We start from the raw sequence: 72,089 nt of genomic DNA, 5'->3' as shown, positions 1-72,089 counted from the left end.
TCTGATTACAATATTTTTGCTGGTAATGTAACGGAATACAATTACAGTTATTTTGTCTCGTTCTTCGAAAGGAGCGAACCAAGGCGCAGCGTGCATATAGTCCACATACTTTATTTCAAAGTGAAACTTAACAAAAACAACAAAGAATAAACGAACGTCCAGTACAGAGCGCACTTAGGCACTAACTGAAAACAATATCCCACAACACAGGGTGGAACAATGGGCAACTTAAGTATGATCCCCAATTAGAGACAACAATAATCAGCTTCCTCTAATTGGGAACCATACCAAAACACCAACATAGAAATATAACGACTAGAACACCCCCGAGTCACGCCCTGACCTAAAGCACCATAGAGAACCCCGAGGGCTCTCTATGGTCAGGGCGTGACAGTACCCCCCCCCCCCCCCCCAAAGGTGCGGACTCCGGCCGCACAACCTGAAACCAGATGGGGAGGGTTAGGGGGGGGTGACTAGCGTCGGTGGCGGCTCTTGGTGCGGGTCTTAGCACCCGCCCAGACCACAGATCCGGCCATTGAGCCGGGCTGAACGCCGTGCTCAACTGGGCACCGGAGCAGAGGAAAGCTCCGGCTATGGAGCTGGGTTGGACACCGTGCCTGGACTGTGCACCGGCGCAGAGGAAGGCTCCGGCCTTGGAGCAGGACTGGACACCGTGCCTGGACTGGGCACTGGCGCAGATGAAGGCTCCGGCCCTGGGGCGGGACTGGACGCCATGCCTGGACTGGGCAACGGCACAGAGGAAGGCTACGGCCCTGGAGTGAGACTGGACGCCGTGCCTGGACTGGGCACCGGCGGAGAGGAAGGCTCCTGCCATGGAGTGGGACTGGACACCGTGCCTGAACTGGGCATCGGCGCAGAGGAAGGCTCCTGCCTAGGAGCGGGACTGGACATTGTGCCTGGACTGGGCATTGGCGCAGAGGAAGGCTCCGGCCATGGAGCTGGGTTGGACGCCGTACTCCGAACCGTTGACCGTCGCTGGAAGCTCCAAACCATTGACCGTCGCTGAAAGCTCCGGACCGTGAACCGTCACTGGAAGCTCCGGACCGTGAACCGTCACTAGAAGCTCCGGACCGTGAACCGTCGCTGGCAGCTCTGGACTGTGAACCGTTGCTGGAGGTTCCGGGCCGTAGACCGTCACTGGAAGCTCCAGACCGTGAACCGTCGCTGGAAGCTCTGAACCGTGAACCGTCGCTGGAAGCTCTGGACTGTGGCCCGTCGCTGGAGGTTCCGGGCTGTAGACCGTCACTGGAGTCTCCGGACCGTACACACGCACTGGTGGACGAGCGCGGGGAGCCGGCACAGGACGTACCGGGCTGGGGAGGCGCACTGAAGGCCTGGTGCGTGGAGCCGGCACAGGTGGCACCGGACTGGGGAGGCGCACTAAAGGCCTTGGAGCGTGGAGCCGGCACAGGTGGCACCGGACTGATGACACACTCTTCAGGGTGAATGCGAGGAACCAGCACAGGATGTACTGGGCTGGGGAGGCGCACTGGAGACCTGGTGCGTGGAGCCAGCACAGGTGGCACCGGACTGATGACACGCTCTTCAGGGCGAATGCGGTGCAGAACACACCTACATAGCATTGCTCTCCTTTCCCTCTCCTCCAACTGCTCAATCAGCTCACTGACGGTCTCTGGCTCTCTCTGCGGCTCGACCGACAGCCCTTTGTGCCCCCCCAAAAAAAATCTTGGGGTTTCTGTTGTCGCGGACCACGGCGTCATCGCTGTCCTTCCACCTTCCTTGGTGTCTCCTTCCAAGGAAGGGTCTCATATCCTCCCAGGATTTCCTCCCATGTCCAAAACTCCTTAACCTCTCTGGGCTAGGTGGGAAGCTTGTGTCCCACCTACTCAACAGCTAGTGGAATCCCGTGGTGCGATATTCAAATACCTTAGAAATGCTATTACTTCAATTTCTCAAACATTTGACTATTTTACACCATTTTAAAGACAAGACTCTCGTTAATCTAACCACACTGTCCGATTTCAAAAAGGCTTTACAACGAAAGCAAAACATTAGATTATGTCAGCAGAGTACCCAGCCAGAAATAATCAGACACCCATTTTTCAAGCTAGCATATAATCACAAAAACCAAAACCACAGCTAAATGCAGCACTAACCTTTGATGATCTTCATCAGATGACACTCCTAGGACATTATGTTATACATGCATGTTTTGTTCAATCAAGTTGATATTTATATCAAAAAACAGCTTTTTACATTAGCATGTGACTAGCATGTGACTAGCATTCCCACCGAACACTTCCGGTGAATTTACTAAATTACTCACGATAAACGTTCACAAAAAACATAATTATTTTAAGAATTATAGATACAGAACTCCTTTATGCAATCGCTATGTCCGATTTTAAAATAGCTTTTCGGTGAAAGCACATTTTGCAAAATTCTGAGTAGATAGCCCGGCCATCACAGGCTAGCTATTTTGACACCCACCAAGTTTGGTACTCACCAAACTCAGATTTACTATAAGAAAAATTGGATTACCTTTGCTGTTCTTCGTCAGAATGCACTCCCAGGACTTCTACTTCAATAACAAATATTGGTTTGGTTCCAAATAATCCATAGTTATATCCAAATAGCGGCGTTTTGTTCGTGCGTTCAAGACACTATCCAAAGGGTAACGAAGGGTGACGTGCCCGGCGCGTTTCGTGACAAAAAAATTCAAAATATTCCATTACCGTACTTCGAAGCATGTCAAACGCTGTTTAAAATCCATTTTTCTGCGATTTGTCTCGTAAAAAAGCGATAATATTCCGACCGGGAGTCGTTGTTTTCGTTCAAAGACTGAAAATGGAAACATGGACTCTTCTCGTGCACGCGTGCGCCAGTCTCATTGTTCTCAGATCGACCACTTACCAAATGCGCTACTGTTTTTCAGCCATGGCCTGCAAAGTCATCATTCAACGTTCTGGCGCCTTCTGAGAGCCTATGGGAGCGTTAGAAAATGTCACGTTATGCCAGAGATCCCCTGTTTTGGATAGAGATGATCAAGAAGGCCAAGAAATGGTCAGAGAGGGCGCTTCCTGTTTGGAATCTTCTCAGGTTTTGGCCTGCCAAATGAGTTCTGTTATACTCACAGACACCATTCAAACAGTTTTAGAAACTTTAGGGTGTTTTCTATCCAAATCAAACAATTATATGCATATTCTAGTTACTGGGCAGGAGTAGTAACCAGATTAAATCGGGTACGTTTTTTATCCGGCCGTGCAAATACTGCCCCCTATCCCCAACAGGTTAACCTCCTTAACACGGTGCTTGGTCCTGCGTTGGTGGGATATTCTGTCACGTTCGTCGAAAGGAGCGGACCAAGGCGCAGCATGCGTATAGTTCCACATACTTTATTTCAAAGTGAAACTGAACAAAAACAACAAAGAATAAACCAACATCCAGTACAGAGCGCACTTAAGCACTAACTGAAAACAATATCCCACAACACAGGTGGGAACAATGGGCAACTTAAGTATGATCCCCAATTAGAGACAACGATAATCAGCTGCTTCTAATTGGGAACCATACCAAAACACCAACATAGAAATATAACGACTAGAACACCCCCGAGTCATGCCCTGACCTAAAGCACCATAGAGAACCCAGAGGTGGCCACCAGCTTCTTAATGTTTTGCTACACTGTGCCTAATGAACACAACCCTGATTCCAATCCAACAAGTTGAGTACAACATTATTTAGATGACTGCGATATTAAAGTTGACTGTTATTATGACTGTTTGATATATTAGTACTTGTTGGTACATGGCCCTGTTCATGGGATAAATTGCAGGACTATAAAACAGGGGCTCCTATCATCAGGTCTTCAGTTATCCCAGATATAACAGCTGCCATAGACTTCAAGGATATTACCAAAGCAGTAGTTAAACTGGACAAACTTCTATTCAACACCTTATATTCAACTCATTCACAGGCAGACAGGAACACTCAATTTTTCCCATGATTTAAATCCATCTTCCAATTAATCATTTCTAAACATTGATCATTAGTGGATTGGTCATTGGTGGATCTAGTGGATTGGGCTGTCACTTGTCCTGACCCTTCAAAAGGCTTGGCTAGAATGAGTCCCCTGCTCCCCCAGAGATGGTTGTGTTCCAACAGCTGCAGCTGAAGGGAGGTTGTGGGATTCCCAGTTTTATTTATGTTCTCTATTATGGACTTGACTGTGTCTTCCTATAATCTATATCATATATGGTCATGTCCTCTGGTCCGCAGCTCAAATGGAAGTAGCTCTGCTGATAAAGCAATAAAGCAATGCCAAATTAACTTAGATATGTTGCTGTGGAAACTGGATGAATTACTGACACACCTGTTTCTGAACATGGACATAATGGGCTTGTAAATGATCTGTTGCTTTTTGGTACACTTCTTGTAACTCTGCCATCGACTGTATGGGATCAAATTGGAGTTTCGAGAACAGTTCAGCAGATGTGATTTGATACCATCTCTATGGCGGAGGGTCAGAAAGGGTCAGAAAGGGTTGGTCACTGACGGTAATAATTTAGACTACTTGTTTGTCCAAAGAGCTGTAAAGCTTGCTAAAAAACACAACTCCCCATTTTATCCAAGTGTTCAACCTTGTAAATGTATTAGATTATTTTACATTTAACCCTCGGTTGACGTCACACTGCATGTTGAAAGGTGGACCACAGAGAGATTCGATACAGGCCAGCACATTATATTGACCTTATTAGTCAACCATGAGGTCCTAACATTGCTGACACCTGTCACACACTTCTTCGTCTTCTGACGATATTGCGAAATCGTCGTCGGAAAAGGTAGACCAATACGCAGCAGGTATGTGATTGTTCATTTTGAACATTTATTCACTCCAAAACGAATACAAAACAACAAACAAGAAAACAAACGATTTACTGACAGTCTGCAAGGCACAAGGCTAACACAGAACAATCACCCACAAATAACAAACACAAACACACCCTAATATATGGGACTCTCAATCAAAGGCAGATAGACAACACCTGCCTTCAACTGAGAATCCCAACCCCAATTAACCAAACATAGAAACAGACATACTAGATTAAACATAGAATACCTGAAAACCAAACAGTGCCCAAAAACCCCGGAATACTTAAACCAAATGCCCCTTCAACAAAACACACCACCCCGAACCACATAAAACGAATACCCTCTGCCACGTCCTGACCAAACTACAATACCAATTAACCTTATACTGGTCAGGACGTGACAACACCGTAATAGATTTACAGCGAGATGCAGTGAGGGGAAAAAATATTTGATCCCCTGCTGATTTTGTACGTTTGCCCACTGACAAAGAAATGATCAGTTTATAATTTTAATGGTTGTTTTATTTGAACAGTGAGAGACAGAATAACAACAAAAAAATCCAGAAAAACGCATGTCAAAAATGTTATAAAATTATTTGCATTTTAATGAGGGAAATAAATGTGACATTTGAACGGCTGAATCATGTAAAGAAAATGCTGCTGTGAGCCAAGGCTCTGGGGTGCCTCATGCAAACTCCTGACTGTGGTGATAACGCTACTTTGCGGCACTCCCGTCTCCTTTTCACCTCATTTAACACAAGATTTACTTAACAAAAGGCACATGTCAATAGGTGGTTCAGGCAAGTCATGAAATAGCACAAGTTTGTGTGTGAGTGTGTGTGGGGGTGGGGGGGGGGGGTTCCTCTTTTGTTCTATATTGCGCCTCTATTGAAGGGGGGAGGCCGATGACGTCAGGACTTCCAATCAAACCAACTCATTGAATGCCCTACTCCTTGAAGTTTGCATTTGTGTCAAAAAAATACTAAAATGCTCAAAACACATTTGGTTTATATTTTGGATATCACTTTTCAACAGGAGAAATACAACAAATCACTGGAGGACGTCTTTCAAATGTATTGGATCAAGAGTTTCTGTAACTCCTGTTACATTTTACATTTTTGTCATTTAGCAGATGCTCTTATCCAGAGCGACTTACAGTAGAGAGTGAGAATATTTTCATACTTTTTTCATACTGGTCCCCCTCAGGAACAGGGGCGGTTCTGGGGGGATGCAGGGGGGGCCAGTGCCCCTGTGACAACAATTTTGGACCCCCTTGTGGCCCCCCTAAATGTGGAGTATAAAATAATTTTTACATAACTAATTTTTGCTATCGTTCTTTTTTTACATCCGTTATTAGACAGTGGCAACGCGGAACACTAATGATTATGAACATGGTCTTTTGCCTGATAATGCCTGCAATGCAGTGAAGAAAACGATTTGACAACAATAACGTCTAATGTAACTGGCCCCTCTAACAGTACAACTGGCCCCAGCATGGCCCCCCCAGTTGAAATGGTCTAGAACCGCCATTGCACGGGAACTCAACCCGCAATCCTGGCTTTGCAACAACCATCCGAGCCTCTGCCTGTTCACCCCACTATCATCTAGAAGGCGAGGTCAGTACAGGTGAAACAAAGCTGGGACCAAGAGACCAGAAAACATCTCAAGGCCATTAGACTGTTAAATAGCCATCACTAGCACAGAGAGGCTGCTGCCTACATACACAGACTTGAAATCATTGACCACTTTAATAAATGGAACACTAGTCACTTTAATATTGTCAGTTTAGTAATGTTTACGTATCTTGCATTACTCATCTCATATGTATCTTAGTCTATGCAACTGACATTGCTCATCAATATATTTTGTGAGCTTGTGTGGCCTACCACTTCGCGGCTGAGCCGTTGTTGCTCCTTAACGTTTTCAATTCCAATAACAGCACTTAGAGTTGACTGCCGCAGCTTTAGTAGGGGAGAAATTTTGACGAACTGACTTGAAGGAAAGGTGGCATCCTATGATGGTGCCACGTTGAAAGTCCCTGAGCACTTCAGTAAGGCCATTCTACGGTCAATGTTTGTCTATGAAGATTGCATTGCTGTGTGCTCGATTTTATAAACCTGTCAGCAACAGGTGTGCATGAAGTAGCCGAATCCACTAATTTGAAGGGGTGTCCACATACCTTTGAATATATAGTGTATTTAAACTCCGCACTCCGACATTGCTCGTGCTAATATTTATATAAATATGTGTATGCAACCAATACACATTTTTTTAAATTTGGTTCAAATTTCCCCCTTCAAAACAAAACCTTTTGTCTTATTTGACTGTAGAGCCTCTAGCCCTGCTCAATATGCCTTAACAAACCATGTTGTTCCACCTCCCACATATGCGATGACATCACCTGGTTTAAACGTCTCTAGAGACTATATCTCTCTCATCATTACTCAATGTCTAGGTTTACCTCCAATGTACTCTCTTCCTACCATACCTTTGTCTGTACATTATGCCTTGAATCTATGCTATCGTGCCCAGAAACCTGCTCCCTTTACTCTCTGTTCCGAACGTGCTTGATGGCCAGTTCTTATAGCCTTTAGCCGTACCCTTATCCTACTTATCCTTCTCCCCTGTTCCTCTGGTGATGTAGAGGTTAAACCAGGACCTGCAGTGCCTAGCTCCACTCCTACTCCCCAGGTGCTCTCATTTGTTGACTTCTGTAACTGTAAAAGCCTTGGTTTCATGCATGTTAACATTAGAAGCCTACTCCCTAAGTTTGCTTTATTCACTGCTTTAGCACATTCTGCCAACCCGGATGTCTTAGCCGTGTCTGAATCCTGGCTTAGGAAAACCACCAAAACCCCTGAAATTTCCATCCCTAACTATAACATTTTCCGCCAATATAGAACTGCCAAAGGGTTGCAATCTACTGCAGAGATAGCCTGTAGAGCTCTGTCTTACTATCCAGGTCTGTACCAAAACAATTCGAGCTTCTACTTCTAAAAATCCACCTTTCCAGAAACAAGTCTCTCACCATTGCCGCTTGCTATAGACCACCCTCTGCCCCCAGCTGTGCCCTGGACACCATATGTGAATTGATTGCCCCCCATCTATCTTCTGAGCTTGTGCTGCTAGGTGACCTAAACTGGGACATGCTTAACACCCCGGCCATCCTACAATCTAAGCTTGATACCCTCAATCTCACACAAATGATCTATGAACCTACCAGGTACAACCCCAAATCCGTAAACATGGGCACCCTCATAAATATTATCCTAACTAACCCGCCCTCCAAATACACCTCTGCTGTTTTCAACCAAGATCTCAGCGATCACTGCCTCATTGCCTGCATTCGTAATGGGTCTGTGGTCAAACGACCACCCCTCATCACTGTCAAACGTTCCCTAAAACACTTCAGCGAACAGGAATTTCTAATCAACCTGGCCGGGGTATCCTGGAATGACATTGACCTTATCCTGTCAGTAGAGGATGCCTGGTTATTCTTTAAAAGTGCCTTCCTCACCATCTTAAATAAGCATGCTCCATTCAAAAAATGTACAACCAGGAATAGATATAGCCCTTGGTTCACTCCAGACCTGTCTGCCCTTGACCAGCACAAAAACATCCTGTGGCGTTCTGCATTAGCATCGAATAGCCCCCGTGATATGTAACTTTTCAGGGAAGATAGGAACCAATATACACAAGCAGTTAGGAAAGCTAAGGCTAGCTTTTTCAAACAGAAATTTGCATCCTGTAGTACAAACTCAAAAAAGTTCTGGGACACTGTAAAGTCCATGGAGAATAAGAGCACCTCCTCCCAGCTGCCCACTGCTCTGAGGCTAGGAAACACTGTCACTACCAATAAATCCACAATAATTGAGAATTTCAATAAGCATTTTTCTATGGCTGGCAATGCTTTCCACCTGGCTACCCCTACCCCGGTCAACAGCCCTGCGCTCCCCACAGCAACTCGCCCAAACCTCCCCCACTTCTCCTTCACCCAAATCCAGTCTCCTGATGTTCTGAAAGAGCTGCAAAATCTGGACACCTACAAATCAGCCGGGCTAGACAATCTGGACCCTCTCTTTCTAAAATGATCTGTCGAAATTGTTGCAACCCCAATTACTGGCCTGTTCAACCTCTCTTTCGTATCATCTGAGATTCCCATAGATCTTCAAAGGGGGAGACACTCTAGACCCAAACTGCTACAGACCTATATCTATTCTACCCTGCCTTTCTAAGGTCTTTGAAAGCCAAGTTAACAAACAGATTACCAACCATTTTGAATCTCACCGTACCTTCTCCGTTATGCAATCTGGTTTCAGAGCTGGTCATGGGTGCACCTCAGCCACGCCCAAGATCCTAAACGATATCATAACTGCCATCGATAAGAGACAATACTGTGCAGCCATATTCATCGACCTGGCTAAGGCTTTCGACTCTGTCAATCACAACATTCTTATTGGCAGACTCAACAGCCTTGGTTTCTCAAATGATTGCCTCGCTTGGTTCACCAACTACTTCTCCGATAGAGTTCAGTATGTCAAATCGGAGGGCCTGTTGTCCGGACCTCTGGCAGTCTCTATGGGTGTGCCACAGGGTTCAATTCTCAGGCCAACTCTCTTCTCTGTATACATCAATGATGTCGCTCTCGCTGCTGGTGATTCTTTGATCCACCTCTACGCAGACGACACCATTCTGAATACCTCTGGCCCTTCGTTGGACACTGTGTTAACTAACCTCCAGATGAGCTTCAATGCCATACAACTCTCCTTCCGTGGCCTCCAACTGCTCTTAAATGCAAGTAAAACTAAATGTTTGCTCTTCAACCGATCACTGCCCGCACCTGCCCGCCCGTCCAGCATCACTACTGGACGGTTCTGACTTAGAATATGTGGACAACTACAAATACCTAGGTGTCTGGTTAGACTGTAAACTCTCCTTCCAGACTCACATTAAACATCTCCAATCCAAAATTAAATCTAGAATCGGCTTCCTATATCGCAACAAAGCATCCTTCACTCATGCTGCCAAACATACCCTGGTAAAACTGACTATCCTACCGATCCTCGACTTCGGCGATGTCATTTATAAAATAGCCTCCAACACTCTACTCAACAAATTGGATGCAGTCTATCACAGTACCATCCGTTTTGTCACCAAAGCCCCATATACTACCCACCACTGCGACCTGTATGCTCTCGTTGGCTGGCCCTCGCTTCATACTCGTCGCCAAACCCACTGGCTCCAGGTCATCTACATGTCTCTGCTAGGTAAAGCCCCGCCTTATCTCAGCTCACTGGTCACCATAGCAGCACCCACCCGTAGCACGCGCTCCAGCAGGTATATCTCACTGGTCACCCCCAAAGCCAATTCTTCCTTTGGGCACCTCTCCTTCGAGTTCTCTGCTGCCAATGACTTGAACGAACTGCAAAAATCTCTGAAGCTGGAGACTCTTACCTCGGTCACTAGCTCTAAGCACCAGCCTGTCAGAGTAGCTTACAGATCACTGCACCTGTACATAGCTCATCTGTAAATAGCCCATCCAATCTACCTCATCCCCATACTGTATTTATTTATCCTGCTCCTTTGCACCGTAGTATCTCAACTTGCACATTCATCCTCTGCACCCTACCATTCCAGTGTTTAATTGCTATATTGTAATTATTTTGCCACCATGGCCTATTTATTGCCTTACCTCTCTTATCCTACCTCAGTTGCACATGCTGTATATAGATTTTCCTACTGTATTATTGATTGTATGTTTGTTTATTCCATGTGTAACTCTGTGTTGTTGTATGTGTCGAACTGCTTTGCTTTATCTTGGCCAGGTCGCAGTTGCAAATGGGAACTTGTTCTCAACTAGCCTAGCTGGTTAAGTAAAGGTGAAATAAATAAAAAAGTTTATGTCATTGAAGACTTTTTAAAAAACAGTGTATTTTCCACTTAGATTCCATGTTGTAATACGTTGACAAATTACAACATTGATTCAACCAGTTTGTGCCCAGTGGGATGGCTGTAAAGTCAGTTGAGGTCTTTGTGGCCAAATACACAGTTGTCTAGTTCAGTATGTCTGGAGGTGTATATCAGGCACATTAAAATAACTTGAGTGTCATAAACTCTTAGTCTGAATGGTGCGAATGTTGTCTCGCACCCACAAACACGCCAAGTGATTATATTCTGTCTAACAGCAGTGGCATTGTTGTCAGAATTAGGCTGCGTGGGAATGTTGGTAGATATACACGCACTCCAAACAATAACCCTTGGCTGCAATGAAGACGAAAGCACAATCCAAGAAATTAAAAGGCTTTGATGGGGTTCTTCCAGATGGTCAGCCCAGCCTCCTGCTCAACTAGAGCATCCAGAATCTCCCTTCCATGGGGATTTATTTAGGTATTTCTGACACACCCATTTCTGAACATGGCCTTAGAGGGCTTGTAAATGATGTGTTGCTGTAATGGCTGTCGGAAGAGAGAGTAGACCAAGGTGCAGCTGAGTAAGTGTTCATCTTGAAATTTAATTCGAAAAAAGAGAACACTACAAAAATGAACAAAACACGACAGCAAAACAGTCCTGTTAGGAAATACTCGAAACAAAAACAATCCCCCACAAAACCCAAAGGAAAAACAGGCTCCTTATGTGTGACTCCCAATCAGCAACAACGAACGACAGCTGTGCCTGATTGGGAGCCACACACGGCCCAAAACAAAGAAATACAAAACCATAGAAAAATGAACATAGAACGCCCACCCAATGTAACACCCTGGCCTAACCAAAATAAAGAACAAAAACCCCTCTCTATGGCCAGGGCGTTACAGTACCCCCCCAAAGGTGCGGACTCCGGCCGCAAAACCTGACTCTGAAGGGGAGGTTCCGGGTGGGCCTTCTTACGGCGGCGGCTCAGGTGCGGGACGTGGCCTCCGCTCCACCCTCGGCGTTGCCCACTTAGGTGGCGCCCTTGGCCGCGCCGGAGGACTGGTGGGCAACCCTGGCTGCGCCTGGCTGGCGGGCGACCCTGGCGGCGCCTGGCTGGCGAATCTGGCGGCGCCCCTGGTGGCGGCTCTGGACAGGCGGGCGGCTCTGGCGGCTCTGGACAGGCGGGCGGCTCTGGCGGCTCCGGACAGGCAGGCGGCTCTGGCGGCTCCGGACAGGCGGGCGGCTCCGGCGGCTCTGGCCCAGGATTCACCAGGCTGGGGAGACATGAAGGAGGCCTGGCCCTGGGTGCAGGCACAGGACTCACCAGGCTGGGGAGACATGAAGGAGGCCTGGCCCTGGGCGCAGGCACAGGACTCACCAGGCTGGCGGGCGGCTCTGGCGGCTCCAGGCTGGCGGGCGGCTCTGGCCCAGGATTCACCAGGCTGGGGAGACATGAAGGAGGCCTGGCCCTGGGCGCAGGCACAGGACTCACCAGGCTGGCGGGCGGCTCTTGCGGCTCCGGACAGGCGGGCGGCTCTGGCGGCTCCGGACAGGTGGGCGGCTCTGGCGGCTCCGGACAGGCGGGCGGCTCTGGAGGCTCCGGACAGGCGGGCGGCTCTGGCGGCTCCGGACTGGCGGGCGGCTCTGGCGGCTCCGGACTGGCGGGCGGCTCTGGCGGCTCCGGACTGGCGGGCGGCTCTGGCGGCTCCGGACTGGCGGGCGGCTCTGGCGGCTCCGGACTGGCGGGTGGCTCTGGCGGCTCCGGACTGGCGAGACCCACTGGAGGCCTGGTCCTAGGAGGAGGCACAGGACGGACCAGGATGGGGAGACCCACTGGAGGCCTGGTCCTAGGAGGAGGCACAGGACGGACCAGGATGGGGAGACCCACTGGAGGCCTGGTCCTAGGAGGAGGCACAGGACGGACCAGGATGGGGAGACCCACTGGAGGCCTGGACCGAGGAGGAGGCACAGGATAAACCGGGCTGTGGGGGAGCACTGGAGTTCTGGTACTTAGGCTATTTACCCACACTCCAGGCTGAATGCCCACTTTGGCCCGGCACGGGTGGAGCGCAGGCATTGGGCGAACTGGACCCTCCCAGTGCCCTGGAGACACAGTGCGCAGAGCCGGTGCAGGATAACCTGGACCGAAAAGGCGCACTGGAGACCAGACGTGCTGAGCCGGCACAATCCGTCCTGGCTCGATGCCTGCACTCGCATGGCACTTGCAGGGGGCTGGCCTATAGCGCACCGGGCTATGCACGCGCACTGGAGACATGGTGCCTTACCAGTACCACGCTGCCTGCCGTAAGCACGGGGAGTTGGCTCAGGTCTCCAACCTGACTCTGCCACACTCCCCGTGTGCCCCCCCCCCCAAAAAAATGTTTGGGGCTGCCTCTCGTGCCTGTTGCGCTCCCTTGCCTCATACCAGCGCCTCTCCGCTCTCGCTGCCTCGATCTCCCACTGCGGGTGGCGATACTCCCCAGCTTGAGTCCATGGTCCTTTACCGTCCAGTATCTCCTCCCATGTCCACGAGTCCTGAACACTCTTCTCCTGGTGCTGCTCCTTCCTCCGCTGCTTGGTCCTTTTCTGGTGGGGGATTCTGTAACGGCTGTCGGAAGAGAGAGTAGACCAAGGTGCAGCGGAGTTAGTGTTCATCTTGAAATTTAATTCGAAAAAAGAGACCACTACAAAAATGAAGAAAACACGACAGCAAAACAGTCCTGTTAGGAAATACTCTAAACAGAAACAATCCCCCACAAAACCCAAAGGAAAAACAGGCTCCTTATGTGTGACTCCCAATCAGCAACAACGAACGACAGCTGTGCCTGATTGGGAGCCACACACGGCCCAAAACAAAGAAATACAAAACCATAGAAAAATGAACATAGAACGCCCACCCAATGTAACACCCTGGCCTAACCAAAATAAAGGACAAAAACCCCTCTCTATGGCCAGGGCGTTACAGTTGCTTTGGTACGCTTCCTGTAACTCTGGACTGTATGGGATCAAATTGGAGTTTCAAGAACAGCTCAGAATATGTTTGATACCATCTCTATGACGGAGGGTCATAAAGCAATCGTAAAATGTATTTCTGACTCCCAGTTTCGGAATATGGCCATTGGCCATGAGAAGGTCACTTACAAGGGGTGACATTTTTAACTACGTTTTGTAACTGCTATTTATGCCATTTAATATGTTTATCCAAAGATCTGTAAAACACAACAGCTCCTCATTTGATCCAAGTGTTTTATCTTTGTAAATGTATGAGATTAATTTTACATTTTTCCCTCCATTGACTTCACACTGCATGCTGAAAGGTGAAGACCACATGACCTACACTGTGGAACACAGAGCGATCCGATACAGGCCAGCACATTATTTTGACCTTATTAGTTGAACATGAGGTCCTGACATTGCTGACACCGTAATAGATTTATAGCGAGATATGTGACCTGGAAAATAACTGATTTGATTGAACCTAGCCAAGCTGGGTTGTTATGGGAATCCATGACACAACATGACTCCGCCTCTCCACAGCATGTGACGTTTCACATCCAGATTTAGATTTTTACTGGCTTTGACATTTGAATGGATTGAATCATATAAAAAAAATTGCTGATGTGAGCCAAAGCTCTGGGTTGTCTCAGGCAAACTCCTATCTGTGGTGATACAACTACTTTGTGAGCACAGACTGAGTTGTTTAAAGCTCCCTTAAAATGTATTGGATCAAGAGTTACTATCTGATCCTTCCACAACCCTGCTAAAATACGTAAAATATGTACAATAACAGCTTTATAATGACAGTTTACTCAACTGCTTAATGACATCTGGCAGTTAATAACAGTATATCAGGGGCCTGCAACTCCTGTTCTGGATAGCCCATCCACATGGTATGCAGGCTCTTGTTCCATCCCAGCACTAACACAGCGGGTTCAGCTAAATCAGAAAGAAAGAGGTGAAGCGAGAAGTTTAACTTCTCCTAAAATGTGTCCATGAAAATAAGCCCACGATGAGAGGGTGTCGAATTTGGTCAACAAAAAAATGTAATTGCTCATTTGCTACGTGTGTCACGTCTGCTTCCCCCCCCCCCCCTCCTTAGCTAGAGTGAGTTTGCTAGTTAGCTTCAGTGTTGTTAGCACCATGGCAGCACCAGACATGGCAGCGAACAGAGCTTACTGATATATGGATAAGGTCCATGGAGCTAGAAAGGCAACATATGGACAATGTCAATGCTACATTCAGGCAGCCAGTAAAGAAATTCCCCTTTGCCACAGCTAATGCTAATACTACAGCCAACTCTGCAGTAGACAACCCCAATACATGCCAATATTGTGGCATTTCTCATGGACGAGGAAAAGAACACTGCCCAGCATATGGAAAAATATGCAAATCCTGTGGTACAGCTAATCACTTCGCAAGGGTCTGCATGAAAAGCAAGAGAAAGGAGGGTAAAGTGCACTCCATTGAAACAAACACAGATGAAGGGAACAACAGCACAGACGATGTATATGCTAGAGAGTGCATAGGGGCAGTGAGGGCAAAAGGACAAAAGTGGTTTGTCACTCTGCTACTTAATAATAAACCACAGCAATGCCAGCTAGATTCAGGGGCCACATGTAACGTTATGAGTCTTAAAGATAAAAGGAGGCTCGCGCCCAGAGACAAACTCACACAGAGTAGCACCAAGCAGAAATTGTATTCAGGCCAGTTCATTACCTCTTTAGGCCTGTTTGTGACAGAGTGGGTTTTACGTGGCCAGAAACACACCCTTGAGTTTGAAATAGTTGAGGCTACTCAACAGCCATTACTGTCAGGTTCTACATGCGAGTGCCTTGGGCTTATTAACTTCACCATCCCAGCTGATCTTAACATTATAGACAAAGTCCAGGCTGGGCCCCTGAGCAAGGAGACACTCCTAAGCAAGTACCATGATGTCTTCAACGCACCGGTCGAGTCAGTTCCTGGCGAAGTCCACTTTGAGTTGGACGCAGCAATCCAGCCTGTCCAGTGTGCACCTTGCAATGTACCAGTGGCCATGAAAGCAGCTACAAAGGCTCAGCTTGACAAATACGAAGCAGATGGCCACATGATATCCATCACTGAGCCTACAGACTGGATAAGTAATATGGTCATCGTCAAGAAACCAGACAAGCTACGGATATGCATTGATGCTAAACACCTCAACCGGGCTCTGCGACGCTCACATTACATTATGCCCATGTTGGAGGATGTTCTTTACAAGCTCCCAAAGGCCAGAGTCTTCACACTCGTGGACGCCAGAGATGCCTTCCTGCAGTGCAAGCTCGACGAGCCCAGCAGCTACATGACCACCTTTTGGACACCCTGGGGCAGGAAGAGGTGGTTGAAGCTCCCGTTTGGTGTCTCCGTGGCTCCAGAGGTGTATCAGCGGAAACAGCATGAGCTGTTGATGGGACTCAGTGGCGTGGAACCCATAGCAGATGACATCCTCGTAGTCGGCTGTGGGGACAGTGATGGGGAGGCAGAATGTGATCATGACGCCAAGCTGCTGGCCCTGATGGTCAGATGTAGACAGGTCAAGCTAAGGCTAAGCATAAAAAAGCTTCAGTTTAAAGTGCCAGAGGTTCGCTTTCATGGGCACATCTTGTCCTCCACCGGATTGAAGGCAGATCCTGAAAAAGTGAAGGCTGTCTTGGAAATGCCCCACCCATCTGACGTGAAGGGAGTGCAGCGCTTCGTCGGATTCGTCACCTACCTGGCCAAGTTCCTACCGCGGCTCTCTGAAGTGTGTGAGCCACTAAGGAGGCTCATGGACAAGGACACCATCTGGCATTGGCTCCCAAAACATGATGCAGCGGTGAGGGAAATAAAACAACTGGTCACCCAGACACCTGTACTGCAATACTACGACGTGTCAAAACCTGTCATGATTCAGAGTGACTCAAGCCAGTATGGACTTGGCTGTTACCTCATGCAGGAGGGCCAGCCTGTGGCATTCGCATCTAGGGCACTCACCCCAACAGAGCAGAACTATGCCCAGATAGAGAAGGAGTGCCTCAGCATTGTGTTTGAATGCCAACGCTTCCACCACTACCTGTACAGGCGCGACAATATTACCACAGAGACAGATCACAAGCCCCTTATTGCTATATTCAGCAAGCCTCTCCTGAATGCCCGAAAACGACTGCAGAGCATGCTACTGGCCCTACAAAACTACAACCTCAAGGTGGTGTATAAGCCAGGGCCAGAGATGTATGTGAGTGACACGCTCAGCAGGGCTACTGCATCAGGCACTCACACACGCTCCATGCATGAACGACACGCAGTGTGCAGCTTACAAACAGAGTAAGTGGATGTGGAACACATCAACCAGGCTGACTACCTCATTGTCACGGACCAGCGCCTTATACAAATCAGACAGCACACAGACAGGGACGAGCAACTCCAGGCATTGAGGTCTGTGATTCTGATTGGCTGGCCCGACTGCAAGGAAGAAACTGCTTTAGCCGTCAGAGATTATTGGCCAGTCAAAGAGGAGCTCAGTGTTCAAAACAGAGTAATATTCAAGGGTCAGAGAGTCGTTATTCCCCGGTCTCTGCGCCTTGAGATGTTGGCGCGCGTGCACTCAAGTCACATAGGAGGTGAGGCCTGTTACAGACAAGCACGTGACACACTGTATTGGCAAGGAATGCAGAGTGAAATCAAAGACTATGTCAGTAAATGCACAATCTGCAATGAATATGCCATTGAGCAACAGAGAGAGACGATGATGTCCCACGAGCTACCGATGCGCCCCTGGCAGATAGTAAGTCTAGATCTCTTCCAGCACAGTGGCAAAGACTTTCTGCTGGTAGTCGATTGTTCCACTGGATATTATAAGGTGAATGCACCAATTTGTAAGTCGCTCTGGATAAGAGCGTCTGCTAAATTACTTAAATGTAAAAATGTAAATGTAAATGTATTACTCAGACTTCTGGGAGATTGACCTCCTCCCCGACCTCTCAGCAGAGACAACGATCAAACGCTGCAAGGCTCAGTTTGCCCGCTATGGCCAGCCAGATAGGGTAATTTCAGACAATAGACCCCAATTCTCCAGAGTTGAGTTCCGAAAATTTGCTGCAGAATGGGAATTCGAGCACGTCACTTCATCACCACGACACCCAAAAGCTAATGGGAAGGCGGAGTCCGCAGTCAAAATCGCAAAGAACCTCTGCAAAAAAGATCTGCGAGAGGGCAAAGATGCCTGGAAAGCAATTCTGCAGTGGCGCAATACCCCGACAGAAGGCATGGATAGCAGCCCGGCCCAGTGCCTCATGGCACGGCGCTTAAAAGCAGCTCTGCCAGTAGTCAGCACTCTCCTGGAGCCATGTGTGGTGACAGACGTGCTGGTGAAGCTACGTCACAGAAGACAGGTCTCCAAGTTCATCTATGACAAATCAACAAAAGACTTACCTGAGTTCAGGGTGGGTGAAACGGTGCGGATGAAGCCACTACCAGGGGACCGGACGGGCCTCTTAGAGACTCGGATCCTGTGTACAGAAAGTGGCACCACGCTCCTACTTGGTCGAAGTTAATGGATCACTGTACCGTCGTAACAGGGTTGACCTTCGGATTGCTGAGCCAGCACCTACTCAGAACCCTGATGGTCAAAGGGGTCGCATGACAAAAGACAGAACCCCAGCAAGTCACATGGGGCCTGAGGCACTGGGCGAAGAGCCAGGGGATCACAGGTCGGCCGCTCCCTCGCCCATCAATACTCCCCTTAGACAGTCAGGTGACACGCCTGTGCGGGAACCCGCATTCCTCGCAGACAGTGTGTCTTTTCACGCTGTGGGCGTCTGTCCCAGCCACCAAAAATACTTAATCTGTAGGTTTCCCATTAGGGATTGTTGACAGACAGAGATAAAAGTGAAGAGAGTATCAAAATGTGTTAAGTTGTTACCTGAATTTTTTTTATTTTTTTATAAATAAACTGTTCATGTTGAAAATTATTACTAGGTTTGTTTTGTTAATGAATTGACAGCTCCTGTCCTATTTTATAAAAGGGAAGATGTTATGGGTGTAAGATGGCACAGTGATCCCATCTGTTGGTAAATGTTAATTACTGCAACTGTTTTTACCGGTGTGCTTGAAATACCCGGATGTCTTGCAATATACTGAACAAGACTGGTTACTCGCATCAATGCCTCTGTCTCGTCATTTAACATTCAAACAGCCATTCCTCGTCACGCGCATCAACGATATTGGACTCACCTGGACTCATTCATCACCTGTTTATTTCCTCCCCTATATTTGTCAGTTGCTCTGTTCCCTGCTGCTGCATTGATTGTTTTTTGTCTGTGTTACCTGTTTGCTGACGCTGTTACTGTCTCGGTCCATGTCCGTTCTATATTAGATGTTTTACTCCCCGTACCTGCTTCGTCTCTCCAGCGTCATTCCATGTGACAACGTGAGGCTTATTTGATCGAATAGAAGTTTCGTAATGCTAAGTTTGTAGCGAATGCACTGATATAAGTGGATGCAAGCAAAGCTGATGGAAATATTTTCTTGTTTATTGAATTTACGGATAGCCAGAGGCACACCAACACTCAGACATTATTTACAAACAAAGCGTTCGTGTTTAGTGAGTCCGCCAGATCAGAGGACGTAGGGAGGAGCAGGGATGTTCTCTTGTTAAGTACGTGAAAGGGACCATTTTCCTGTCCTGCTAAGCATTCAAAATGTAACAAGTACTTTTGGGCGTCGGGGAAAATGTATGGAGTAAAAAGTAAACAATTTTCTTTAGAAATGTAGTGGAGTAAAAGTAAATGTTGTAAAAAATATAAATAGTAAAGTACAGATACCCCCCCCCCCAAAAAAATACTTAAGTAATACTTAAAGTATTTTTACTTAAGTACTTTACATCACTGATAAATGTGCTTTAGCCATCCCCCTGGCCTGATATTGGCTACACTGTCTAGCTACTTCCCATTCCTTACTGAGGAAAGCAGGAGCTAAGGACACTGTGCCTGCCCCATGTCATTGTGTTGCCGGTGCAAACTCTCCCCATTGAGCAGTGTAGACTGTATCACCGTGGCATCCAAATGGTGACCAGTATTACTAGTATTTTCTTGTGTAAGCTAGCCTGACGACTCACACTAAATTCTTCCGCTGATCTGTCGTTTGCTACATACTTCATTGCGGAGAAAAAACTAGCGTCGTGTTTGGCCGGAGCAAGGAGTCTGGGAAGCTAGGCAACATGTGGGCTGCCATCTTACTCTAAATAAAATCAAGTGCGATGGAACAAATTGGAGATGGTGACTAAAATATCACTGTAAGCCTCCCAGGGCCGTTGTGCCTCTAAGTGTTAAAAACTAACATTGTGGATTAATAATATTGAATTGTATTGCATTGCACTCTAAACTTTTTCCACAGATCATATATTTTTCTTACAGAAACATTTCAATTTGGGTCTGTCAATTTAGGCTAATTCCCCTGACTGTAAAGGGTTAAAACTACAATTTAGATGTTTAGCTGGTCAGTCCTTACATCCATAGCTCAGTCTATTAATTTGAGTGGTTACATTTCTCCATTCTAATCCCTCAGTTGATGTGAACGCTTTGTTGTTGTTGGAATCCCAGATTGCTCCTTTAATTAAAGTACATTTTTTTTATGGTATTAAAAATCTGTTTGCTGAGTAATAAGTCCACAGTCACAAAGGAAGTGTATGTAGATCCACATGTTTTTAATCAATGCTCAACATTTCACCATGAAAATCATATTTTATGCAACACAGGAAAATGGTAAGACTTTGATCTTGTTTATTCAGCAGCTTCTTTTCCCTGTTAGAAGAAAGATAGAATATAATGGATCAGTAACAATAATGAACATGATAAATATATGGATAGAATATAATGGATCAGTATTAGTATTAATAATTAACATGATAAATATATGGATATAATATAATGAATCAGTAATAATAATGAACATGATACGTATATGGATAGAATATAATGGATCAGTAATAACAATGAACATGATAAATATATGGATATACTTGGATAGAATATAATGGATCAAGTCTTTAATGCTCAGTGCTCAGCTTGGATTTTAGATGTTGAAGTACTAACTGAATTACTCTTATTAGATTGTTTAGCCCTTCCTGAAATGTTCTTCTTAGAGATCTTAAAGGTCAGTATTGACCTCTGAGAAGACTGAATCATAGGTGGTGTTGATGTGGTCATATCTGAACATGAGTCGGGTGCAGGTTTAGCAGCAGTTCTGTACCTTTCCAGAGTCACGGGTCTTGGCTCTGAGCTTGTTGACCTGAGTCTCAGCGATGTCAGCACGCTCCTCAGCCTCCTCCAGCTCATGCTGAACCTTCCTGGACTTAGACATGTGCTGGTTTGCTGCTTCCTCCTGGGTGAGGAAAAGAGAGGGAGAGCAGAACATCAGTATTTAAAGTTTGGTGCTTCAGGTAGCAAATTAATTTTCTGTTATTAAAGGTATTTAAAAATAAAAATAAAGTAACAGATTTAAGATAACAATGTGTACAGGGAGATAGATGATACAGCAGAGAAAGTGAGTGGCAGAACAGGGGATCAAACCGCTGCCTCCAGCACTACCACTAGACCAGCCCCCGGTGCAGCAAATTAATATTCAACCCCTCTCCTTTAAGGTGGTAATACATAGGCATAGGAGGCACTCAGAAATGTGTATTATTTCATCAGGAATTTCTTGCACTATCAATTGTCATTGTTGACTGATGTGCTGTAGCAACACTTACTTCAAACTACATTTTATGGACATTAAGTTTTGTAATGGATTTTTTGTCTTAAATGTTTGCATTCAGAGTATTTGACTAAGTCTGTGACTCACCGCTTCTTCAGCCTGCCTCTTGTAGGCCTTCACTTTCATCTGCAGCTTATCTACCAGGTCCTGAAGTCTGTTAACGTTCTTCTTATCCTCCTCAGTCTGTGGGAGAAGATCAAATAATCAATGTCACAATAGTTTTATACACAAACCTGTCTGTGTGAAAAATGTACTTTCTCTTACCTGGTAAGTGAGCTCCTTGACTCTGCGCTCATACTTGCGGACTCCCTTAACCGCATCTACACCTCTTCTCTGCTCGGCCTCCACCTCAGTCTCGAGCTCACGCACCTTTGTGGAAGAAATAAATGTAGGCATTTGTTTGAGGTGGTGAAATCAGATGTAACAAATCTTTGTTAAACAGAGCTATAGTCTTCTACCCAGTCAAGGAGGCACAATTGTTGTCTTTCACTATGTACTTTTCCAAGTGGTTCCCAAAGTGGGATTTACATTTAAATTTGTTCATGAATATTGTTAGCAACAACAGATTAAACTACCAAGGATCTGTGGAACAAGATTAGAAGGTCCAATACAATACAATGTAATATTATTAATCCACTATTTATGTTCTTAACCCTTAGATGTACAACATGGGCATGGGAGGCTCACAGGGATACTGGTAGGCACAGTGTTACAACAATGACCAATTGTTTCAACTCAATTCTCATTTAATTTATTTATTCATTATTTATTCATCAAAAAGGTAAGCGAATGGAGAAGCACCATATTCCAGAGTGTAATGTTTCCCGGGCATGTACATATGTTTGTTAAGATGTTATGTTTTCATTTTTTTAATGAAATTATGAAAGTCCTCTAGCCTACACTTTAGAGTGCTAGCTGGTAGCCCCGCATAGCAACGCTAGCTTCCCTAGTAACGGCCCTTTTGCAGCAGAGTGAATGAGATGTAGCTGATAGCGATCTAGAGAGAGAGAAATTAAACACGTGACTAGATGTAAATAAAATATTACTATGAGATGAATTGGCTCAATGTGTGTTTATGTATCAGAAATTGTATTATTATTTGTATTATTATTACAATTAATATTGATTATATTAATTGAATAGCAGTTTAGAAGAAATGTCCAAGCCTAAATGAAACCACTAGATAAATACATTTTTATATCTTCAATTTATTTGAAACAACTAGATATAAAAATGTATTTATCTTCAATTTATTTGAAAGTCTTGGCTCCAATTCTTCTCAACTCCACTACATAAGTGTAACACATTCCCAACGTTTTCGATTTGAACATAATTGCACTGCATTTTATTTATTTAACCTTTATTTAACTAGGCAAGTCAGTTAAGAACACATACTTATTTACAATGACGGCCTACCAAAAGGCAAAAGACCTCTGCGGGGACGGGGGCTGGGATTAAAAAATTAATAACATATAAATATAGGACAAAACACATCACGACAAGAGAGACAACACAACGGTACATAAAGAGAGACAAATTTAAGCTTTATAATGTTCTTTACCAGGGTCCGATACTTGATTAGTCCGACCATGCACTGCAGAAGTAATAGTAAAACTGCTTGGATGCTATTTTTTTATCACACTCTAATGTAAGAGTTGTGTTCTGATATTATGAAGGGGTCCCCGATGCAAAGAAGTTTGGGAATCCCTGATCTAGGTGGTTCATTGAGAGAGAAAGTAATTAAACAATGCTTCTGTGTATTTTACATGATCAAATACATTTCCAGCAATCAGTCTTTCAATCCACCCTAATCCACCCTGCTGATAACTCACCCTGGACTCCAGTTTCTGGAGCTGCTTCTTGCCTCCCTTCATGGCCAGATTCTCAGCCTCATCCAGGCGGTGCTGCAGGTCCTTGACTGTGATCTCCAGGTTCTTCTTCATCCTCTCCAGGTGAGAACTGGTGTCCTGCTCCTTCTTCAGCTCCTCAGCCATCATGGCCGCCTGGAAAAGTAGTTTGTTTAATTCATGCACCAATTGGCACCAATCATAACATCCCTCTGAGATCTTTCTTGTGCTTAACCAGCCCAGCTATCATTGGCCTTAGGGACAAATCAAGTTGATGTAATTCAAGGACTCACATCAGTGATTGCCTTCTTGGCCTTCTCCTCTGCATTCCTGGCCTCCTGGACGATATCGTCCACCTCTCCCTGCACCTGCACCAGGTCAGTCTCCAGCTTCTTCTTGGTGTTCAGAAGGCTGGTGTTCTGAAGGAGGAAACAAGACGATTTGTTTGACTCTTAAGATAACCTACAAGCACAAGCCTGAAATTATGAAAGTCTAAGAGCAAGCACTGTTGAATTCCAGATGTTTAAACGATATGCTTGGTTGATTTTCATTAGAAATGGCTTTTGACAGATACCTGGGAGTGCAGCAGTCCAACGCGTTCGCTGGCGTCTACCAGCTCAGTCTCAGCCACTTTGCGGCCTCTCTCTGTCTGCTCCAGAGCAACTCTCAGCTCCTCAATTTCAGCCAGCATCAGACCGTTTCTGCGCTCCACCATGGCTGCCTGCTCCTTCATGTCCTCTGCTACGCGGACGGCATCGTCAAGGTGCAATTGGGCATCCTGGGGTTCACAATGACATAGGTTCATTAGGACTTGTGGATGAAGGGGTGATAGGATGGGCGGTAAAAATGTTCATTGGCAAGAATTTACTCAATATCCCTACCTTTCTGCAGTATATAGTTCAATCTATTCAATTCCTCTGTTCTGTTCTTTTCTACAGATTCACCAACAAATCCCTCTCTTCATGTTAAGGTGTTTGAACCTGATGTCCCAGTCCCTTTACCTTGAGCTGTCCCTGGACGTTCCTCAGCTGTTTCTGGGCCTCAGAGGCCATCCTGTTGGAGTGGCTCAGCTGGATCTCCATCTCGTTCAGGTCTCCCTCCATCTTCTTCTTCACCCTTAGGGCATCATTCCTGCTCCTGACCTCAGAGTCCAGGGTGCTCTGCATGGAGTCAACCACCCTCTGGCTGTTCCTCTTGATCTGCTCCATCTCTTCGTCCTTCTCAGCGATCTTCCTGGCCACCTCACCCTTGATCTGGTTCAGCTCCAGCTGCACACGCAGCATCTTGGATTCCTCGTGCTCCAGTGTTCCCTGGACAAACAGAAGGAGTCAGGCGAAATGTGTTCAATACATTTGGATGTAGGAATTAAATATATATGACTACAATAACACCATTACAGAGAGCATTTCACTATAGCTGGCATTGGTTAGTTAACACTGCTTTTCCCATCAAACAGCTGTAGTTTGTACCTCAGCCTCCTCCAGAGCGGTCTGGATCTCAGACTTCTCTGTCTCCACGGTCTTCTTGGCCTTCTCCAGCTCATGGATGCTCTTGCCAGTCTCTCCGATCTGCTCAGTCAGGTCAGAGATCTCCTCTGCATACACACACACACACACGAGAAGTTTAGACTTGGGAGATTTTCAGTGGATATCGCCAATGTTGACATTGAATCATGATAACAGTTTATTAACAGCAAATCATCTTGCTAATAAAACATAAGCCAAATAGAATTGCTGTCAAATGCTCACGTTGCAGGTTCTTATTCTCTCTCTTCAGAGTCTCCAGATGATCCAGAGCCTCCTCGTAGGAGTTCTTCATCTTGAAGAGTTCAGTGCTCATAGAGCGAGCCTCCTTCTGAGCTCCTTCCAGCTCAGCCTGACCCTCCTCATACTTCTGCTTCCACTCTGCCAGAACCTAGCGAAATACATGGGATTTTCATCAGAAGTCATTGATGAAGAGTTTTGAATTAGAAATATGCTACAATTATACTACAATTGATCATATAGCAGTCAGTAAATATCAGCCTATGGTAAGGTTTATTCATTTTCACCTTGTCAAAGTTCCTCTGCTTCTTGTCGAGGTTGGCGGCCAATGCGTTGGCTCTCTCAACATCAATCATGAGGTCCTCCACCTCTCCCTGCAGCCTCTGCTTGGTCTTCTCCAGGGAGGCACACTTGGAGTTGGTCGCCTCAATGGTCTCCTCAGCCTCCTGCAGACGCTGGGCCAGCTTCTTCCTGTTGGACAACAGAGGATGGCTTTATGTTGCGAAAACAAATGTTACAATACATATTGTTGACATCACATTTTCTCAGAGCCCCCTACTACCCTCACTATCCACACCATATCTGTTTTTTCTGTTGCGTGCCACTCACTTGGCCTCCTCCAGCTCCTCTGTGCGCTGGATGGCATCAGTTTCATACTTAGTCCTCCACTGAGCCACCTCACTGTTGGCCTTGGACATGCCGCGTTGCAGCTCTGCCTTGGCCTCCTGCTCCTCCTCAAACTGCTCCCTCAGGAGGTCACAGTCATGGCGGGCAGACTGGACACCGTGGGCCAGTGCATTTTTAGCCTGTGAGAAAGAAAGACAAAATGCAAAGAGAGATGAGAGAGATAATAAAACAAATTATGGTCGAAGTCTCTGAGCGTGGTGAGACAGTAGGAGTCTCTGAGGATGGAGAGACAGTATGAGTCTCTGAGGATGGAGAGACAGTAGGAGTCTCTGAGGATGGAGAGACAGTAGGAGTCTCTGAGGATGAAGAGACAGTAGGAGTCTCTGAGGATGGAGAGACAGTAGGAGTCTCTGAGGATGAAGAGACAGTAGGAGTCTCAGAGGGACGAGAGACAGTAGGACTCTCAGAGGGTGGAGAGACATTAGGAGTCTCTGAGGGTGGCGTAGTCCCTGTCTATGTAAATATATAGCTCTAAACTTTCCATCTTGGGTCCCTTACCTTGACCTCCTCCTCAATCGCCCTCTTCAGCTCCTCCACCTGCTGGGTGAAGGCTTGTTTTCCTCTGGTCAGCTGAGACACCAGGGCTTCCTTCTCCTCCAGCTGGCGGCCAAACTCACCTGCAGGGACAGAGGGACATCTTGTTAATGACATCTCTGTTTTCTAAGATTGAAAATGTATTTTAATGTATCACAGGGCAATGTTGTTTGGTGGTGAATAGTACAGTAGAAACGATGTGGACCAGTGGAGGCTCCTCAGAAGAAGTGGATACAGCCCACCATTCTTTGTGTTTTACTGAAGAAAAGCATTGGGTTGCTGTTCATTGTTGATGGTACCATTTTCTGTTAGGAGTCTGGCCCGCTGTCCGCTGATGTCGTTGACCTGGCGAACATTCTCATCATTCTTAGTCTTGAGCTCACTCAGCTGGTCCTCAAGAGTACGGCACATCTTCTCCAGATTGCCCTGTTAGTGAAACATGTTCCATCATTACTTTATATATGTGACTCCTGTCAACTTCAGGTCACTTGAATGGTAATGTAGTTGTCCCTCCTCAACACAGCTTAACCAAAACATCACTACTCACCTTAGCCTTGGCGACGGCCTCCATGTTGCTAGAGAGGTCATCAATCTCCATCTTGTACTCACTCTTCTCCTTCTCCAGCTTCTGCTTGACGCGCTGCAGGTTGTCGATCTGCTCCCCGAGCTCAGCCACACTGTCGGCCTGCTTCTTGCGCAGAGCGGCGGCTGTGGCCTCATGCTGCAGGGTGGACTCTTCAAGATCACGACGCAGCTTCTGGAACTCAGCCTCACGCTTCTTGTTCATCTCAATCTGAGCAGCAGTGGCGCCTCCGGCCTCCTCCAGCCTCTCGCTGATCTCCTCAAGTTCCCTGGAGAGATCAGCCCTCTGCTTCTCAACCTTAGCCCTGGCAGCACGCTCAGCCTCAATTTCCTCCTCCAGCTCCTCAATACGGGCCTAGAACAGGGGGCAGGAGCAGGGGGATGAACACTACAATACAGATGAAACAATTGAACCTCACAAAATAATAATAGTATGTATATTTTTCATAAATGTGTTACGACATGGACAGTTACACTAATTTATTCAGTAGACAGCGTTCCATTCAGGAACAAAAACCACAATGTTAATAAGCACCATCTTTACAACATTTGGAAGCACCAGCAAACAGCATTACCTTCCAACCTACTCAGCCATCAGCAGCCATCAGAAGCCACCGGCAAAAATGTTTGCTACCAGAATAATGTTTCACATGAAATGATTCAGGTCTGTGCTTTTCTTTACTGGAGCTTATATCCTGTACTGTACCTGGAGTTCCTTGATCTTCTTCTGCAGCTGAGCTCCCAGAGACTGCTCATCCTCAATCTTGCTGAGGAGCTGGGTGGTCTCAAACTCCTTCCTAAGAAACACAAACACGTTCATTGCAGAGTTGGTTTTGCTTTGATGTGTAAAGGGAGAGGATCATACCATTCACTTTGCTTTTAAGAATCACATGTAAATGCTAATTCATAATTACAAGAATTAGTCAAGAACAACCATCATAGCAGGTAATACTGTAGTCATTTGTTTGTGTTTACTTCTTGATTTTCTCATCAGCTTGCTGCTTGTCATTCTCCAGGTCCATTATGGACTCCTGGGCCAGTTTCAGATCTCCCTCCAGCTTTCTCTTGGATCTCTCAAGGTCCATACGGAGCTTCTTCTCTTGCTCCAAAGAACCCTCAAGCTAGAAGATAAAATCACATATATTGTTCAAATCTAAACAACTGAAGATAATATCATCTTACATGCTATCATGGCCAAAATGTCAAACTCCACTCACGTCGTCCACTTGCTGTTCCAGCTTGGTCTTGGCCTTGGTCAGAGTGTTGACTTTGTCCTCCTCTGCCTGCAGATCATCCAGTGTCTGCTGGTGGGCCTCTTGGAGGGCTTTCTTCTCCTTGGTCAGCTTGGCAACACTCTCATCCATAGACGCCATCTCCTCTGTCAGGTTTTTAACCTGTAAATGGTCACAACATAATTATACTTCACCATAAAGGGGAGATTTAGTTTGTTATATATTGCATTCATTTAATTTAGATTAGAAATGTGTCAGCAATTACTGCACTGTAGATTCAACACTAGATGGGAAGTTCCCCACAACTGAAATTCTACTATTGTCTTAATTTTTCCTGCACCCATAATACAACTTGAATTCCATTTCTGTTAAGCTATGTTTTGAGTTGATTATTGTTTGGATAGACTGTCTATGGTAAAACACAAGACCTTGTTTTCAGTGGCGTGCTTCTCCTTCTCCACTTTGGCCAGGGTGAGCTCCAGGTCATCAATGTCCTTCTTCAGCTCAGAGCACTCATCCTCCAGCTTCCTCTTCTTGGCAGTCAACTCAGCATTGATCTCCTCCTCATCCTCCAGCCTCTCGGACATCTCTTTGAGTTTGGCCTCCAGCTGGATCTTGCTCTTGATGAGCCCCTCGCACCTTTCCTCAGCATCGTTCAGACTCTCTCCTTCCTGGTTTCAGAACAGGAGGAAGAATCAGAGGCTTCACTTTAGTGAAAGATGTCAGGGAAAATCAATAGAAATTCATGAAACATATACAGCATGTAACATGGGCAATAGAAATGTGAGTTAGCCACATACTTTACAGAGTGTTTATGTGTGTGTGTATTCATGTGTGTGTAAATGTGCCCATTTGAGGGTCGTTTTTCACTCACAGATGCTATTTGGAGTGCCAGGTCGTTCTTCTCCTGCGTCAGGGCCACCAACTTCTCCTCCATTTGCTTCTTTGTGGCCAGAGCCTTGGCCAGGTCTGCTGTCATCTTATCATAGTTCTCCTTCATGTTGGCCAGCTCCTTCTCAGTCTCAGCGCTCTGCAGCATCGGCTTGATCTTGAAGTACAACTTCATCCATGGCCAGGTTTTCACATTCATGAATGAGCGGATGTTGTACTGGATGGCGTAAATTGATTCTCTGGTTGACAGAAAGGATAGAGTGGCATGGTGAGTGACATGCTTATAGCTACATTCTGGGATTAAATGAACAACAAAACAGACCCACCTGCCACTGTTTGTTTACAGCTGAGGAATGGGGCTAGGGAAATGTAACCCCTCTTAAATTCATAGACAGCTCTCTAGATGCAAGTACTGACAGGTCGTGCGTGCTAAGCTCATGAGGCATTTTATATACTTCAAGAATGGATATTTAAATGCCACATATTTAAATGACAATTGAACAGCCAAATCCCAAACTGCAGCTATAATGCTAGAATCCTTAGTTGCTACATCCATTTCTGGACTAAATAAATTAACCCAAAAGCTTTAGTAGACCATTATAAGACGTACTTTCTCATTCTGAACAACTCACAGCATATACAGTATGTAATCATAATGCATTAGATACAGGTGGTTGACAGAAAGCTTTGCCAAGATGTCTACTATTCCTCACCTCCTCTCCATCATCTTGCTAAACTCTCTCCTCATGAGAAATCCACGGCTGAGAGCCTGGACCATGCCGACCAGAGTGGCCAGCTTCTCATCTCTCATCTCCTCCAGGACACCCAGCAGACCGGCTTTGAAGAACACCTGAGACACAGGTTAACATGGTCAATGGAACCACAGATGGTGACAGACAGAAAGGGTTGAATCAAAAGAGGGGAACAACACCACTAGATTGATTTAAACAACATTAACTTTGCAATGCTTACAAACAAACCATGTGATAGGTTGTTTCTAAGTTGTTAGTTATTGTACAGTGCCTTCAGAAAGTATTCACAGACCCCAACTTTTTCCAGCCTGAATTTAAAATGGATTACATTGAGATTTTGTGTCACTGGCCTTCACACAATAGCCCATAATGTCAAAGTGGAATTATGTTTTAGACACATTTTTACAAATTAATTAATTTGAAATGAAAAGCTGAAATGTCTTCAGTCAGTAAGTATCCAAACCCTTTGTTTTGGCAAGCCTAAATAAGTTCAGGAGTAAAAATGTGCTTAACAAGTCACATAATAAGTTGCATGGACTCACTCTGTGTGCAATAATAGCGTTTAACATGATTTTTTAATGACTACCTCATCTCTATACCCCACACATACAATTATCTGTAAGGTCCCTCAGTCGAGCAGTGAATTTCAAACACAGATTCAACCACAAAGACCAGGGAGGTTTAACCAATGCCTCGCAAAGAAAGGCACCTATTGGTAGATGGGTAAAGTTATCGATTACACTTTGGATGGTGTATCAATAGACCTAGTAACTACAAATATATAGGCATCCTTCCTAACTCAGTTGCCAGAGAGGAAGGAAACCGCTCAGGGATTTCACCATGAGGTGAATGGTGACTTTAAAACAGAGTTTAATGGCTGTGATAGGAGAAAACTGAGGATGGATCAACAAAATTGTAGTTACTCCACAACACTAACTTAAATGACAGAGTGAAAAGAAGAAAGCCTGTACAGATTAAAAATATTCTAAAACATGCATCCTGTTTGCAATAAGGCACTAAAGTAAAACTGCAAAAGAATGTGGCAAAGAAATGTACTTTAAGTCCTGAATACAAAGCATTATGTTTGGGGCAAATCCAACACAACACAACACTGAGTACCACTCTTCATTTTTTCAAGCATGGTGGTGGCTGCATCATGTTGTGGGTATGCTTGTTGTTGACAAAAACTAGGGAGTTTTTTTAATGATAAAAAGTAACGGAGCACAGGCAAAAACCCTAGAGGAAAATCTGGATCAGTCTGCTTGCCAAAAGGCACTGTGTCACACCCTGACCATAGTAAGATGTGATTTTCTATGTTAGAGTAGGTCAGGGCGTGACAGGGGGTGTCTTGTGTTTTTCTATGTTTTCTATTTCTATGTTTAAGTTCTAGTTATTCTATTTCTAGGTTTTTGGGGGTTGATCTCCAATTGGAGGCAGCTGGTCCTCGTTGCCTCTGATTGGAGATCAGATTTAAGTAGGGTTTTTTTTTTCCACCTGTGTTTGGGGGCAGTTATTTTCTGTTTAGTCTTTGTACCTGACAGAACTGTATTTCTGATCGTTAGCTTTTTGTTATTTTGTCTTTAGTATTTTTTAGTTAATAAATATCATAATGAGCACTCAACAACGCTGCGTTTTGGTCCCCTCTATACGACACCCGTTACACACTGGGAGACAAATTTACCTTTCAGCAGGACAATAACCCAAAGCAGAGGGCAAAATCTACACTGGAGTTGTAAACAAAATGACATTGAATGTTCCTGAGTGGCCAAGCTACAGTTTTGACTTAAATCGGCATGAAAATCTATAGCAAGACTTAAATGGCTGTCTAGCAATGATCAACAACCAGCTTGACAGAGCTTGAAGAATTGTTTGAAGAATAATGTACAAATATTGTACAATTCAGGTGTGGAAAGCTCTTAGAGACTTACCCAGAAAGGCTCACAGCTGTAATTGCTGTCAAAAGTAAGTCTAACATGTGTTGGCCCAGAGGGTTGAATACTTATGTAATCATGTTTTATTTTTCATAATTGTTATTTACAAACGTTAGAATTTGTCTTCTACTTTGACATTAGAATATTTTGTGTCGCTCATTGACAATAAATCACAGTTAAATCCCAACTTTTCACACAACAAAATGTGGAAAAAGTCAAGGGGTGTGAATACTTTCTGAAGGCACTGTAGATAAATAATGTACACAGATAACTGCAGCCATACGACTATAACAAAATGCATATGATAATGAGTTTAGTTTCTCTTCTATACTTGTCATGTATGACTTGGAAGAAAAAAACTGTACAATGTTTTTCCACCTTTTCCATTAGTGAAATGAAGAAGAAAGAACAAAAGGATGGATAGATCAACTGGAGAGATTTTATATGGTACAGGTTTAAATGATCATTCAAGTTGTGTTTTGTTGTCAGCTTTTACTGGAGGTATTTGACTGACCTTGGTGTGTCCAAACTTGTAATCCTCGTGATTCACATCAATGGATCCAAGCAGCTTCTCAGAAGCCTTCTTGTTGTCCATGAACTGGCCCTCAGGGATGACACTGGCATTCAGTACTTTGTACCTGAATGAGGGGACAGTTTTAAAGTATGTCAAGTTGAAATAAGTTGGTTATATTACATAAAAGGTAAGACTATTCTGATGCTGGGAAAACAATTGGAGCAGATCTTTCTGTGATTGTGCATGTGTGCAGTTGTGTTTGTTTGCATGTACCTCTGTTTGAAGTCAGCATAGATGATTCTACTGGGGAAGCCCTTTCTGCAGATCCTGATACCCTCCAGTACACCATTACACCTGAGCTGGTGGATAACCAGGAAGTTCTCCATCAGACCTGGTAAAACAAAACAAGTCTCTTTTAATATGCATACACTGGTTAAAGATTGGGATTGTTAAAGTCTGTACTGATGAGATGTAAAATTTAACTCAATATTTCTTGTACCTGGAGTCTTTGACTCGTTGGGGATCAGGCAGCGCACAAAGTGAGGATGAGTGCTCCTCAAGTTGGTCATCAGCTTATGTAAGTTCTCCTGTAAGAGGGTTACAAACCATTTTCTCAGACATCATTTATGATAATCAATACACCTTTTGAAGGACTGAATATACACATTTCAAAAGCTCACCCTGAACTGGGAGGACACAGTCTGCATGGAACCACCCTTCTTCTTGCCTCCTTTCTTGGCTTTATCTGTTAAAATGGGGAAAAGTAAAAGATAACTAGAAAAGTAAATTTCCTAGAGGGGGTGGAATAAATAGAATAATAATAAGAGTATGTAAGAAAACTAGAGTGGTCTTGTCTTCAGCAAGCACACAAATTATAAACCGTAGAATCTCTGGTTAACTTCACACTTATCTAGAGGCAAATGCTGCCAATGTGATTGTGTAAAATAAGACTAGTTGTATGATTAAATTAACTGAGTGTGTGAGTAAATCAACCCAGTGATTAACCCTGAGAAATTGTGATACATTCAAAGACTTTAAATGACATTTAGGTCTGAGTTGTAACTAGTGCTTAATTAAATCTTTTGACGTGATGCTGGTCTTACCCTCAGGTGGGGCAGCAGGATACAGGGCAGCCAAAATTTTCACTCCTGACTTCCCGTACAGCTGACAAACTGAGTCGTTCAGGGGGTCCTTGTTCTTCTCCAGCCAGCCAGTGATGTTGTAGTCCACAGTACCGGCGTAGTGCACCAGGGAGAAGTGGGCCTCTGCCTTGCCTTTGGCAGGCTTGGGCTTCTCAAATGCCTTTGTTTTGCCAAGATGCTGGGTGTACAGCTTGTCCTTGAAGGTAGTATCTGAAGACTTGGGGAACATGCACTCCTCTTCAAGGATGGAGAAGATGCCCAATGGCTTTATGAAAGAAATGTATATCAAATTAGTGATATTTACATTTAGGATCACATTTATTCCTTTAGTAAACATGCTATTATAGGATTATATTAATTTAGAGGCACATAATAGGAAACATATTGAGATCTCAACAGTCAGATGCTGATAATATCTCACAAGGCGCTCCATTTGAGCTTTGCTGTTGAGGTCAATTATAATCCTCACATACATCTTACCTTCTCAATAAGCTCAATGCAGGCAGCCAAGTCCATCCCAAAGTCAATGAAGGCCCAGACGATTCCCTCCTTCTTGTACTCCTCTTGCTCCAGGACGAACATGGTGTGGTTGAAAAACTGTTGCAGTTTCTCATTGGTGAAGTTGATGCACAGCTGCTCCATGCTGTTGTACTGTTGATGGAGTTTTAAAAGGGATCATTTCAACATACAAGGCTGTAATCCATCTCAATCACATCTAAGTGTCTTGTTCTGGTGTCATACTCACATCAAAGATCTCAAACCCGGCAATGTCAAGCACACCGATATAGAACTGCCTTGGATTCTTGGTGTCCAACATCTCATTGATACGGATGACCATCCACAAGAACATCCTCTCATAGATGGACTTGGCCAGAGCACTGACTGAGTTATTAACCTGCAATGATAATACCTCAAATTAATACATGAGATATTGACCATGTCTAGTGACGAGGTGATACGAGCTTGGAAAAAACATCACTATTCAAAAAAAGCATAGCACTCATCTCCATGAAAATTCCTGTGCTCAGAAAATGGTAGATGCTGTGTTTAGCAGTCTTACCTGAGCCACAGTCTGTCCCTTGGTCACATACTCGTTGCCGACCTTCACTCTTGGGTAGCACAGAGCCTTCAACATCTCAGCTGAGTTCAGGCCCAGCAGGTAGCCAATTTTATCAGCCACTGGAGAGAGAGCCAACAACAACAGACTCAGGGACACAAGATCGCTTTCTGATGTCACACTGACAAAATAGTTTGGCTAACTTATTTGTGGGTTAGGTTTTGATTCACCCTCATCTGTCATTTCAAATTATTTCTGGAGGTGGGAATTTGGTCTGCAAAAATGATATATATATATATATATATATATCTCATTATTTTCTTTCCATTTTTTTTACCCCTTTTTTCCCCAATTTTGTGATATTCAGTTGGTAGTTAGTCTTGTCCCAGCACTGCAACTCCCCTGTGGACTCGGGAGAGGCGAAGGTCGAGAGCTGTGTGTCCTCCAAAACAAGACCCTGCCAAGCCGCACTGCTTCTTGACATACTGCTCACTTAACCCGGATGTGTCGAAAGGAACACTATCTAGCTGGCGTTCGAAATCAGTTTGCAGGCGCCCGGCCCGCCGCTAGGAGTCGCTAGAGTGCGATGGGACAAGGAAATCCCAGCCGGCCAAACCCTCTCCTAACCCGGACGATTGTGCGCCGCCTCATGGGTCTCCTGGTCACGACCAGCTGTGACACAGCCTGGGATCGAACCCAGGGCTGTAGTGACAACTCAAGCACTCTGATGCCTTAGACCACTGCACTGATTTTCATGTGGCACTGTCTTTCTTAGGTGTTCTATTTCTATGTTGGCGTCTGGGAATGATGTCCAACATATTGTATATCTATGAGTGGGACTCACCCTCTGTGCCGTCTGGCTCAGCCTGCTCCTCACGCTGCTTCTGCTTGAATTTCATGTTGCCATGGTGCACTACAGCTCCTGTCAGCTTGTAGATGCCAATCTTCTCATCATTAGTGAAGCCCAGGATTGTAATGGCATCCTGGCATTAAAGAGGAAGTATAAAAGTGATGAACTGAACGATAGTTTGGACAGTTACACTACAGTTCTGTGCTGCTCACTCCGGAACGAATGGGATAGATAGATTTGACTCTTGGCCAACACATTAGTAGATGGCAGCAAAACATTAGTTTTACACAGTTCCACAGGGCACTTAGTGGTGCTCTCTTGTGGATGTCTTACATGTATGTGCCTCAAGGCGAAGTGCGAGGGCATGAAGAGTAACTTTACGTTCATGCTTAACTAACACAAGGCATTTAGAATCAAACAAAAACATACATAAATTCCCAGGTGCCACCAAGTTGGATTTTCACAGTACATTCAGTGTGTTTCGTGGCCTTACCCATTCCATATCTAGAGTTTGGTTAACCCTTTGTTTGACTCACATCTGTGGCATCCAGCTCTTCCTTGTCATTGATGCTGGCCACAGCGATCTGACCCTGGCTGCACATGGGGAAGTCGTATGGGTTGGTGGTGATGAGCGCCATTTCTGTGGACAACGGAGAACGGCTTGCCAGTTAAATGTCTTAGAATTCTGCTGTCCTACCTTTACAGTATCTCTCCCTCCTTTACTCAGTAGATGGACTCAATGATACATGTAGTATATAATGAATAGCATCAAAAGAGAAGACTGAGACTTGTGGACTAGTGCATCACAGTGCATTACTTGATAGATATTTCTCAGAGACCTGACCCATGTCTAGATGCCTTGTTACCTTGGATGTAATCATTGTTATATTATTCATATTGTGGATTATGAATATTTTGTATATAATCCATAGATGGGGGTGGGAATAATTTCCCATGGACCTCTACTTTGTCGTACCAACTATCTCAGGTTTGTGGCCTGTCATCATCTGGAAGAAGATGTGGTAGCCTCTCTCATCGGGCAGCTGGAAGGACACTCTGGACTTCTCCAGCAGATCTGAGAGAAAAGCAGTGAGTGAGTGAGTGAGTGAGTGAGTGAGTGAGTGAGTGAGTGAGTGAGTGAGTGAGTGAGTGAGTGAGTGAGTGAGTGAGTGAGTGAGTGAGTGAGTGAGTGAGTGAGTGAGTGAGTGAGTGAGTGAGTGACGAAATGAAATGATAAGATTTCCCAAAAATATTCTGTGTGAATTTAGGAAAGCATTGAGAAACAATCAAAACCAACTCACAGGTTTCAATATCAGCTTTAGCCAGTTTGCCAGCTTGGAAGTGAATCCTGATGAATTTACCCTGTAGTAGAGCATGGGGGTTAGAAATAGGTCAACAAATAAATCTAACATTTTACTTTGACAGACCCCTTTAAATGTTACAGTTTGTTGGGCAGTTATTGACATCACTATAGGGAACTACTGAAATATATTTTCCCAATATAAGGTAACTTCCACAGTATGCCCTTCATACTTACAAAGCGAGACGAGTTGTCGTTCCTCACTGTCTTGGCATTACCGTAAGCCTCCAGCAGAGGGTTAGCTGCAATGATCTGATCCTCAAGAGACCCCTGATTGAGACAAACACAAGTTACTCAGAACATGATTCACCACTGGAATATATTTTTCCACAGGAAACCAAACTGAAATGTGATTGAAAGGCAAACATAAGAACAACCTACCTGCATTTTGTTGGGGTCTGCTTCCTTCTTGCCACCAGACACTGCAATGGTGGCAAAGTACTGAATGACACGCTTGGTGTTGACAGTCTTTCCTGCACCGGATTCTCCACTGGTTTATATGACAGAGAAAGAGGGGTTTTAGTTACATGTCCGAGTGTCAGATTGGCTTTCACCAAAAAATAGCATAGAAAAATACCTGTTTTCTAACATAAGTAAATCATTAACAAATATTCCCTTTCATCAACTTATTACACATAACCTAATGTCATAATCCATTCATAATGTCATGTATTTCATCACACCAAGTGACCCAACTTAATACAATAGAAACACTTTCTCAAGTGCCATTTTAGTAAACAACTTACGTAATCAGGACGGACTGGTTCTCCTTATCTGGAACCAAAAAACACATTGCTTATCATACTCAAGCAACATTATGGGGACATTATTTAATTCATAGCATCATCATGAAATTCATTTTGGAACATTTTCCAATCGAGGGGTAGTGAAATCAGATATTCCCAGCAAACTGTTATTACCTAGACTAGAAAATAGTAGATACCTCTCTGAAGTATATTTTAATCTATCCAATCCATCCATCCATCCATCCATCCATCCATTGGCACTTGTGGACATTTTTATGTATTGGTCTGTCTATCCATGTGAGAGACGCAGACTCTTTCTCAACCTTTAAGTCTTTACTGAAGAATAGGGCTTGGGTCAGTCTGTCTTATCTGGTATCCTGTGTGAACTTAAGTAGTCTCTCTCTCTCTGAGGACCTGAGCCCTATGACCATGCCTCGGGACTATCTGGCCTGATGACTCCTGGCTGTCCCTAGTCCACCTAGATGTGCTGCTGTGACAGTTCCAACGGTTCTGCCTCCAGCTATGGAATCCTAACCTGTTCACCGGATGTGCTACCTTGTCCTTGACCTGCTGTTTTTCGACTCCCTCTCTCTCCCGTACTCTCTCTCTCTCACGCCATCTCTCTCTCTCTATACCGCACCTGCTATGTCGACCTCTGAATGCTCGGCTATGAAAATCCAACTGACATTTACTCTTGAGGTACTGACCTGTTGAACCCTCTACAACCACTGTGATTATTATTTGACCCTGCTGGTCATCTAAGAATGTTTGAACATCTTGTAGAAAGATCTGGCCTTAATGGCCATATACTCTTATAATCTCTACCCGGCACAGCCAGAAGAGGACTGGGCACCCCTCAGAGGCAGATTCCTCTCTAGGTCCTGCCTTTCTATGGAGTTTTTGTAGCAACAGTGCTACATTTGCTTTGCTTGCTGTTTGGGGTTTTAGGCTGGGTTTTTGTGTAAGCACTTTCTGACATCTGCTTATGTAAAAATCGCTTTATAAATAAATGTGATTGATTGATCCATCCATCCATTCCTCCATCCATGAGAGCTCGTACCAATCATCATGAACTGAAAGGCGTTGTCAGAGACGGAGAAGATATGGGGTGGAGCCTCCATCCTCTTCTTCCCTCTGTAGGCGTTGACAACCTCTTCGTCGTACACTGGGAGCCACTTGTAGGGGTTCACCGTGGCACAGAAGAGCCCAGAGTAGGTCTGGATGAAAGAATAATTATATTAGGAGATTAGTAAAGTCAGATAGACATTTACCTGGATTTATGTGAGGATGTGGGTGTACTTTGGTATACTGATGTGGGTCTACTGTATTGATATGTTTTGGTTTCTACCATTTAATTATGTCTAGTACTGTATGTGTGTATTTCTTATGTTCATGTATGTGTGTGTTTGTATGTGCAGGTTTCTTACATAGATCATCCATGCTGCATAACGCTCTTTGAGGTTATACAACACAGAGGCTTCATTCAGGTAGGTCATCATGGCCATGTCCTCAATCTTGTCATACTTAGGGGGGTTCATCTCATAGATGTCTGCATCTTTGAACTCTTTTCCTTCCTGAAACAGTCAGACATAGAGATTACACACAGATCAAACTGGACATGACAGAATGCTTTTTGCTCATTAAATACAAGTTTAATCAGTAACAAAATGCATATCCACATTAATCCAACTACTTCGTTATCACCCACTGACACATTACTGGTGTTTACTAGTCAATAACAAAAAATCCATGCCATAAATAGCAGTGATAAAAATGATGTACTTGAAGGTTATATTCTGCTTACAAAAAACATTAGTATTTCTTTGTTGTTGCATTTAGTAGATTTTACAAGAATTAGAGTACAGAAATTTGAAATTGAATACTTTTCAGATCAGGCTTACCTCCTTAGTGCCGTCAGGTTTCGTGACTGTTACAGTACACTTCCCGTCGGCCCTGGCAGTGACCAAACCCTTAAGGTACAGCTCCACCTTGTCTGCCACATAGCAGGCGTTCTTTGAATCAAAGGGTGCGGCTTGTGCCTCCATCCTCTCCTTCTCAGATTTACGAAGGTATATGGCAGCCTTGCCGTAGATTTGCATCTCAGCGTCCGTACTCATGGTGACGGATAACTAGGAAAGAGATGAAACAAGAACATGATTGACTCTGTGGTGCTTCCTCCCCAGTCAACAGAGTTAGGTGAGCGGTATCTCTCAGAATATTCTCATCACTTTTTATTTGGAGACTCAAACCATGTCTCACCTTTTCCCCTTCCTACAGATGAATGTGTACTTCTTGGAGGACCCTGTGAAACATAAGGTGTTGTGAAATCACACATAACTAAAGCCTTATCATTTAGCCCCGAAGGGCTAGAAAACATGTAACTCAATCATTACAGCCATGTCAAATTCAACTACAGTTGCAACTGGTAACTTTTATTTTCCTACTGGCAACTCACTTTATTAAGCATTCTTTCAGGAATTCAAATAAATATCCCTGAAAACCCAGTTACATTCTAGAACACCCTTTCAAGTGCAGGAGCACCACTTTTTACCGTAAATGAAAGTTACAGATTTGAAATAAAACACATTTAAAGTAAAACACATAATACAATATATATATATATATATATATATATATATATATATATATATATATATATATATATATTTATAAATGCCACTTTATTGCATGTTGTCAAATCTTACAAGAGACATGCAGAAGTCAATTCAAACAGTGCAGTTAGCTACTGCCTCAGATTCTACAAAGATGAGACAAATGTAAAAATCTAAAGAGGTGTAGAGGTCTTACCACAGTGGAAGAAGATATCTGACTTAAGGATGCTGGGGCCTCAGCCTCCTTATATCTGGTTGGAAGTGCCAACCAGGCAAAAGTTAATTATGGACCACTCTGGGAAAGGAAATGTATTGACTGAGAGACTTGTCTGTGTCTCACTAGCACCTCCCACTTCCAGGAGCATCACACTCCCATTACATTACTTTTTAATGTCATATTTGTTTCTGAATACATTTTCACTGAATTACTAATAATTATGACAATCAGAAATGTTTTATTTCTCAAACTGATTCCAATGTTACTTCCACTGACCCTCAAATACTGTAATGGAGTGAGTCCATGTTGCCCCACTACCACTTATACAGTTTTCATGAAAATCAAAGCCTTTTTTAGTTCAACTTTAGTAGCAATAATCCTCATCAACCACTTCATATATATATATATATATATATATATGTATAGTACCAGTCAAAAGTTTGGACACCTACTCATTACAGGGTTTTTCTTTATTTTTACTATTGTCTACATTGTAGAATAATAGTGAAGACATCAAAACTATGAAATAACACATATGGAATCATCTAGTAACCAAAAAAGTGTTAAACAAATCAAAATATATTTTAGATTTGAGATTCTTCAAAGTAGCCACCCTTTGCCTTGATGACAGCTTTGCATACTCTTGGCATTCTCTCAACCAGCTTCATGGGGTAGTCACCTGGAATGCATTTAAATTAACAGGTGTGCCTTGTTAAAAGTTCATTTGTGGAATTTCTTTCCTTCTTAATGCGTTTGAGCCAATGAGTTGTGTTGTGACAAGGTAGGGGTGGTATACAGAAGATAGCCCTATTTGGTAAAAGACCAAGTCCATATTACGGCATGAACATCTCAAATAAGCAAAGAGAAATGACAGCCTATCAATACTTTAAGACATGCAGGTCAGTCAATACAGAAAATTAAGAACTTTTCAAGTTTCTTCAAGTGCATTCACAAAAACCATCAAGAGCTGTGATGAAACTAGCTCTCATGAGGACCGCCACAGGAAAGGAAGACCCAGAGTTACCTCTGCTTCAGAGAATAAGTTCATTAGAGTTACCAGACTCAGATTGCAGCCCAAATAAATGCTTCACAGTGTTCAAGTAACAGACACATCTTAACATCAACTGTTCAGAGGAGACTGTGTGACTCAGGCCTTCGTGGTCGAATTCCTGCAAAGAAACCACTACTAAAGGATACCAATAAGAAGAGACTTGCTTGGGCCAAGAAACATGAGCAATGGACATTAGACCCTACAGCAATGTTCCAACATCTAGTGGAAAACCTTCCCAGAAGAGTGGAGGCTGTCATAGCAGCAAAAGGTGGACCAACTCCATATTAATGCCCATGATTTTGAAATGAGATGTTCGACGAGCAGGTGTCCACATACTTTTGGTCATCTAGTGCATATTATGTACATCTAGTGCATATTATGTACAACCTACCTAAAAGCAAAATACGCAATGTGCACAGGTAAGATCAGGGACATTTCCCCTGCGTATTGAAACAGGTAAGATCAGGGACATTTCCCTTGCATATTGAAACAGGTAAGATCAGGGACATTTCCCCTGCGTATTGAAACAGGTAAGATCAGGGACATTTCCCCTGCGTGAAACAGGTAAGATCAGGTACATTTCCCCTGCGTATTGAAACAGGTCGACATTGTGGTGAGATAGAAGAGGAAAGACTGTTGTGACATAGAGAATGAAATACATGTATCCTTACTGCAGAAAGCCCACCATGTATACCCTAGCATTATGTGGCTGAGCCGTAAGGGGAAGCCCACCATGTATACCCTGGCATTATGTGGCTGAGCCGTAAGGGGAAGCCCACCATGTATACCCTGGCGTTATGTGGCTGAGCCGTGAGGGGAAACCCACCATGTATACCCTGGCATTATGTGGCTGAGCCGTAAGGGGAAGCCCACCATGTATACCCTGGCGTTATGTGGCTGAGCCGTGAGGGGAAACCCACCATGTATACCCTGGCATTATGTGGCTGAGCTGTGAGGGGGAAGCCCACCATGTATACCCTGGAATTATGTGGCTGAGCCGTGAGGGGAAGCCCACCATGTATACCCTGGCATTATGTGGCTGAGCCGTGAGGGGGAAACCCATCATGTATACCCTGGCATTATGTGGCTGAGCCGTGAGGGGAAACCCATCATGTATACCCTGGCATTATGTGGCTGAGCTGTGAGGGGAAACCCATCATGTATACCCTGGCATTATGTGGCTGAGCTGTGTGGGGAAGCCCACCATGTATACCCTGGCATTATGTGGCTGAGGCTTGTGGGGAAAGGCCTTTTCATTTCTTGGACTGTGCACTCCTCTTCACTGCGCCAAGGTTTATTGTTTGGTATATCTGCCAACGCAGCCTAATTCTGGCATCGATGCCACTGTTATTAGACAAGATATTTACTTGACGTGTTTGTGGGTGGAGAGAACATTCACAGCATGCAGACTAAACGTTTATGACATAAAAGTTTTAATGTGCAAAGATCTTGCATGATCTATGACCTGTGTTTTTGTATTCGAGGGACATGTTTCTCTATGCTCCAAACTTGCTCTTGGCAGAAGTTACCCTCCTGGGATACAACTGACCTTAGATCAGTGTCAGAGGAATATGTACAGCTGTCATACCCAACTAGACAACTGTGCATTTGGCTACAAAGATCTCATCTGACTTTACAGCCATGGGTCTTCTCACAATGCAGATCAGGGGTCATTTCAAGTAAATTCAGGAAGTGAACTGAAATTATTTTTTTACCACATTATGAAAATGTTTAATTTCAGTTTACTTCCTGATTGAACGGAATTGTATTTCTTCCACTCCAGCACCAACATACTGGACCTGATTTCAAGTAATTAAGGGCTAAATTTAAGATTGTGATTAGTTGTAAATCACATTTTATTGGTCGCGTAACAGATATTTTGCAGATGTTATCACAAGTGCAGCGAAATGCTTATCTTACTAGCTCCAACAGTGCAATAATACCTAACATTTCAATACAGGCAAATCCCCCAAAATAAAGGAATTAAATATAGAACAAAGGAATTATTGTAGTAGAATGTTTTCATTGGTCAGAATGTAATGAGGAGATTGAGATTAAGAATTCAGGTTCAGTATTTATTACACAGTGGAACAGGAACAGAGAGCACATGAGGGGAGGGTTTGATTAAGGTTTAGGAGTTGGAGTTGGGGCTTGTAAAGGCTGATAGGAAGGTTAGGTTGCGGAAACATGAAGTTGTATTTTAATACGTTAGACAAACCACTTCCCATGAGACAATAGCTTGTCATTTAGTGGGTTAGGCCAATAGTCTACCCTTTTGCAGTGTGACTTATCAAGGAAACTTATCAAGTGTGTACAACTGGTGTTGGGACTTTATTAGAGGTGCAGTGAAATCAAGTGGTACATTTATCCTAACTGAGTGCAGTGAACCACTTCTATATATCAGTAAGACTTATATAGACCTCTCTCTATATTTGAGTCTAGCAACTCATTGGAATCAAGCTATTTGTGGTTTTGTACATGAAATATTTCCCTATCAAAGATCAGCACTTAACCATTACTCATCAAAAGATTAATATTACAAATAAAAGCTATTTTCTGGTAATTTGGTGTACTTCTATCATTCATTTGGAAGGCCTGTGTTGGGAACCTTATGTCTTAGCATTTTGGAGCTCCACTTTGCTCCTGTGTAAATGAAGGAGAGGCATAGTATAGCTACTGTCTTTCAAGTCATAGACATTACATAGGAGCAATAGCATTTAGCATAAACTGACGGCATTAATATAAGGATTAACATTGGGAAAGTTAAAGGCAGAATTACATATAGGATGTACTGCTAAAATGTATTTTAATATAAAGGAACTTGTGCTGCATTTACACAGGAAACCCAATTCTGATCTTTTGCTGAATTATTGGCAATAAACTCGATCTGATTGGTCAAAAGACCAATTAGTGAAAAAACATCTGAATTGGGGTGCCTGTGTAAATGCAGCCTTACTTTCTCATGTCCCACACAAAGGACAGACGGAATCGGGCATCAACAAGCATGAACTAGTATTCAGGTAGAAGCATGCTGCTTATATGGGAAATGAAAGGGGTGGAAAAGGGCAGCAACAGGTGATTAGGGAGTGGTAACAGGTGTGGAGGGAAGGGGCGTGGCCTAGGGTAATTAGGAGCAATTAGGAGTCCTGTAGGAGTGGCATGACTCTTCACAACAAGTTGATTTATCCAAAGATTGTATACTATATTGACAAGAAATTGATTTTTGGTTGGGTCATCTAGTGGAGTTTATATGGTCATATCCTCTGGTGCAAATGGCAGCAAATCTGCCAATTGTCACGGCCGTCGTAGTGAGTAGACCAAAATGCAGCGGGTACGTGAATGCTCATATTAACTTTTATTGAACACTACACAAAAACAAGAAAACGAATGAACGACAGCTAAACAGTTTTGCAGGCTATACACAGCAGTGCAAAAACAACTTCCCACAAAAGACAGGTGGAAAAAGGGCTACCTAAGTATGGCTCCCAATTAGCAACAACGATGTACAGCTGTTCCTGATTGAGAACCATACCAGGCCAACACAAAGAAATGCACAACATAGAAAGAACATAGAAATACAAAACATAGAACAATACCCAAAACCCCCCGACAACACAAAACAAACACGCCACGCCCCAACCAAACTACAATAACAAATAACCCCTTATACTGGTCAGGACGTGACACCAATAAAGCAAAGCCAAATTACACGAGATATACAGTGCATTCATAAAGTATTCAGACCCATTCCCTTTTTCTTCATTTTTTATGCTAGAGCCTTATTCTAAAATTGAGATGTTTCTACAACCTGAAGTCCACCTGTGGTAAATTAAATTGATTGGACCTGATTTGGAAAGGCACACACCTGTCTATATGAGGTTCCACAGTTGACAGTGCATGTCAGAGCAGAAAAACAAGTCATGAGGTTGAAGGAATTGTCCGTAGAGCTCCGAGACAGGATTGTGTCGAGACTCAGATCTAGGGAAGGAAACCAAAAAATTGGCTGCAGCGTTGAAGGTCAACAAGAACACAGTGGCCTCCATCATTCTTGAATGGAAGAAGTTTAGAACCACAAACTCTTCCTTGAGCTGGCTGCCCGGCCAAACTGAGCAATCAGGGGAGAAGGGCCTTGGTCAGGGAGGTGACCAAGAACCCAAAGGTCACACTGAAAGAGCTCCAGAGTTCCTCTGTGGAGATGGGAGAAACTTCCAGAAGGACAATGATCTCTGCAGCACTCCACCAATCAGGCCTTTATTGTAGAGTGGCCAGACGGAAGACACTCCTTAGTAAAAGGAACATGACAGGCTGCTTGGAGTTTGCCAAAAGGCAACTAAATACTCTTAGACAATGAGAAACAAGATTATCTGGTCCGATGAAACCAAAATTGAACTCTTTGGCTTGAATGCCAAGTGTCACATCTGGAGGAAACCTGGCACCATCCCTACGGTGAAGCATGGTGGTGGCAGCATCATGCTGTGGGGATATTTTTCAGCGGAAGTGACTGGGAGACCAGTCAGGATCCAGGGGAAAATGAACAGAGCAAAGTACAGAGAGATCCTTGATGAAAACCTGCTCCAGAGCACTCAGGACCTCAGACTGGGCTGAAGGTTAACCTTCCAACAGGACAACAACCCTCAGCACACAGCTAACACACCTTGAGTTGCCCAGCCATAGATCAAACATCTCTGGAGAGACCTGAAAATAGCTGTGCAGCGACGCTCCCCATCCAACCTGACAGAGCTTGAGAGGATCTGCAAAGAAGAATGGGAGAAACTCCCCAAATACAGGTGTGCCAAGCTTGTAGCGTCATAACCAAGAAGACTGGAGGCTTTAATTGCTGCCAAAGGTGCTTCAACAAAGTACTTAGGAAAGGGTCTGAATACTTATGTAAATGTGATATTTCAGTTTTTTTATTTTTGTAAAAAAATATATAAATCAAAAAAACTGTTTTTGCTTTGTCATTATGGGGTTTTGTGTATAGATTGATGAGGAAAAACAACTATTTAATACATTTTTTAACAAGGCTGTAACTTAGCAAAATGTGGAAGAAGCCAAGGGGTCTGAATACTTTCTGAATGTACTGTATTCATGTAGAGGCTGCATGTATTTCTGACACAACCTTTCTGAACATGGACATATTGGGCTTGTAAATGAGCTGCTTTAGTTTGCTTCCTGAATCTCTGCCATGGACTGTATGGGATCAAATTGGAGTTTCAAGAACAGCTCAGCAAATGTGGTTTGATACCATCTTTATGACGCAGTGTAATGAAGAAATCCCAAATGACTTTAGGCTATTTGTATTTCTGACAGCCAGTTCTGGACCATGGCCATGGTTGGAGACGGTCACTTGCAGGGGATAATAATTGTGCACGTGTTTGTCCAAAGATTTGTACAACTTGCTGATAAACAGAACAGCTCCCCATTTGATCCAAGTGTTTATCCTTGTAAATGTATTAGATTAATATTACATTTAGTCCTCCATTGACGTAACACTGCATGATGAAGAGTGAAGACCTCATACCTATACTGTAGACCACAGAGAGATCTGATACAGGCCAGCACATTATTTTCACCTTATTAGTCGACCAGAAGGTCCTCACATTGCTGCTACCGTAATAGATTTAAAGTGAGATATGTGACCTGGAAAATAAGATCTGAATTATCCGAGCCAAGCTTGGTTGTTTTGTGGATCCATGCCACAGCATGTGACATTTCAAATCCAGATATAGATTTGAGTGGCTTTGACATTTTAATGGATTGAATCATGTAAAAAAAAATGCTGATGTGAACCAAGGCTCTGGGGTGTCTCAGAACAAAATGTATTGGATCAACAGTTGCTATCTGATTCCCCCCCCCCCCCCCAAAGCCCTGCTAAAATACAAATGTACAATAACAGTTTTATAATGACAGTTTACTCAACTGCTTAATGACATCTGACAGTTAATAACAGTATATCAGGGACCTGCAACTCCTGTTCTGGACAGCCCATCCACATGGGGTGCAGGCTTTTATTCCACCCCAGCACTAACACAATGGGTTCAGCTAAATCAAATGATTATAACCTTCCATTTAGCCCTTAATTACTTGAAATCAGGTTGGGATTCCTATGAGTTGGGAGCCATCAGCCAATGAAGAAGAATATAATTAACTACTCTAAAATGGAGATAGCCTCAATGGCACTGCCCATGCTGTCACAGACGCTATAATGGCACAGATACAAATATGATTTATAGTCCCACAAACGGGGCAATGTACCAAAAAGTGATAACATGTCAAACAGTCATAATAACAGTCAACTTTAATATCACAGTCATCTAAATAATGTTGTACTCAACTTGTTGGATCAGAATCAGGGTTGTGTTCATTAGGTACAGCGTAACAAAACATTAAGAAGTTGATGGCCACCAGATTCTTAAGAAGGTATTGATCAATGCTCAATGTAAAATAAAATAAAAACACATCTAAGCCAATATGATAACAATTTCGATGTGACTTTGCCAATGAACTTGGACTTAGATACAAAACACACTCTTCGCCTCTCATCATGTTCCATTCAGCCGTTACTGAATGTTCCAATGGCCGCCTCTAATAATCCACAAAACAATGGTCTTTTTTTTTCGTTCTAGTTTGGTGAGGAATCACCCCACCTAGACAACGACCCAGCCACCCCCCAGGGAAAAATTCCTGTGGCCGCCACTGCGTCACACTCTCTCTCTGCTCCTTTTAGTACACAATGGTAACGTATTAAAAATATTCTCTTACCAAATGTAAATATGCACCGTGTTGTAACCATCATCACCATGTTTGCAGACGGCATTGTTTAGATAGCTAGCTAGCCTACTGGTGACTGCAGGGTGTTAGCAAAGATACTGAGACGGTTTCCTTTATTCGTCTGGGAAGAAAATGCTTTCCCATATTCATCTGGGGTGAATGATTTTGTCAAGAATCAATATCATGCAAATACATTTAACATTGGTTAATTCATTTAAACACTGAGTTATGAATATCTTTAAAATATATATCATCTATTTTAATTGCATGCTGATTATTTTTTAAGTATTTTGAATTGTTGTTTTTTATCATCTGTTTTATATTTGATAACATTGAGTTTTTATTGCATATATCTGGTGATTTGTTCCCACAGATTTACAGGTTTGCATATTGTCTGGCAGAATAACTCTTTCTTGCTTGGGTAGCTAGCTAGCTTCTGTTTTTGTTTGAATGACGCATCTGGACACAGTACCAGCTTCTTGTTTATACTGTAGTGATCCCCTGCCTGTTTCCTAAAGATAACACACACCATGGTAGTCCATACATACTGCCAGCCAGCCCAGGGGAAGCACTTCTTGAGTACTGCAGTGATCCCCAGTTTCCTAAAACTCTCACACACATTGTCTATTTAAGCTAGCCAAACAACTGTCAGGGAAACCCTCACTACATGCCAACTTAACAACAGTCAGGGTGGAGAGGTTAACTGTGGTTATTATTAACTGTTTGTTTTGGCAGTGCTTAAGGCTCCTCCGATTCCTCAATGCTTTAGGCTCCTCCGATTCCCCAATGCTTTAGGCTCCTCCGATTCCCCAATGCTTTAGGCTCCTCCGATTCCCCAATGCTTTAGGCTCCTCCGATTCCTCAATGCTTTAGGCTCCTCCGATTCCCCAATGCTTTAGGCTCCTCCGATTCCCCAATGCTTTAGGCTCCTCCGATTCCCCAATGCTTTAGCCTCCTCCGATTCCTCAATGCTTTAGGCTCCTCCGATTCCTCAATGCTTTAGGCTCCTCCGATTCCCCAATGCTATAGGCTCCTCCGATTCCCCAATGCTTTAGGCTCCTCCGATTCCCCAATGCTTTAGGCTCCTCCGATTCCCCAATGCTTTAGGCTCCTCCGATTCCCCAATGCTTTAGGCTCCTCCGATTCCCCAATGCTTTAGGCTCCTCCGATTCCCCAATGCTTTAGGCTCCTCCGATTCCCCAATGCTTTAGCCTCCTCCGATTCCCCAATGCTTTAGGCTCCTCCGATTCCCCAATGCTTTAGGCTCCTCCGATTCCTCAATGCTTTAGGCTCCTCCGATTCCTCAATGCTTTAGGCTCCTCTGATTCCCCAATGCTTTAGGCTCCTCCGATTCCCCAATGCTTTAGGCTCCTCCGATTCCTCAATGCTTTAGCCTCCTCCGATTCCACAATACTTTAGGCTCCTCCGATTCCCCAATGCTTTAGGCTCCTCCGATTCCTCAATGCTTTAGCCTCCTCCGATTCCACAATACTTTAGCCTCCTCCGATTCCACAATACTTTAGCCTCCTCCGATTCCCCAATGCTTTAGGCTCCTCCGATTCCACAATACTTTAGGCTCCTCCGATTCCTCAATGCTTTAGGCTCCTCCGATTCCTCAATGCTTTAGGCTCCTCTGATTCCTCAATGCTTTATGCTCCTCTGATTCCTCAATGCTTTATGCTCCTCCGATTCCTCAATGCTTTAGGCTCCTCCGATTCCCCAATGCTTTAGGCTCCTCCGATTCCTCAATGCTTTAGGCTCCTCCAATTCCTCAATGCTTTAGGCTCCTCCGATTCCCCAATGCTTTAGGCTCCTCCGATTCCTCAATGCTTTAGGCTCCTCCGATTCCTCAATGCTTTAGGCTCCTCCGATTCCCCTCTAGGATCTATTTCAGGCACCTCCAATAACATTTGCAGTGGCAGGCATAAAAAGGCCCTTTGTTGCCCCCTATTGATGAGTAGTTACTACATGAATGAATGAATGGATGAATGAATGAATGAATTAATGAATGAATGAATGAATGAATGAATGAATGAATGAATGAATGAATGAATGAAATTTTGTTTTTGTGTCAAATCGCCAATTGACAACCCATCCCTTATGAGGTTAATCTAACAAAAGGTTCTCAATTTGGGTTTATGATTCATCTCCACCTATTTCTTCAAATGACAAATCTACCATTCCAGTGTTTTACTTGCTATACTTTATTTACTTTGCCACCATGGCCTTTTTTGCCTTTACCTCCCTTCTCACATCATTTGCTCACATTGTATATAGTCTTATTTTTTTCTACTGTATCATTGATTGTATGTTGTTTTACTCCATGTGTAACTCTGTGTTTTTGTATGTTGTCGAACTGCTTTGCTTTATCTTGGCCAGGTCGCAATTGTAAATGAGAACTTGTTCTCAACTTGCCGACCTGGTTAAATAAAGGTGAAATAAAAAAAAGATATATATTTTTTTCATATTGCATCAGCAGTTGTTTTTTAATCATATCTATGTCTCCCTTAACTTGGTTTTCATACAGACGTTCACAGTCAGACTGTTAAAATAGATCAGACATTTCAGTTGCCCAGGCTCCCCCTATGGATAGAGCCCATTGAAAAACGTTGCTAGATATTCTGGCAGTTGGTATATCTAACAGTCTATTCTAAAGTCTCACCATACACCCCTTCCATCTCATCTCACAGGGTTCCCACCCCATGTCCCTAGTTATTGCAAGTTTAGGTGCAAACTTGTGGACACCTAAAAGGTTACGTACTGCTCTGTTATGAACATGTTGGTTTTTAAAATACCTCGTAGCACCCCACACTCCTGCGGAATAGTCCAGAACAGGCCACACGCATGATACAGTTTGGAATACGTGGCATAACCAAGATCTTTAAGTGTTTTCCTTTTTTCATCAATAAAATAAAATCATATATTTATAAATGCTAGTAAACTCCAAAATGTCTTCACCAAAACAAAACTGAAAAGCACTTTTCTTAGTAGCTGGTTTTCTGAAAGTCATTATCTGTGTTTTTATCTGGTTGATCATGAGTCTCCATCTTTTACACCAAGTCATTATCTGTGTTTTTGTCTGGTTGATCATGAGTCTCCATCTTTTACACCAAGTCATTATCTGTGTTTTTGTCTGGATGATCATGAGTCTCCATCTTTTACACCAAGTGACTGCACATAATAACATGTTCTGCAGGTCTTGTTCAGTTTCTGCCATCAAAATAACATCATCAGCATATAAAAGAATACTTAGCATTTCATCATCATATCTTACTCCAATATTTAACTGTTCAATTTCTTTTGCCAAATCATACTTGTTTTACACCCAAGGGTGTTGTTTGGAGATTTGCAATAAATAGTAAGGCTCTTGAGGTGGGTCATGTTCATTAATACTTCCCAACCCTCTCCTCGGTGACAACCAGATGTTTCACAAATGTGTTGTAGCCCTGAACTGGCAGGCTTGATTCCATTAGTTAAGGACTTGGAGATGGTTGGCTATTGGAATCAGCTGTACCAGTTTGAGGTTACAACAAATATATGAAATGTCAGGTGGTCCCCGAGGAGAGGGTTGGGAAACCCTGCATTAGAGCGCGCAATGAAAAACATCTTCAAACATTTTGCAAAGCAAAAATGTATGGTTAGCCCTTGTCAATATAATATCTGAAAGTTATGCAACATCATGGAAAAATAATCCCTATGTACCTTTTTTGACCCCAGAGATCTGCTAATGAATTCTCAGCCTGCTGACTTTATCCCGTCTCCGCAATGTTTCTGATTGTTTACCAGACGACTTGAACATGGTATACTATTCCTTGTTTTATCACCTTTACCTGGTTGTAATCTGGTTAGTTGACATATATACAACCAGAAAAGCTCTCTCTCTCGGCGTATGTTTTTGTTGTAGATATAAACGCCAGCCACTGTTCTTTGTAATGTGTTTATATACTGAACAAAAATGTAAATGCAACAATTTCAAAGATTTTACAGAGTTACAGTTCATATATAAGGAATATCAGTCAATTGAAATAAATTCCTTAGGCCTTAATCTATGGACATCACAACGGTTGGTCACAGATACCTTAAAAAAAAGGTAGGGGCGTGGATCAGGAAACCAGTCAGTATCTGGTGTGACCACCATTTGCCTTGTGTATGCGACACATCTGCTTCACATAGAGTTGATCAGGCTGCTAACTGTGGCCTGTGGAATGTTGTCCCACTCCTCTTCAATGGCTGTGCGAAGTTTCTGGATATTGGTGGGAACTGGAACATACTGTCGTACACGTTGATCCAGAGCATCCCAAAAATGCTCAAAGAGTGACATGTCTTGTGAGGTGATGGCGGCATATTAAAGGCACGACAATGGGCCTCAGGATCTCGTCACGGTATCTCTGTGCATTAAAATTGCCATTGATAAAATCCATTTGTATTTGTTGTCCTTAGTTTATGCCTGCCCATACCATAACCCGACCTCCACCATAGGGCACTCTGTTCACAACATTGACAGCAACAAACCGCTCACACATACGCCATACACGTGGTCTGGCTGGTTGGACATACTGCCAGATTCTCTAAAACAATGTTGGAGGCGGCTTATGGTAGTGAAATGAACATTCAATTATCTGGCAACAGCTCTGGTGGACATTCCTGCAGTCAGCATGCCAATTGCACGCTCCATCAAAACTTGATACATCTGTGGCATTGTGTTGTATGACGAAACAGCACATTTTAGTGTGGCCATTTATTATCCCTGGCACAAGGTGCACCTGTGTAATGATCATGCCGTTTAATCGTTCTAAAACTGTCATTATAAAACTGTTATTGTACATATTTGACTTATTTTAGCAGGGCCTTGGGAGGATCGGATAGTAACTCTTGATCCAATATATTTTGTTGTGTAAAAGTAGTTGGCCTGAGACACCCCAGTGCCTTGGCTCACGTTAGCATTTTTTTTACATGGTTCAATCCATTAAAATGTCACAGCCAGTAAAAATCTAAATCTGGATATGAAATGTCACATGCTATGGTGTGGATCCACAAAACAACCAAGCTTGGCTAGGTGAATTCAGAACTTCTTTTCCAGGTCACATATCTTGCTGTAAATCTATTACGGTGTCTGCAAAGTGAGGACCTCATGGTCGACTAATAAGGTCAATATAATGTGCTGGCCTGTATCAGATCTCTCTGTGGTCTACAGTATAGGTATGAGGTCTTCACCTTTCAGCATGCAGTGTGAAGTCAATGGAGGGATAAATGTAATATTAATTTTTAAAAACTGTACAGGGATTAAAATCTTGTGTCAGGGGAGCTGTTGTGTTTGTCAGCAAGCTTTATATCTGGACAAACAAGTAGTCCAAATTATTACCCCCTGTTAGTAACCTTCTCCAACCATCCAAACTAGCAGTTAGAAATAAATGCAGCCTGAAGTCGTTTAGGATTGCTATATGACCAGTCATAAAGATGGTAGCAGACCGCATCGCTGAGCTGTTTGTGAAACTCAAATTTGATCCCATACAGTTGATGACAGAGTTACAAGAAGCGTACTAAAGCAACATATAATTTACAAGCCCAATATGTCCATGTTCAGAAACAGGTGTGTCAGAAATACATCCAGCTTCCACAGCAATGTATCTCAGGTCATTTGTCATTGGTTTATTGGTAGATCTGATGCCATTTGAGCTGTGCACCAGAGGATAGGACCATATATGAAACAGACTTATCTGATATGGCCATTAAACGGACCAGTCAAATACCTGCTTATTTTGGACAGCTTCATTTTTAGACTTTCAAATATAAAAACAACAGAGATTGCAGGAAGACACAGTCAAGGATAAAAGAAGTAAAGTCCATAACAGAGAACATAAATAAACTGGGAATCCCACACCCTCCCTTCAGCTGCCGCTGTTGGAACACAAGCGTCTCTGGGAGAGCAGGGACTCGTCCTAGCCAAGGCTTCTGGAACAGAAAGGACACAGTGACAGCCCAATCCACTAGATGACCCAAACAAGGATCAATGTTTAGAAGTTAAACCCTTCACATCCAGTCGCACAATTTGAAGACTGATTTAAATCATGCGGAAAATGGGAAGTGGGAAGTGTCTACCGGTAAATGAGTTGAATAGAAGGTGTTGAATAGAAGGGGATGAATAGAATGCGATGAACAGGTGTTGAATAGGTATTCTACACCTTCTATTCAACACCTTCTATCCAACACCTTCTATTCATATTCAACACCTTCTATTCAGCACCTTCTTTCATATTCAACACCTTCTATTCTACACCTTCTATTCTACACCTATTCTACACCTATTCATATTCTACACCTATTCATATTCAACACCTATTCCAGACCTATTCATATTCTACACCTATTCCACACCTATTCATATTCTACACCTATTCCACACCTATTCATATTCTACACCTTCTATTCTACACCTTCTATTCATATTCTACACCTTCTATTCAGCACCTATTCATATTCAACACCTTCTATTCAGCACCTTCTATTCAGCACCTTCTATTCATATTCAACACCTTCTATTCAACACCTTCTATTCATATTCAACACCTTCTATTCAGCACCTATTCATATTCAACACCTTCTATTCAACACCTATTCATATTCAACACCTTCTATTCATATTCTGCACCTTCTATTTTGCACCTTCTATTCATATTCTGCACCTTCTATTGTGCACCTTCTATTCATATTCAACACCTATTCATATTCAACACCTTCTATTCAACACCTATTGAACACCTATTGAATCTATTTTATTGGTGGAGAACCTTTATTCCAACTATGAAGCAGACATCATGTGTGTTGGAACACGGAAACAGCTTCCTTTTCTAATGACAAAATTACATGAATACCCCAAAATACCCCAACCACCAAGACACACAGGGAAATTAAGAAAACATCAGTAGCCTAAACATGATTATAGGTGCTAAGTGAACTTGATAAATAGTGAAAACCAGCACAAAAGCAATATAGGCATTATCATGAATATAAGTGTCAATATGACGGGAGTCAATTATTTATATGTCGGATACCATGACGAATGTGTCTGTTTCCAGGTGTCGCGTTCTCGTTGTTTTGTCATCAAAACGGAGGTAACGCATGATCTCTCTGAAGCGTTCATCAACAGACAGATCCCAGGCAGTCTCGTTCTCTGTGCACCTCAGCCACAGTACATTCCCTGATGTGCTGTAGTAGCATGTTCATGTCGCATAAACAACGTAAGTTGGTGAAAGCTCTCGCAGTGATGACAGTTTGTACTGATAATCGGCCCGTAGCATTGCCTTTAGCTTGTTCTATTCAAACGTTGCCAGCCCATCCTACCATTCTGGCTTTTTTGTTGATGCTTTTTTGCTCTTCTAAAACTGGTTATAACTCCAGTTCTGTTGGTGATACTAAGATTCTAACAATGGCAGTGTGTCATATAGACTTATTTAGGAAACGTCAAGGACGGAGGGGGGCATGACTTTATAAATGGCAGAGTAATACAAATGATTTAATTCATGAGCAGTTCTACTGTTTTAAAGGGTGACTGCACTTCCTGATTTGGCCTCTTTTTCATCAATGCCCATTAAGAAATGCTAGCGGCCATAACTGAAGGCAAAGGAGTTGTTTTGGGGGTGTGGTTTGATGTGGGTGTTCTTGGCTGCGTCTTTGCCATTCAATCACAACAAACAAGTGCAGTAGTGAGTACAGTGAGATAAGCTAAGTTAGCTTTGCTATGGAGAGAACAAAGTTTTGATGTTGAGGACTTGTCCCCTCCTGACTGACTCTGCATCTCAAGATGGTCAGCTAATTCAGTTCTATGTGTAGGCTAAAGCCTGCACTGACCTTGTGTTTAGCCACGCTGATAGCAACTAGCTAGCATAGCTTGGTGATACTGTAACTGCAGCTGGCTATCCTATCTACCTGATATTTCTCTGTCAAATCAGTTATGGCAAGATAGCAAGAGCCATAATGGATGCTTCCTTATTGACTATTCCAATAAGAGGGTGAGATGGTTGACTAAAGATAGTTCCTTGGTGGACTGAAGCATGTAATAAGGACATCATAGATCATTTATCATGCTTTTAAAACGTTGAAGAATAATTTGACATTTGATAGCATGATAGTCTTTCAGAGAAAGAGAGTGTTGGCTAGGAAAGTCATTAAAAACGCAAAGAAAGGTGCATGGCGGGAATGATGTTCTTCGTCAGGAAGGGAAACACAACTGGGGAATGTGTGGAAAATGTTAAAGAGGATGACGGGGAAAGACAGTAGAGATACCCGTGTTAGCTGAGGAAGATGTTATGACTGTTCCAAACAAAGAAAAAGCAGACACTCTAGGGAGAGCTTTTGGAAGAGTGACGAACGTAAAAGACATTAGGAAGAAAAGCTAAGAATGCATGAAGATGAATACCGTAAGAAGTGCGATTCTGGAGAATCACTTGATGCTGAATTCACCATGTTTGAAATAACAAGGGCTTTGGAGGGGTGTGGTCGCACTGCTCCGGGTGAGGAGAGATCATGCTACATACACAGTGTTTTAAACAGAAGTTTTGGGAAAGATTTTCTGTTTTATTTAACTAAATATGAAGGATAGGAGTGCTACTATCAGGATGGAAACGTGCTGTGTTGTTGCCTTTTGTGAATCCTGGTAAAGATCCATCCAGTCCTGCTCGGTATAGTCCTAATGCACTTTGATCAAATCTCTGTAAATTAATGGAAACGTTGATTGTAGGTAGATTGATGTATTATCTGGAACATAGGGGTCTATTAAGTCCATACCAGAGTGGATTCAGAAAAGGAAGGACTTGAGGGGGAGCCAGAACCAGTGGATGCAGTAACAGGCAGGTATCAGGTAGAGTGGGGCCAGGTAGGATTGGGCCAGGCACATCCAGGTGTCAGGCCAGGGTGTACTCAGTCACGGTCCATAAACAGCGCCACACGCAGGCAGAGAACGGAATGTTCTATTCTCAGCCAGGCACAATTAATTACATCTCTATTTGAGCAAAATAAGTAGTTTTGATGGGATCACAAGAAAATCCGAATAATTCATGTAAAGAGCCCCCCTGAATGTTATATCATAAAGTCAGAACAATTAGTTTCCCTGGCTTATATGGCTTCTACTTAGAAATACTATGAGTAAATGTATAGACGACATTCACTGCTATAAACCTGTCTCAAATATAATCGCTTAACTAACACAGACCCACCACGGACCTTCGCGTAAAAAGATGTCCCATGGTCTGTTTTGTCAATGAGCTCCATGTATTCCAAACACTTGTGGCGACCAGATGATCCCAATAATTTAGGAAGCCTAGTAAACGATGCCCCCCTCTGGTATGTTCTATTGAGAACTGTCTGGGAATCGCTGTTGTTTCCCTGTTAACTACTCAAAGATATTGTGCTGTTTAAGTCAAAGACCGAATTAACTGCAATACACTGGTCTCAAATATATTAGCATAACTAGGCTACACAGAACCATTACGGACCCAATGTAAAATGAGAGGCTTTTTATGATATTAAAACCCCTGTCCATGTCCAACATGGCTAGCTCTGCCCACTGGGGCGTGGCTTACAGAGCGTTCTCTGAACTGCTTTGAACACACTGACTGTGCTTTGCATTTTGGTACACCTGAATAACATTCATCTCCAATTAAACGCTGCGTTTGCCTTGCAACATTGCGCTGCAGAGGCAGTTGCAGTGCGTTCGGTGTGGTGCATACGTTGGATTTATCGAACGTATGCGTCAAACTGTATGGGTGAATGTTGAATTTATGTTGCATACATATCCAGATGATGCTGCGTGCTATTTTGCGCAATAACACTGCCGGTGTGTTTGAAGCGTAAGTGCTCGTATCGTCGTATTCCACCGCATCACGCCGGCATTTTAAAAGCACTTCCGGGTTCTCCGATCAATTCCGATTACGAGTATGAAGTGGGATAAAAAGGATACCATTACTAATATGAGATCAGCACACCGCTAGTTATGCAAAGGGTGGGATGAATTGTTGACATACAGTAATTGTAATCCAAACCCAACCTTCATTTACCAGTTGTTACGCAGTCACTTACTAAACTCTGTTTTGGACGAGACAGACTTTATGAACAACATTATCCTAGTTACACTTTGTGTAAATTTTGACACTAGCGTACATGTTTCTGACTCATATCATGCCACATAGGCCGTTTCCCAAAGGAGAAGTTGGTTTTAAAGGGCAGTCGACCTTTAACTGCTGATTCGGTAATAGCCTTGACCTCTATAGCAGCTGTTATGTCTGGGATGACTGAAGACTTGATGATAGGAGCCTCTGTTTTATAGTCCTGCAATTTATCCCACAAACAGGGCCATGTACCAACAAGTCATGATATGTTAAACAGTCATAATAACAGTCAACTTTAACATCGCAATCATCTCAATAATGTTGTATGCGGCCACTGGCTTCTTAGGCACAGATCAGTGTTCAGTGTTAAATTCAAATCATTCTACCATCACATCTAAGCCAATATGACAACAATTTGGATGAAACTTTGCCAATCAACTTGGATAGAGGTACACAACACACTCCCGCCTCTCACCAGTGTTCCATTCAGCCACTCTCGAGAACCACATACCAGATTTTTAACAGGGTCGTTAAATGTCACAACTTCAATTAATTATTTTCTCAATTCTGCTTGAAGATACGAATTTAGAAATCATATGTTGACCATTTTTATTAGAATGTTTTGTATAGTGGGCGTTTTGTTTTTGTGTTGTTACTTGTTACTGAAAAAAAAAAGATACAAATGACAACTATGTCAACAATCCTTCCGCCAAAGGACCCTTCTATGGATTACATTTTGTGAAAATCCCAAAAGTCTTGCTATGTTCTAGTTGAGGAATCACCCGAATAGCTTCTCTAATACAATAATGTGGCACACAGACTGACTTTCTAGATAACCTTCCTTCTTCCAGTAGTTAATGCTTCCTCTTTCAGAACCTATTCATAATCCACTTCCCTCTTCCTATTTACATGTTCAACTCTAAATCTGTTCAAAATGACATCAGAGTGACATCAGTGTGGAACCAATGTGTCTGGTCAACTTTACCTCACACTCCATGGTCCTGGGACAGGACCTTTCTCTTTAGGTTATATAGAATCATGATTCCAGAGTCTCTTATTGGTTGCGTTGCATCAAGCAATAGTTGTGTGCCACGTCAGATTGCTATATCATATGATGTAGTTAACTGATCTGTTAATAAACATCAAATCCATGCGTTCTGAGATCTGGCATTCGTCTGCAATGTAGTTAGCATGGAGGGTGGCCATTGTGTTTAAGAACCACAGATGTCACAAAACCTGCAACTAATGTAAGCTTACAGAGTGGATAACTGCTCACTGCACTAAAAACTGCCTTCTGACACCATGCATCTGGTCTGTGTTGACTGACTGTTTGGCCTTCATTCCAACCTTTCCCGCCACTGTGGATTATATTTATAGCCTTCTCATAAAAGTGTGAAGCCTCGGCTATGTGTGAAGCCTCCGCTATGCTGACAAAGCTATCGAGCATCTAACTCAATGCAATTTGAAGCCTCTGGTAAATCTGGATAAGTATAACATTACCAAATACATTGAAATGCTTTTTTCCTGAATGGGAATAGACTTATTATTGCTTGTGTAGCAGATGGGGATCTGTGAAACACACTCCTCAACCTGCAGCGTCTCCACTTGTGCTGCTGAATAGTTACATTTGCTTTTTGGTGGCGCAACTGGGTAAGATGCTTCAGGAGGGTGGTCATATGTGAGGTAGAGTTCCTGGGTTCGAGCCACGATAATGAGCCTAATAAGGAGGAAGCAGTATTCACTAAGCAAGCAGCATGACGTCCTTTACAGTTGCGCTCAGCTCAACATTGGGGTCGCTATGGAGTTAGTTTTGGGGTGTGAATGTAAGAGATGGGTATCTGTGAAACTCACTTCTCAGCCTAACGTGCTGCCGAACAGCTAGCAGTTCCTCTGTTGCTTCTTACATTCTGTAACGTCCTGACCGGCACAGTAGTAGTTCTTACATTCTGTAACTTCCTGACTTGCACATTAGTTGTAAATCCAGGCATTGTAGCCCTTTTTTTGCAGTCAATGACCAAAAGCGCCCTCTTTTCGCGTCATTGGTGGAATGCTATTTATTTTTTTCAGAGTACATAAATAAGATGCTTCAGGAGAACTGGCATGTGTGCTATACAAATACACTTGCTCAGAGAAAGAGATTTCTCTCTCAAAAAGATGGGTGTCAAAATTATTGGCACCCCTACAAATTCTTATAAATACAATCAAACAAAATAAAATCTGCATTAAAATTCTACTTTTTAAAGTTAATGTCAGGAACTGTGTTGTGTGCTTCCATGGCTTCCCGTTTCTGTCACGGTTGTCGTAGGATGAAGTGCAGCGTGATTATCGTTCCACATATTTTATTGAACTGTGAAACTATGCAATACATACAAAATAAACTGAATAAACAAAACAAGAAACCGTGACGAAGCGTTAACATACACGTACTCAAAAACAATCTCCCACCAACCCAGGTGGGAAAAACACCTACTTAAGTATGATCTCCAATTAGAGATAACGATGACCAGCTTCCTCTAATTGGAGATCATCCCAAACAAAACCCAACAGAAATACAAAAACTAGAACATAACATAGAAAATCTAAACTAGAAAAAAACTGTCACACCTTGACCTACTCTACCATAGAAAATAACAGCTTTCTATGGTCAGGACGTGACAGTTTCACTAGGGTTTACAAATTAGAACACGAATGTAAAATCCATGTTTTGTCCATCACAATAGGAAAAGGCAAAGAACTCACAAACAAAAAGTGACACATGGATGTTGACCTTCATAAATCAGGCAACAGGTATAAAATAATAGCAAAAAACAAATCCACAAGTGGCCACTATTAGTCCAACAATTAAGAAGTGTAAAACCACTGGAACAGTGATGAACTTGTGTGTGTATCGTATCCCAACGCACAGAGAGGAAGATGGTTCAGGAGGCAAAGAAAAATGCGAGGTCCAAAGTTGGAGAAAACAGAACTTGGTCGCATCTTCGGGTAACCAAGTCTCCAATTCTAAAATGAGATGCCACTTCCATACCAATAAGCTCTCTGGAAGGACTGCCAGAAAATAAAGCTTTACAGAGAGAATCCAACAAATGTAAATGCTGTTTGGCCACGCACACCAGAAGTGGGTTTGGTGTCAAAAAAAGGATGCATGAGAGAAAAGAACCTCATACCTACTGTAAAATATGGTGGTGGATATTTGTTATAGGGTTGTTTTGCTTCCACTGTTCCTTTGGCATTTGTTAAGGTCAATGGCATCATGAACTCTACCAAGTACCAGGACTTTTTAAGTGCCGGAGTATTGAAAACGGGGATAATCATTTTCTTTGAATATATTTTTTTAAGTATTTTTTTAAAATGTAATTTTTATTAGGGGGTAGATCAGCGTTGTCACGTCCTGACCAGTAAAGGGGTTATTTGTTATTTGAGTTTGGTCAGGACGTGGCAGGGGGTATTTGTTTTATATGGGTCGGGGTGGTTGTGTATGTAGAGGGGTGTTAGATTTATGTATTCCGGGGTTTTTGGTTATATGTTAGTTTATTTCTATGTTCTGTCTAGTCGTTTGTATTTCTATGTTTTGCTAATTGGTGTTGGGGCCTTCAGTTGGAGGCAGCTGTCTACCGTTGCCTCTGATTGAAGGTCCTATAATTAGGAGTGTTTGTTTTGGGAGATTGTTTCTTGTTTTGCTGTATGCCTGACGAGACTAGTTCATTTTTTATTTTTTTTGTATACGTTGTTTGTGTTTCCTTCACCAATAAAAAGATGAGTATACACTTCCTTGTTGCGTTTGTCTACACCCTATGACACCCGTGACAAGAGTTACTATTGCAGATAGATTGTAGCTTCCATCAATTGTCTGCAGTTTTCTGCATAATTTCCAATCCCCCATATTTGTAAATTTTGTTTTATTACTTGTTAAACAAAATCTCTTTCTCTAGCAATTGTACTATGTACGTACCCACCCACAGATTTGATATATATATATATATATATATATATAGCAAGGCCCATGAGGTAGGTAAGAGTGGTATGCCACAGTTATTCAGCACACTATGATACACATCCCATCCCTAGGGGCCAGTGGAGGGGCCAGTTATTCAGCACACTACTGTGATACACATCCCATCCCCTGAATCAGAGAGGTGCTGGGAAGCTCTGGTCTGCACAGCTGGGAGGGATTACTGAGCTAATCATCTCCCACCAGCAGGGCTTTTATTTTGTATCTTTCTTTTGACATCCCTTTTACAGTGTTACATATTAATTGTTTGTCACCAACTGAACATGAACGACCCGCTTGAGCTGGCCTGACCACGGAGTCACACCAGAGCCGGTAAGCAAATCCACTGTCCCCACACACACACAACACAGTCCACACACTCATACTTTCATGTTTATGCACACACCTAGTCAGGTTAAATAACAATAAGCCAAACCTAGGTCCCCTAGACAATGCGAATGTAGTGAAACAGTAGGGTTGTTGTCACGTTCGTCTAAAGGAGTAGACCAAGGCACAGCGGTCTTAGAGTTCCACATGTTTAATAAATATGAAACTCACCAAAACAATACAGATGAAAACAAAGCGTGACGTTCTGGGCTGCTCACAGGCAGCTACACAAACACAAGATCCCACAAAGCACAGGTGGGGAAAAGGCTGCCTAAGTAGGATTCCTAATCAGAGACAACGATAGACAGCTGCCTCTGATTAGGAACCATACTCGGCCCAACACAAAGAAATACAAAAATATAGAAAAAGGAACATAGAACGCCCACCCCAGTCACACCCTGGCCTAACCAAAATAGAGAACAAAACCCTCTCTATGGCCAGGGCATGACAGTTGTCTAAAAGGTTCCTTAGCAGTTACAATAAATAATAATTACCCTTTTATTATAGCATACAATATTGCTCAGAATTTGTAGTATTTATTTTACAAATCTTTATAAAGGGTGCCAATAATTTAGAAGTTGACTGTACACTGAGTGTACAAAACATTCAGAACACCTTCAACATATTGAGTTGCATCCCACCCCCCTTTCGCCCTCAAAACAGCCTAAATTCGTTAGGGCATGGAGTCCACAAGGTGTCGAAAGCATTCCAAAGGGATGCTGGCCCATGTTGACTCCAATGCTTCCCACAGTTGTGTCAAGTTGCCTGGATGTTTTTTGGGTGGTGGACCATTCTTGATACACACGGGAAACTGTTGAGTTCTTGCCACAAACAAGTGTGTCTGGCACCTACTACCATACCACATTCAAAGGCACTTAAATCTTTTGTTATGCCAATTCACCCTCTTAATGGCACACATACACAATCCATGGCTGCAGTCCAAACACTTAAAAGACACCCTATCCCCTCAGCCCTTAAATTAAGTGGACACTTCTGATGATGTATCATGACATCTGACGAGTGTACACTTGCAAAGCAAGGGGCGAGGGAGGAAGGAATGATTTTTAAATGGACCACCCTCCAAGATGGCGACAGGGATTCCACCAAGGGCATAAGGCGAGGGTAAGTCTTTCTAAGTGTTTGGACTGCAGGCTAGTTCTCTCCGGGGCCTGAAACTCCCCATAATTCAATTTGCGACGATTGTACATGCGCTAAGAAAAGTCAGAGAAAACTTAAAAACAACATCAATGAAGAAGTCAACATACAAATGTAAGTAAAAACAAATGCAAATAAGTTAGAAATTTTGCGACTACGTAAAAAGTAGATATGTTTTGGTTATCTTTTGGAAATTGTAGAAATAAAACATTTTCCTTCTTCAGAAGTTCCAGCTAGGCAGTCTAACATCAGTTAGCTAATTAATTTGCTAGATATCATAGAGTAGGCGTATATTAATAAATATATATTTAATATAAGTAGACATGCACCCTATAATTGACTGTAGGCAATATAAAGCAACCACAAGCTACCAGTGGCTGAAAACACAATCATCGCGGGATGAACAAGTGACGAATTTCCAGCCAAGTGTGGTCCATTTAAAAATCATTCCCTGCTCCCTCGGTCCTTTCCCTGCAAGTGTATACTCGTCAGACGTCATCAGAAGTGTCCACTTAATTTGAGGGGATAGGGTGTGTCTTTTAAGTGTTTGGACCGCAGGCATAATTGTACACTCGCAAAGCCGAATAAAAACAAGGGCTGAGGGGCTTACGTTGCAAACTTCCCTTGCTTGGCTAATAATTTGGACCACCCTCCAAGATGGCGACGGGGATTCCCCCAAGGGCATAAGGCGAGGGTAAGTGGACGAGGGTGTGTCTTTTAAGTGTTTGGACCACAGTACGTCTCAATTGTCTCAAGGCTTAAAAATCCTTCTTTAACTTGTCTCCTCCCCTTCATCTACACTGATTGAAGTGGATTTAACAAGTGATTACAGATTATAGCTTTCACCTGGTCAGTCTCTCATGGAAAGAGCAGGTGTTCCTAATGTTTTCTACACTCAGTGTATATACTATGTACTTACCATACTACCAGTATATTATATTTACAACATACTGTATAGTAAAAATATAGTAAAAATATAGTATAGTAAAATATATGCATTAAGTATAGTAAAAAATATATGCATTAAGTGAGGGTATATAAAATATATGCATTAAGACAGGACCTGTTTGGCCCTGTCCGGGGGTTTCATCGGATGGGGCCACAGTTTCTCCTGACCCCTCCTGTCTCAGCCTCCAGTATTTATGCTGCAGTAGTTTATGTGTCGGGGGTGTCGTGTCTTCGGGGGTACCATTAAACTGAAGATATGTTTATCAATTAGCTCCCTGTAATTATTATCACGCGATTAAACTGATTGATCGTTTAATTGTAATTAACTAGGAGATTGGGGCACCAAGGAGAATATTCAGATTACAAAGCTATAATTTTCCTAATATAACTTTCCTGTACTATAATATTATATTCTATTATAGTATAGGCCGATTATCTTCTGGTTTAAATGGTGTATTTTACCTCTAGTCCAGTCTCATTCCAAACGTCGTAAATTGCTGTATCTGCATGAACCCAGTCTTTACTAAAATCATCCATACATCAATTGTCTTAAAATCATTTATTTACTACACTAAGTAATTAACAGAAAACATACAAACAGTAATTATCGTGGGGGGGGGCTGGGAAACAGGCAGGTCGGCCTGTTGAACAATGGATCATAAAAGGTCAGCTGTGGCACACAGAGTTCATTAATATTAACAATTGACAATTGAAGGCTCACTCATTCGGGAACAATTGCAATCAATATATATTTACGCTCAGTGTGTCGTTCTGATTCTTGTTGGAGAGTAGTTCTGATGGAGAGTCTCTCTCTCGGTTAGAATGGATCTTTCAAAGCGACATTCATTAATGTCGTTGTAGAATGGATGTTTCGTTGGTCTTCGCGTTCAATGATATAATTTACTTAGCTGCAGACTAATAATTAATATCAAAGATGTGTTCTTATTCTGTCAGTATCAATAGTCTAAAAGTTAACCACGTGGTATAGTTCACTTTCAGTAGAGTACTTGGATGGTCAAACCTATTGGCCCACTTCTCGCAATGGAGTGGAGGCCTGGTCTGAAGAAATGTAAATCAGGGGGTGTTTTATAGTGCCCATAGAACAGGCTTGTCAAATGACGCCTGGTCCTGTATGGGTCCCTGGGGGCGTGCCTATGACTGAGTTAGACTTGGTTACAGAAATACAATTCTATCACATTACATCAGTACATCGCATCTCAATGTATTATAAAAGCTTTATCCTTATTAATACATTCCATACACCCATTATGATGCAATTCTCAAGCTGAGTCTATCATATAAACAGTTTTATGGTAATATGGCTATATTGTCTCTTCTGAGTATCACAAAATTGTACCAAGAGGATCAGTTCGTAGCTGGATTCTTCACCAATCTTCCATACCTTCTCCAGAACACAAAATGTCGCTTGGCTCTCCAATTCTATGAGTTGGAAGAATTTCCTGTGTCTCTCTATGGGCCATGTGGCCAGAGACTCTCCTGGAATTTTAGAGTTTTTACAACCCTTTACACACAGGGTGGATTGGGGGGAAGGTAGGTTGGGTGGTGGTGCAAAAGGGAGGGGGTCAACTGTCCTTCCTGTACCACAAGAGGCCAACGTCATGACAGGGGGCTAGTGTCAGTCTGTCACATCTGGAGTATTTCTCTTGTCTTTTCCGGTGTCCTGTGTGAATTTAAATATGCTCTCTCTAATTATCTCTTTCTCTTTTTCTTTCTTTCTCTCTCTCGGAGAACCTGAGCCCTAGGACCATGCCTCAGGTCTACCTGGCTTGATGACTCCTTGCTGTCCCCAGTCCACCTGGCCGTGCTGCTGCTCCAGTTCCAACTGTTCTGCCTGCGGCTATGGAACCCTGACCTGTTCACCGGACGTGCTACCTGTCCCAGACCTGCTGTCCCAGACCTGCTGGAACCCTGACCTGTTCACCGGACGTGCTACCTGTCCCAGACCTGCTGTTTTCAACTCTCTAGGGGCAGCAGGAGCGGTAGAGATACTCTCAAAGATCGGCTATGAAAAAGCCAACTGACACTTACTCTTGTGTTACTGACTTGTTGCACCCTCGACAACTACTATGATTGTTATTATTTGACCATGCTGGTCATTTATGAACATTTGAACATCTTGGCCATGTGCTGTTATAATCTCCACCCGGAACAGCCAGAAGAGGACTGGCCACCCCTCATAGCCTGGTTCCTCTCTAGGTTTCTTCCTAGGTTTTGGCCTTTCTAGGGAGTTTTTCCTAGCCACCGTGCTTCTACACCTGCATTGCTTGCTGTTTGGGGTTTTAGGCTGGGTTTCTTTACAGCACTTTGAGTTATCAGCTGATGTAAGAAGGGCTATATAAATAAATTTGATTGGAAGTGGCCAATATCAACATACTAGGCTTTTCCAAACATAGAAGCGATGATCTAATGTGATCTAACGAAGGCTATGGCGTGCGACATAGTTCAATGCGCCTGTACATTTGCTGAATCTACTTTTTCAGTTTTTCTAATCGCTGCCATCTTGGAGCTTGAATTGATATCAAGTTTACTGTGCTAATACAACAAAGGGAATAATGGAGAGGAATCTACAATACAGTGAACTTGTGAAAAGAGTGAAAAGACGATTCTGTTCCTCAATAGTGTGCATTGATTTCATACTAGATTAAACCCTTAAAATGGTATGACATCCTGGCATTAATAAAAAAAATCCTGTAATTATGAAACAAATTACAAACAAGCATCAATTTAATGTAATAAACCTAATTAATCCCTGAGGAGCAATACTTTATGGCAGGCATACGACAGTTCAAAGGCAGTAATAATACACATTTTGAAAAATGTTCCATTGTGTTTCCTTCTACATACACACGTATCTACTGCGGTGATCCCCTGCCTGTTTCCTAAAGCGCGTGCACACACACACCGTAGTCCATAAATACTCCCTGCCAGCCCAGGGGAAGCCCTTGCTGACCTCTGCCGTGATCACACCTTTCCTAAAACTCTCACACACATTGTCTATTTAAGCTAGCCAAACAACTGTCAGGGAAACCCTCACTACATGCCAACTTAACAACAGTCAGGGTGGAGAGGTTAACTGTGGTTATTATTAACTGTTTGTTTTGACAAGGATTTAGGCTCCTCCGATTCGCCAATGCTTTAAGCTCCTCCGATTCCCCAATGCTTTAGGCTCCTCCGATTCCTCAATGCTTTAGGCTCCTCCGATTCCTCAATGCTTTAGGCTCCTCCGATTCCTCAATGCTTTAGGCTCCTCCGATTCCTCAATGCTTTAGGCTCCTCCGATTCCTCAATGCTTTAGGCTCCTCCGATTCCTCAATGCTTTAGGCTCCTCCGATTCCCCAATGCTTTAGGCTCCTCCGATTCCTCAATGCTTTAGGCTCCTCCGATTCCTCAATGCTTTAGGCTCCTCCGATTCCTCAATGCTTTAGGCTCCTCCGATTCCCAAATGCTTTAACTCCTCCGATTCCCCAATGCTTTAGGCTCCTCCGAATCCCCAATGCTTTAGGCTCCTCCGAATCCCAAATGCTTTAGGCTCCTCCAAATCCCAAATGCTCCCAAATGTCTCCTCCGATTCCCTTCCAGGATCTCTTTCAGGCACTTCCACTAACCTTTGCAGTGGTAGGCAAAAAAAGCACCCTTGCGTTGCCTCTTCTAACCTTGGTGTTTAGCGCCCTCTATTGGAGAGTAGTTATACTACATGATGTTTGGACTTTTAATATAAATAGAAAGGCCCATGAGGTGGGTCATGTTCATTAAGACATTTTGCACTGGAAAACAAAAACATCTGCAAATCTTGTAACATCATGGACATTTTTGTACAGTTAAATAATGTTTGGACAAACCTATAATCCTGATTTACCTTTTTTGACAAGAGAACTGCTAATTAATCCTCATCCTGCTGACTTTATCCCATCCCCACAATGTTTCTGATTGTTTGCCAGATGATGTCTTGGAAATTGTATACTGCTCTTTGCTTTACCGCCTTTACCTGTTTGTAAAAATGTGATGCACAACACTTCTCTCTCACACCGTAAAGGAAAAAAAACTATTTTGATCCTATCATTATAGTAGTGTTGGTCAGTTTCTTCAACAGATGATCAGGTCTATATAATTATCAAACATACATTAGTAATGGAAAGGAAACACAGACTTGTTGTTTAAGTGTTAAAAAAATACTCCTTTGTAGGCAGAAGTTGGTACAGAGTACAGTATATGATAGTTTCTCCCCAAAATGCAAAATGTCTAAGACATCCTGAAACTCATTTAGCCTCCTCAATCCCCTTACGTAACTTTCCCTGGCAACAACATTTTAATAAATCTAACCTCCCACTGACAGCAGAAACCATCTTATCAGCAAGTAAAAACTCAGAAGTGGGTTTGACCGAAACTTGACGTTTCATCACAAGTATAGGGTCATGACAAGGTGAACGAGTGTAAGCATCTTCTGACGGGGGCTGGTTTCATCAGGTCTGTGGCATCCTTGTGTTCTCAGAAAACCAGATAACCACGGTGGGATCCAGACAGGAAGAGTCTGAATGTAGACGCCTTCTGATAGTGTCTGAAGGTCCCAACACTCAATACAGGTTTTAACACACACACAGAGGTCTCCTGAAGAGGAGAACTTATGGTTTATCATAACATAATTTATTAACCCTCTTTAAGGTATAAGGCCTTGGTTTAACCCTCTTTAGTAGTGTTTAAAAACATATTCTATAATTATTTACAATAAAAGCTACTTCAAAATGACAGAAATTATATACAATTCCTTTCTATTGGGCACAATATAATCTGAAAAAAATAAAAAATAAAAAAAACTGAAAATGCATCCAACAAGTTGTAGAGTCAAAGGGTGATGTGGTCTTTGCGTGCTTTTGACTAAATAAGTGAATTGGTCCAAATACTTATACATTCAAATGGGGGGACTAGATACGTAAAGTGCTTTCATTTCTAAACGGTAAAACAGATATGTATGAAAATACCCTCAAATAAAAGATGACATTCTGTACTGTTGCCTATATACAGTTGAAGTCGGAAGTTTACATACACTTAGGTTGGAGTCATTAAAACTCGTTTTTTAACCACCTCACAAATTTCTTGTTAACAAACTATAGTTTTGGCAAGTCAGTTAGGACATCTACTTTGTGCATGACACAAGTAATTTTTCCAACAATTGTTTACAGACAGATTATTTCACTTATAATTCACTGTATCACAATTTCAGTGGGTCAGAAGTATACATACACTAAGTTGACTGTGCCTTTTAACAGCTTGGAAAATTCCAGAAAACGATGTCATGGCTTTAGAAGCTTCTGATAGGCTAATTGACATCATTTGAATCAATTGGAGGTGTACCAGTGGATGTATTTCAAGGCCTACCTTCAAACTCAGTGCCTCTTTGCTTGACATTGTGGGAAAATCAAAAGAAATCAGCCAAGACCTCAGAAAAAAATGTGGCGACCTCCACAAGTCTGGTTCATCCTTGGGAGCAATTTCCAAACGCCTGAAGGTACAATGTTCATCTGTACAAACAATAGTACGCAAGTATAAACACCATGGGACCACACAGCCGTCATACCGCTCAGGAAGGAGATGAATGTACTTTGGTGCAAAAAGTGCGAATCAATCCCAGAACAACAGCAAAGGACCTTGTGAAGATGCTGGAGGAAACAGGGACAAAAGTATCTATATCCACAGTAAAAAGAGTCCTATATCGACATAACCTGAATGGACGCTCAGCAAGGAAGAAGTCTCTGCTCCAAAACCACCATAAAAAAGCCAGACTATGGTTTGCAACTGCACATGGGGACAAAGATCGTACTTTTTGGATAAATGCCCTCTGGTCTGATGAAACCAAAATAGAACTGTTTGGCCATCATGACCATTGTTATGTTTGGAGGAAAAAGGGGGAGGCTTGCATGCTGAAGAACACTGTCCCAACCGTGAAGCACGGGGGTGGCAGCATCATGTTGTGGGGGTGCTTTGCTGCAGGAGGGACTGGTGCACTTCACAAAATAGATGGCTTCATGAGGGAGGAAAATGATGTGGATATATTGAAGCAACATCAAGACATCAGTCAGGAAGTTAAAGCTTGGTCGCAAATGGGTCTTCCAAATGGACAGTGACCCCAAGCATACTTCCAAAGTTGTGACAAAATGGCTTAAGGACAACAAAGTCAAGGTATTGGAGTGGCCATCACAAAGCCCTGAACTCAATCCTATAGACAATTTGTGGGCAGAACTGAAAAAGTGTGTGCGGGCAAGGAAGCCTACAAACCTGACTCAGTAACACCAGCTCTGTCAAGAAGGGACGTTTGACCCAAGTTAAACAATTTAAAGGCAATGCTACCAAATACTAATTGAGTGTATATAGACTTCTGACCCACTGGGAATGTGATGAAAGAAATAAAAGCTGAAATAAATCATTCTCTGTACTATTATTCTGACATTTCACATTCTTAAAATAAAGTGGTGATCCTAACTGACCTAAGACAGGGAATTTTTACTAGGATTAAATGTCAGGAATTGTGAAAAACTGAGTTAAAATGTACTTGGCTAAGGTGTATGTAAACTTCCGACTTCACCTGTATACAACATTTGTTCTCAAATCCAGGTACTATTTTATGAAGCTGCCAGTTGAGGACTTGTGAGGCGTCTGTTTCTCAAACTAGACACTCAAATATTTGTCCTCTTGCTCATTTGTGCACCGGGGACTCCCACTCCTCTTTCTAGTCTGTTTAGAGCCAGTTTGCGCTGTTCTGTGAAGGGATAGCGTTGTACGAGATCTTCAGTTTCTTTGCAATTTCTCGCATGGAATAGCCTTAATTTCTCAGAACAAGAATAGACTGACAAGTTTCAGAAGAAAGTTATTTGTTTCTGGCCATTTTGAGATGGTAATTGAACCCACAAATGCTGATGCTCCAGATACTCAACTAGTCTAAAGAAGGTCAGTTTTATTGCTTCTTTAATCAGCACAACAGTTTTCAGCTGTGCTAACATAATTGCAAAAGGGTTTTCTAATGATCAATTAGCCTTTTTTTAATGATAACCTTGGATTAGCTAAGACAACGTGCCATTGGAACACAGGAGTGGTGGTTGATGATAATGGCCCTCTGTACGCCTATGTAGATATTCCATAAAAAAATCTGCCGTTTCCAGCTACAATAGTCATTTACAACATTAACAATGTCTACACTGTATTTCTGATCAATTTGATGTTATTTTAATGGACGAAAAAATTGCTTTTCTTTCAAAAACAAGGGAATTTCTAAGTGACCCCAAACTTTTGAAAGGTGTGTACATGTTAGTCATTTAGCAGACGCTCTTATCCAGAGCCACTACAGTAGTGAGTCATTCAGACTCTCAATCGCCAACATGATGTGTCATGGTCCCCTGAAGGTTTTGTTTAGTTCCCAGTTTGTCCTGGGGACATACCCGATT

The 72,089-nt window shown here is 43.0% G+C and overlaps 1 protein-coding gene across 1 annotated transcript; it reads right to left on the bottom strand.

Annotated features, from left to right (window-relative positions):
- Window positions 1–20,445: 20,445 nt before the first annotated feature.
- Window positions 20,446–40,232, bottom strand: LOC123725409 (myosin heavy chain, fast skeletal muscle-like). Its single transcript, XM_045690690.2, has 41 exons — window positions 40,212–40,232; window positions 39,663–39,705; window positions 39,305–39,532; window positions 38,831–38,977; window positions 38,464–38,620; window positions 37,404–37,431; window positions 37,039–37,147; window positions 36,835–36,927; window positions 36,599–36,659; window positions 36,274–36,372; window positions 35,834–35,937; window positions 35,292–35,430; window positions 34,451–34,569; window positions 34,136–34,285; window positions 33,871–34,041; window positions 33,352–33,655; window positions 32,929–32,993; window positions 32,748–32,835; window positions 32,522–32,639; window positions 32,249–32,372; window positions 29,765–29,901; window positions 29,035–29,290; window positions 28,589–28,831; window positions 28,146–28,322; window positions 27,904–28,049; window positions 27,635–27,725; window positions 26,894–27,283; window positions 26,646–26,772; window positions 26,311–26,429; window positions 25,735–25,931; window positions 25,413–25,596; window positions 25,111–25,276; window positions 24,832–24,956; window positions 24,364–24,672; window positions 23,937–24,140; window positions 23,656–23,781; window positions 23,348–23,518; window positions 21,780–21,884; window positions 21,603–21,698; window positions 21,012–21,143; window positions 20,446–20,563 (listed from the first exon to the last, which is right to left on the bottom strand). The coding sequence occupies exons 3-41, from the start codon at window positions 39,518–39,520 to the stop codon at window positions 20,543–20,545; spliced, it is 5,814 nt and encodes a 1,937-aa protein (XP_045546646.1). The 5' UTR covers window positions 39,521–39,532; window positions 39,663–39,705; window positions 40,212–40,232; the 3' UTR covers window positions 20,446–20,542.
- Window positions 40,233–72,089: the final 31,857 nt, after the last annotated feature.

Source organism: Salmo salar, chromosome 12 (genome assembly GCF_965601325.2).
Source record: "Salmo salar chromosome 12, fSalSal1, whole genome shotgun sequence".
NCBI classification, from domain to species: Eukaryota; Metazoa; Chordata; class Actinopteri; order Salmoniformes; family Salmonidae; genus Salmo; species Salmo salar.
This window is presented reverse-complemented; position numbering and strand designations above follow the sequence as displayed.

What these genes read in the sequence shown, in the direction of transcription:
- LOC123725409 (XM_045690690.2), bottom strand. Translation starts at nt 39,520, where the DNA reads ATGAGTACGGACGCTGAGATGCAAATCTACGGCAAGGCTGCCATATAC. An exon ending in GCATTGAGCTTATTGAGAAG is followed by an intron (nt 33,656 to 33,870) that starts GTAAGATGTATG and finishes TCTTTCATAAAG; the next exon opens with CCATTGGGCATCTTCTCCAT. An exon ending in TATGCTGACTTCAAACAGAG is followed by an intron (nt 32,373 to 32,521) that starts GTACATGCAAAC and finishes CCCCTCATTCAG; the next exon opens with GTACAAAGTACTGAATGCCA.